Source organism: Schistocerca piceifrons, chromosome 3, assembly GCF_021461385.2.
Source record: "Schistocerca piceifrons isolate TAMUIC-IGC-003096 chromosome 3, iqSchPice1.1, whole genome shotgun sequence".
Classification (NCBI taxonomy): Eukaryota; Metazoa; Arthropoda; class Insecta; order Orthoptera; family Acrididae; genus Schistocerca; species Schistocerca piceifrons.
This window is the reverse complement of record NC_060140.1, coordinates 747,431,644-747,503,732: the sequence shown is the minus strand read 5'-3', so window position 1 is coordinate 747,503,732 and position 72,089 is coordinate 747,431,644. Positions and strand designations below refer to the sequence as shown.

Genomic DNA, 72,089 nt, shown 5'->3' with positions numbered 1-72,089 from the left:
GCATGACTTTATGTCACATTTAGAAGAACAATTTTGTTCAAACAAAAAGGAAACACGGTGGAGTGCCAATGGAGTTCCACCAATCGATCCCTGGCAGGGAGCCTCCACACCACCGCGATTGGCTTATTACACTACCCATGCTCACACATTCACACACACACACACACACACACACACACACACACACGGGCCAGGGGTGGTCGACAAGAGTGTATATGTATCACACATTCAAGCTCAGGATGTCAGTCAGCGAGAATAAACCGGTGATGATGGGACATTACGCTATCGAAAGTTCCTTTACAACGAACATATTTACTCGAAAAAGCTCGAATGTACATGTTTTTTTAATATAACCTTGTCGTGTATACAATCAGTTAACACAATTCTAACGAGTATTCAAGGCTTATAGTCACTAGTCACGATGGATTTTAAAATTTAGTTCCAGCTTCCAATGAAAGATTTGGATTTTAGATCAGCAGCGTAGTTCTCACGAATCCAACGACTACACTTGTTCTACAGCTGAGAATAACTTTAAATTTATAATAAGAACTGCTGAAAAGCTCCCTGGTAGTCATAGTTAAAGTGCAGCTACTCAAGGAGGTCCAATTTGGGACGTAATTACCGGGCTACAGCCAAAATTTGAAGCTATGCTAACGAGTTAACGCGGAAGAGATTTACGATGAAAAAAAAAAAGGTCCAACTTTGGCAACTCTCGTGCTGTACATGGTTTGTACGACTGTACGACATCTAGGCTGTCATTTGACAAGCCATAACGTGAGCGAAAAGTATGGCAATCAAGAAGAGAGACCGTGTGCTGTTATTGAAACTATTTTACGTTAACGGTAACAATTACAATGTTCCATTGAGAGTATCGGAGAGTGAAAGATCTGAGAAGGGGCCCGATGTCATTAAATGGTTTAAACAAGATAATAATGAAAATCGAAAAAGTGGGTGAGCATGGTGTGGCACCTGAAAGAGGAAGGCGTCTTGTCCCGGTGGAAGTTATTGACGAGGTTGCTGTTGCTGGAACTGACCGTGCAGCATGTGCCCCGGGTACTGCTAATGCTCATGCAGTGTTATGAGAATTGTGGTTCCTATGGTCAACAGTACGGGAAGTATTGTGTCTATTTTACACTAATACCAGTACCTGAATTTGCTCAAAAATGGTTCAAATGGCTCTGAGCACTGTGGGACTTAACATCTGAGGTCATCAGTCCCCTAGACTTAGAACTACTTAAACCTGACTAACCTAAGGACATCACACACATCCATGCCCGAGGCAGGATTCGAACCTGCGACCATAGCAGCAGCCCGGTTCCGGACTGAAGCGCCTAGAAGCGCTCGGCCACAACGGCCGGCTCTGAATTTGCTTTTCGGTTTCTGGCACGGATCGAAGTTGCTGACATATGGTCGGGAAATAGTCTGTGGAGTGACGAGGTACATTTTAAAATACAGGGTGCAGTGAATACACAGAACTGCAGAGTTTGGGGTACTGTTCAACTGCGTGTTGTGCACAAAGAGCCACTGCACTCGTTTTATGTTACTGCGTAGTGTGGATCCAGGAGCATCTTCATTCTCAGTCCCTTCTCCTTTGGAAAGATTAAACCCAGAGGACCTGTCAGGTGATGTTTGCACATTCTGAGTCCTTCTTGTACAGTATTTAATTCCTATTTCGGAAGAGCACAAGTGTTTGGAAATCACTGTTTTCATGCGAGATGGGACAACAGCTCACGTCGCTCGCCCAGTGAAAGATTTGCTGAATGCAACCTTCCACGTACGTGTTATCTCCAGAGGATTTCCAGATACGTGGCCTGTAAGGTCGCTTGATCTGTTTCCACGTGACTTTTGGCCCTGGGGACACCGAAAAGAACGCGTTTACCAGGAACCCGTTCTGTCTCTACCTGATATACAGGGCAGTACACAGGAACACGTTGCTCATATCCGACCAGATATGCTGCGAGCAACTGCTGACCACGTCTTTTTATGGATGCAGCATCTCGCCGACGTCGCTGGTGCTCATACTCAATAAACTGTATAGGGGGCAGTTTTTAACAAAGTCAAAGTTATGCCTCCTTCACTTCATTGACTTTTTCTGCCCACTACCCGTTCATGAGGCATTAGATACGAAAACATTTCTGTATGTCTTTCTTGCATTCACAGCGCCAAATTTTCACCTGCTGGCCCAAAACCGGAACTCATTTTTCTTCAACGTAAATCGGTTCAGCATTAATGTATTAGAATAGCTACCAAGTTTCGCTGCCATATGATAATTACAGCCCACACTGCACCTTTGTGAGTACCTGCACTTTAGGTATAACAGCCCGGTATCTGTGGTGTTATCTCATTTTAACTTTTATGAGCTCTAGTTCCTAATTTTTAGTAATCAGTATAATGCTAGACAACAGATATTAGTAGTAATTAAACCATTTGAGCGTTCACTTCTTATGAAGTATCAAATGAAACTGACGTCAGCAAACTTCACAACAAGATACATTTCAAATCCTGTGGATACATCAAAAGTTACACACGATTTCATAAAAAACAGATATGCGAATGCGCCGCAGCCAAAACTCTTTGACAGCTACACTTCTCATGAAACCTGCCAGCCGCGGTGGTCTCGCGGTTAAGGCGCTCAGTCCGGAACCGCGCGACTGCTGCGGTCGCAGGTTCGAATCCTGCCTCGGGCATGGATGTGTGTGATGTCCTTAGGTTAGTTAGGTTTAAGTAGTTCTAAGTTCTAGGGGACTGATGACCACAGAAGTTAAGTCCCATAGTGCTCAGAGCCATTTTTTTCTCATGAAACCAAAATAAATTACCTAGTTCCTCACCTAATCACTCCAGATAATGACTACCAACAATTAACTGATATACTTCAAGTGTTATTTATGCAAATGACCATTAGTAAAAACACATTACGTGCAAATAATAAAGTATAATACATTTGAATAAAAAGCAGGTGTTTTAAGGGCAGAACTGAGCTACAGTGCTTCTAGAAGCAACTTTTTCTATATTGCAAAACCATTTATAAGCATGTTTATGAATTTTTGCTAATAATGAAAAGTCATAAAACGACCATAATAATTGTGGGATTATTCTAGAATTATGTATACAAGACGTCTCTCCTAAGAGTCGTCAGGCGCATTTTCTCTGGTGTTTTGGCAGATATTTGCAATTTATTTTTTGTAACGTGTACCTGGACTCAGCCCAAAGAAATACTGCAAAGAAATACTGCTCATTAGGTCTTTCGGACAACGCCCATCTGCGATGGAAAGCGCCAGTTTGTTTACAATTAAAAACGAAATTATTTTTATAGCGGGATTTTACGTGCCCATTTGATAGAAGGGTCGCAAATTAGTCTAGTGCGATATTTCTTTTATCGATATGTACTAACAGGAACAGTGCCTGGCTCCGTATCTGAGTGGTCAGGCCCGGGTTTGATTACCGGGCGAGGCGGAAATTCTCTCCGCTGGGTGACTGCGTGTTGTCTTGTCTTCATCATTTCATCCTCATCGACTCGCAAGTCGCCGACGCGGTGTCATTTAAAAAGGCTGGCAGCAGGCTGCCCGGCTCCCCGCAGGTGGGACTCCCGACCTAGCCACAGCTATCGTCATTATAACAGGAACAATAAATCACGAAGAATAACCAGTACTCCAGAAGTGAAATCTCTGGCCGGGGCGGTGCTCACATTTACTGCCGTGCAGCAGCGCTGCTTAGACGGTGCTGCAGTACTAGTTATTCTTCGTGTGCTACTGTTCTTGTTAATACATGTCGATAAAATAGAATAATTTTGGACTGCTCTGTCTTTCTTGTGAAATTCCAACTTTTAAATGTTACAGGATTTAGGTTAGCAACCAACTTTTGTAGAGCAGAAATGGAGAAAGGAGGAGTTGCCACATTCAACAGGAACTGTCATAAATTTAAGAACGTAGACATTCATAAACTTTGCCTTGAATAGCATATGGAAGCATGTGCAACAGAAGTAGAATTCCACAAAAAATCCTTCATAACATTAAGGGGCTCCGGAAAGGCTCAAAATCATGAAAAGTTCAATTTTTACTTTTTTGCGTTTTCTGAATCTGCAGACTATTACCTTTTAATAGATATATAATTTATTCAATTCCGAAGACTACAACTATTTTTAAATTTTTTTTGAAATGTGTTCTACATGGGCGTGACCCACTGTGGCGCTGTTAAACTGCTGTCAAATGGTGTTATTATTAACGTCCGTGTTCATCAGGTGCATTTTAGTGATGTGAGATAAAGTATGTGTTGTGGCTAACCTGTGATGGTTCAATATATATCGCTGGTGTGATTGTCGATTGTTTCATGTTTATTTACTCTGTCGTTATCTCGAAAATATTCGTAATTAATTCTGTTTCTTGAGTCTCTGTTTTGTTGAAGTATAATAATGAGAAAAAGTAAAGTTATTAGAAATCCTCTGAAGGCTTTTAAGAAAAGGAGAAATGTTGGAAAGCCAAAGGTATGTGTTATTACTGTAAACAATAAAGACGATAACCAAGTGAGTGAACTTAACCTCTCAAGTACACCTGCCCATAGCAGTCAAAGTGGGAAAGAAAATACTTCACAGAAGAAGCTTGGTTCAATGAGTGAAAACTATGAATGTTTTATGGGCGAATCGGATGTGAATGAAATATTTGATATGTCGGTTCTCAAAGGAATTTTTTCAAACTGTGTAAGATGTATTCATTGTAGTGAAGTTGGTCTGGAACTCTCCATAATAAAGCACGTAGGACTTGCTAGTGAAATACAACTGAAATGTGATAAGTGTTCATACATGACCACCTTTTGGAACAGTGTTGCAGTAACTGCAACTGAAGAAAATGGTAGCAAAATCTACGAACACAACATTAGATTTGTTTATTCCTTGCATTCAGTTGGTAAGGGTGCTACTGCAGGTGCAATTTTCTGTGGCATCATGAATCTTCCAAATCCCCCAACCAAGTTTACGACCTATAATAAATTAATAGGGTCTAAAGTAGAAGATGTCTGTATAGAATCTATGAAGAACGCTGTGGAAGAGGCAGTAATGGAAAATAATGGTAACAGAGATTTTACTGCAGCGTTCGATGGTACCTAGCATAAACGGTAACACACATCTCTTCATGGTGTAGTATCTGCCACCAGTATGTATACAGGGAAAGTTTTAGATGTAGCAGTAATATCAAAGTATTGTAGATGTCTACAAAAATATAAAGGTACACATTAAAATAATTGCAAAGCTAACTATAGTGGCAGTAGTGGAGGAATGGAAGTGGCTGGTGTTGCCAGTATATTCCAGCGTTCTGAGGCGTGTGATAAAGTGCGATATGTTAATTACCTTGGTGACGGTGATTCTAAAAGTTTCAAACATGTTCAAGGACTGAAGCCCTATGGTGATGATGTTGTAGTGCAGAAATTTGAGTGTATTGGACACGTATAGAAGCGAATGGGAACAAAACTTCGGCGACTGAAAGCTTCGTACAAGAAACAAAAACTCAGTGATGGTAAAGGGTTGGATGGGAAGGGAAGGTTAACTGACAATGTAATTGACAAAATACAGAACTATTATGGAATGGCTATTAGGCAAAATACACAAAGTGTCGACGAAATGAAGAAGGCTGTTTGGGCTCTTTTTTTTTCATACTTCTTCAACCGATGAAAATCCCCAACATAGCTTGTGTCCCAAAGAAGAAGACAGTTGGTGTAAATATAACAAAGGATTGCTAACTGGTGAAGTGTACACTCATAAGCATAGTCTGCCTCATGCAGTAATGGAGGTGATAAAACCTATTTTCAGAGACTTAGCAGCACCTGAACTGTTGAAAAAGTGTATTCACGGAAAAACTCAAAACCCCAATGAAAGTGTAAATAGTGTTATATGGTCGAGAATCCCCAAGACTGTATTTGTTGGAATAGAAACACTTCACTTTGGTGTGTATGATGCTGTAGCGACTTTCAATGATGGCAACATTGTAAGGTGCAAGGTATTTAGAAATATGGGAATGAAGATAGGTTCTAACATGGTACGAGCGATGCTTGCTTTAGACAAGGAACGCCTTCGGGCTGCAGACAGGTCTGTAAAGAGTCTAGAAATACAAGCAAGAGTAAACAGGAGGAGGAACAAGAGGAAGCTGGAGGAGGAGTTTGCAGAGGATGAAGATAATCCATCCTATGGACCTGGAATGCACTAAAAAGTTAATCCAATCTTTGTCGCTCGATTCCCAAAACTTTTATTTTCTCATACTAATTACATGTTTTCTAAGGATCTTCCAAACATATTTGTTTCAAACTTTCAGTAAATGTTACACAGTACCTTCTGCATAATTTAACACAGCCTTTTTCCAAAAAACTGTACATTTTTGAATATATAAAAAAATTGCAAAAAAATGTTGTGAATTTTCATTACAATTGAAAAAAAAATCATCTTTTATAACTGAACTAAAATTCTGTAAAATCCCTGTGGTAAGTTGTAGCCCATATTCCAATAAATAATCTGTAAAAAGTTCAACTTCCTACCTCAAATACTTTGAGAGGAAAGATGGAATTTATAAGCGTTATTTTAACATTGCAAGTAATGGGCGTTCTGGAGCCCCTTAAGTGTATATCGAGCACCTGCAGGTAACTTTAATCTGTTCATAAACCACCTTGAAGCTGTACTGGTCCATTTAACAACCAAAAACAAAGAAATAGTGGTTTGCTGGTGACTTCAATGTAGATTTCCTTAAAGGCTCTCCCAATAAGAAATAATTTGAGTTAGTAACTCTATCATTCAACTTAATTCCCGCTGTAAAGTTCCCTAATAGGATAGCCAATTTCTTACAAACTGCCATTGATAATATCTTTATAGAAAAGTCCAGTGAACAAAACTATATTACAAAACCAATAATCAATGGCCTCTCAGGCCATGACATGCAGTTCCTTCTGTTAAATGTTAATACTGAATAGGATATAACATCTGTAAAATCAAAACTCAAGAGGGTAATCAATAAGCCACAAATTGATTATTTTAGGACACTCCTCAGAGACATTTACTGGCGTGATGTTTACAGTGCTCAAGGCATGAATGAAAAATATAACACTTTTGCTAATAAAGTGTTTACCTTATTTGAACACTGTTTTCCCCCAAAACTAACCAAGGCTAGAGCATAGTCTACATAGAAGCTATGGATTACTCAAGTAATAGAGGCATCTTGTAAAACAAAAAGAAAACTGTATCTGTCAACCCGAAACAATTCTGATGATGCTACAGCACATTACAAAAAATACTGCAAAATATTAAAGACTGTAATACGGACATCAAAGCACATATATTACAAGGAAAAGATAGTCATATCAGATAACAAAATAAAGACAATATGGGATATAGTGAAAGAGGAGACCAGTAGAACCAGAGATGAAGAGGGGAAAATAGCATTAAGAGTAAATGATACTTTGGTGACAGATGTGTGTAGTGTTGCAGAACTTTTTAACAAACATTTTATAGCTGTTACTGAAAAGATGGGGTTGTCAGGTTCTGTAGATGCTGCTATGGAACGTCTCAGAACAGACATTTCAAGTAACTTCCATAATATGAATTTGACCCTCACTACCACAGCAGAAGTAATGTCCATCATAAAATCATTAAAATCAAAAACATCTAGTGGATACGATGAAATATCAACAAAGTTAATTGAAGAATGTGATTCTGAGTTAAGTAACATATTAAGCAATCTGTTTAACCAGTCGTTTATCACTGGAATATTTCCTGAATGATTGAAATATGCTAAAGGTAAGCCACTGTTTAAGAAGGGTGATAAAGAAATAGCGCCAAATTTCAGTCCAATTTCACTTTTGCCAGCATTCTCTAAAATTTTAGAAAAGGTAATGTACAATGGGCTTTGTAACCATCTTACCACGAATAACATATTGTCAAAATCGCAGTTCAGATTTCTAAAGGGCTCTGATATTGAGAAGGCTATCTTCACTTACAGTGAAAATGCACTTAATCCATTAGACAAAAAATTGCAGGCAACTGGTATATTTAGGGATCAGTCATGAGCATTTGACTCTGTACATCACAATATCCTTTTAAGTAAATTATAATATTATGGTGTAACAGGAAATGCTGCAAAATGGTACAAATATTATATCTCTGGCAGGAAACAAAGGGTTTTATTAGGAAAGAGACTTGTATTAAGCTATCAGGCATCATCCAATTGGGAACTAATTACATGTGGAGTTTCACAAGGTTCTATCTTAGGGCCCTTACTTTTTCTTGTGTATATCAGTGACCTTTCATCAGTAACATTACCAGATGTCAAGTTTGTTTTGTTTGCCGATGATACAAACATTGCAATAAAGAACAAATCAAGTATAGTCTTAGAAAGAACGGCTCATAAAATGTTTGTGGACATTAATCACTGGTTCCTAGCCAATTATTTGTCACTAAACCTTGAAAAAGCGTAGTACATGCAGTTCATAATTGGTAAAGGGTGTCCCACGAGCATATGCCTAACATATGATGACAAACAGATAGAAGTGCACAGTGTTAAATTCTTGAGATTACAGCTTAATAATAAAGTCAACTGGGAGGAACACACCACAGAAATGCTGAAGCGTCTAAACAAATCTCTATTTGCAATGAAAATTCTGGACGTAGGGGACATAAAAATGAAAAAGCTGGCATACTATGCTCACTTTCACTCCATGTCATATAGTATTATTTTTTGGGGTAATTCATCAAGCCAAGCTAAAGTTTTCCAGGCACAAAAACGTGCAATAAGAGTTATATGTGGTGTGAACTCAAGAACATCCTGCAGTGGCCTGTTCAGGGAACTAGGGATACTAACTACTGTTTCCCAATATATTTATTCCTTAATGAAATTTGTCATTAAAAATATATCACTTTTTCAAGCCAACAGCTCAGTTCATGGAATCAGTACTAGAAATAAGAATAATCTTCACAAGGATTTAAAGTCACTTACTCCTGCATATTTCTTTACGTACTACACGAATATGTAATAAAAAATGGGGGTTCCTATTTGATATCCGTTTGACTCATGGCAGCGCTATCTAGCGGACCAACCATAGCGATATCTGGTTTCCCCCTTCAAGCTAGACGAGTTTCGTTCTGTGTAGTTTTTTCGTTTGATGCTTATTTCGTGAGATATTTGGCCCGGTCACGATCAATGGACCACCCTGTATATTCAACACCGCGTTGTCTTCAATGTCCGTGTCGGCTGGAAACAACACGGTGTCAAGTACAGACTCCTGATAAAAGCTGGCCCACGTGTGCTAGTAACAAGGCTCCCACAGTAAATGCGCCAAGGAAATCAAATACTCTTTTTGGAGTGGTGGAGCCCGAGGACGGCGATACTGTGCCGCCGAAACTAGACGTCTGATAGAATAAAGATACAGCTATGGTGGTACTTTTTCTCATATATATCATCAGCTGAAGTACCTCGTCTACGCAAGAAGATGGACATGTATAAATTATTATTTATCTTTGTTTTAATTTCAGTCTGCTCTTGAGTAAGGCCACTTTTCACTACTGTGTAAGTTATATTAAACAAACATATATTTGATTTAAACTGTAATCACCGTGTTTTGACAGACAATTAATCCTAGCTGTTGATCCATACAGTGTACTTATTTATTAATTATTCTGTTAACCTTTCTATTAAATTATAATAATCTAAGGGTTAGTTCGTTAATAAGTGCATGGTCTTTAGAATGTTGGTGCACGACCAGGACCGGACCCTACGAGACTGAAGTGAGCCAAGCTAATAGTTTAGGTCGTTCATTGTTCACAAAAATAGCGGGCCTTAAAGCCGTCGGTGCAGTCGCAGCATGAGAAAAATATAGCTACCTCTCCCACCTAGTCATTTTCACTTGCCAACCGCGAAGAACGAAATAAAGGAAACTTAAAATAACTCTCCTTTCCTCCTGTGGTAATCTTGTAGAGTGGATGCAAACCTACGAGCGTACATTATTTTGAAACCAGTCCTTAAATTATGCATCTGTCTGGAGGGATAAGGAAACTTATTATAATGTTGCACAATAATCATTAACTAAGAATATATTTTTTGCAGAATGATTACAAAAGTGTCTTACTGTGGACTTTAAACAATTATCTTAAATTGTCTTGACTGTTTCAAATAGCAGTTCTATCGAATAATTTAATGCTGAAGTAGGGCTATGTGAACGAAAAACTTTAATGCCCGACAAAATTTCCGCGAAAAAATCTGCATTTCCTCAATAAGAAAACGTATGAAACTAAATACTCATCTGATTCAGGAACAAGTAACTAACAGATTTAATGCTTTCAGCTATAGGCTGCATGAGATGCTCATCAATCTGCAATATGAACCTGTTATGAACAGTGTTAGGGAAGAGGTTATTGTTACACACTTTCAATCGTAGACAGTATGCTTCACAGAATAAATGCACTTATAGTCGAGAACCTAATAGACCTTGCAGCTTAAATAAGTAATCTACACAGCCGAACAGTTGGCATAACATAGTTTTGCTAGTAACGGAAATTTACTTAGAAATTTAAGTCTAAATATAGCAACAGTATATAGTAGAATAACCCTGGATGAGTCGCTTTCTGATACTTTTAAAATTATTTCGATGGGAACTCAATATCTTACAAAACAGGTGGAACAACACATACAACAAATTTCTTCGTAGAAATAAATACACAAATTGCACAAAAATAGAGTGCAGAAATGGAACGTATACCCGACGTCCCTCCTAAAAGTTGACCGGCGCATTTTCTTTGATGTTTCGGCGTTATTTACAATTTCAATTTTGCTATGTGTAGCTACGTACACTCATGCTCATAAATTAAGGATAATTGCAGAATATGGTGCCACACAACGTGGCATTACACAAAACTGGCGCTAATAGCGTAGGTACATAGGGAACACTCACGACACAGATCTGCAAGTCCACGGTATTGATGATAAGTTGAGAAAACCGTCCTGAAACACATGTACGACAAAACGCCACTGTTTCCTGCGCATGTACCCCGACATCAATATGGGATATGATCACCATGCACACGTACACAGGGCGCATAACGGGTTGGCATACTCTGGATCAAACGGCGAGCAGCTGCTTGGATATAGCTTCCCATTCCTTCACAAGTGCCTGTCGGAGCTCCTGAAGTGTCCTAGTGGTTTGAAGACGTGCAGCAATACGTCGACCGAGACCATCCCAGACGTGCTCGATGGGGTTTAGGTCTGGAGAACAGGCAGGCTACTCCATTCGCCTGATATCTTCTATTTCAAGGTACTCCTCCACGATGGAAGCTCGGTGGGGCTGTGCGTTATCATCCATCAGGAGGAAGGTGGGACCCACTGCACCACTGAAAAGGCGGACATATTGGTGCAAAATGACGTCCCGATACACCTGACCTGCTACAGTTCCTCTGTCAAAGACGGGTGTACGTGCACCAATCATAATCCCACCCCACACCACCAAACCACGACCTCCATACAGGTCCCTTTCAAGGACATTAAGCGGTTGGTATCTGATTCCTGGTTCACGCCAGATGAAAATCCGGTGAGAATCACTGTTCAGACTATACCTGGACTCGACCTTGAACATAAATTGGGATCACTGTTCCAATGACCATGTACTGTGTTCAAGCTTTACGGACTCTCCTGTGATCAGGGGTCAGTGGAATGCACCTTGCAGGTCTCTGGGCGAATAAACCATGTCTGTTCAGTCGTCTGTAGGCTCTGTGTCTGGAGACAACTGTTCGAGTTGCTGCGGTAAGGTCCCGAGCAAGGCTACCTGCAGTACTCCGTGGCCGCCTGCGGGCACTGATGGTGAGATATCAGGGTTCTTGTGGTTGGTTGGTTGGTTGTGTTGGGGAAGGAGACCAGACAGCGAGGTCAACGGTCTCATCGGATTAGGGAAGGACAGGGAAGGAAGTCGGCCGTGCCCTTTGAAAGGAACCATCCCGGCATTTGCCTGGAGCGATTTAGGGAAATCACGGAAAACCTAAATCAGGATGGCCGGACGCGGGATTGAACCGTCGTCCTCCCGAATGCGAGTCCAGTGTCTAACCACTGCGCCACCTCGCTCGGTTCTTGTGGTGCTGCACACTGTGGACGTCCCGTACTGTAGCGCCTGGACACGTTTCCTGTCTGCTGGAATCGTTGCCATGACCTTGACATCACATTTTGTGGCACACGGAGGCCCTTGCTACGACCTGCAGTGTTTGACCAGCCTCCAGTCGCCCTAGTATTCTACCCCTCATGATGTCATCAATATGTGTTCTTTGAGACATTTTCAATACACAGTCACCATTAGCATGTCTGAAAACGTCTGCACACTTACTCGCTGCACAGTACTCTGACATGCACCAACACACCTCTGCGTATGTAGACTGCTGCCAGCGCCACCGTGCGAAAGCCGCAGGTCAAATGCACCGCATGGTCATACCACGAGGTGATTTAAACCCGCAAACCGCCCACCAGATTGTTGTTTCACCATGTATCAACGTTATCCTTAATTTATGAGCACGAGTGTAAAATCAGCCGAAATAATACTGACCGCCACGTCTTTCGTCCTATGCCCAGTGTCGATGGCGGAGAGCGTCAGTTTGTTTCCGGTTTTTTTAATTGAACCGGAATTTTAAGTGCACATTTTATAGAGCGGTCCCAAATTAGTCTAGTGCACTAATCGTGTTAGCGATATGTATTAACAGCGACGGTAAAACACGAAGAATAACCAGTACTCCAGCGGAGACAGCACCGCCCGTGCCCACGCTGACAGCTACCATCACGTAGCAGCACTGACCTGTTCAGTCGTTCCTGGAGTGCTGATTATTCTTCATGTTTTACCGTCGTGTTAATACATATCGCTAAAATGAATAGCGCACCACATTAATTTGGGGCACCTCTATGGAATGGGCACGGAATGTTCCGTTTCAAACATCATTTTGTTTGTAACGGGAAGCAAACCAACGCTTTCCATCGACACTGGACGTTGTATGAACGACGTGACGAGCTGTGTTTGTTCGGACTCAGTGGAGATACACATTGCAAAAACGAAACTGAAAATATCTGCCGAAACACGAGATAAACTCCACCTGACGACTCATACGACAGGACACCCAGTACGTGATAACTATGTTAGGAAAAATCTGCTGATCACGAAGATCATGCTATCTTCACACTCAAGTGACTAATGGAGGGTATGCTGGACGAATGCCCAAGCGAAATTGAAATAACTTCATGTATCAAAACGTACTTACAATATACTCGATATACACAAATGGTTTATCAGATAATGTCGACAACTCCATCAGGTAGTTCAATGAGAGTGACGTTGTCTTCCACGAAATATTATCACTGCGTGATAGTTTGGAAATGCAGGAAGGCCGAGACTTAATGTCTCCTTTGTGTAGTGTATGGCAGGTCGGATACGTGCTAATAAATGCAACACGATGTCTTCAACAATGACACAGTGTAAGACCCGACTGCAAGACCTATGAAAAACCTCCTAGAACCCTCTGTGAGTTAACGAGCATTTCGCTCTCATTTAAATATATAGCCGAATGAGTCACCCTTCAGGACCTGTGAAACGAACCCTGTCGTCCAGGATCGTGTGCTACAAAGAGCGCAGATTCGCCCCAAGATGGGGAAATTCACAGGCGTCTATTGTGCCGAATGAGGCCTAGGCGAGAACCTACGTCATAGGGAAACGTCCTAGAAGCCATTTGTGGCCAGCATTATTAAATATGGCGGACCTAAAACCGGTCATAAAGGGAAACATTTATGAAAACTATTTAAGTCTGCAGTAATTCAGGGAATAAAGCTACAGTAATTTTAATCTGACACCCTTCATAAATTTTCATGGTGATCCCAATAAAACTTGAATATTGATCATATCTATAATAGTTTAGCATTTACAATGAAAGTGAAATTAACAAGTTTTGTAACAAAACCTGGATGCTAAAATCTGAACGCTTTGGTCTATCTTATCGATATACATTTCATATAGAAGCACACCATTAAAATGACAAATGTAACTTCATTTGTTTAAAAGATAGAGTAAATTTAAATTATCAGTATTTTCAGTTAAGCATCAGATCATCGTTTCCTTCACACAAAACACATTGAACGATGACAGCATGACACTTATTGAATCATTAGGTAAAAGAATATATGTTGTAAAGTTTAGTGCATAACAGTTACTTTTGTTCTTCATCTATTTGTCAGAAAGCACATTGGTGCAAGGCTACTGGCCATGACATTCAAAGCTAAGAACGAAATTTTATGCATTTTATGTAAAAGAATTTGATATTTATTATGTAATGTATTTTATTGTTACTTTATTTAGAGCGTGAAAGTTGTCAGGTTTTGATTATTTAAATGTGTTAAAATGTAGAATAATGTAGAATAAGCTGTAGCCATACAGATGGACGGCTTCAGGAATGGCAACTGCCCTAGTCAGTTGAGCGAGGATATTCGGAGCGCGGGAAACGCAGCCGGGGGACAGGCAGAGGGACAGTGCTGGTGCTGAAGCGAATGCGGACAGTTCAGTTCTGGTATAGACACCAAAGGGTACAATTCGGATTGGGAGACGAAAGCGGACAGTCGGTCTTTAGGCAGCTAGAAAGTGGAACGACTTATAAAATTTCGCGTTGTGTGATATCACGGGACTTAGTCTCTGAGCGGTGAGCAGCCATGCACCTGGTGTGAACTCCAACTTTTCGCGTAGTTAACGAAGTGAAACATTGGACTAGTAATTCGCGGTGAGATTGTGAATGATCGAACTGTGTCAAATGGATATGCGCTCGAATGTAACAGTAACTCTAAATACCACCACTTTCGCTATTACTTTGCTTTCTGAATAAACATTATTCTAACAAAATCGCAATGTGTGGCCTACATCTTTTATGGGTCGTTAATTTAGCTCTTAATTTTGTATTTCGCAAACTTGCCATCAGCCACACAATTTAACCAAAGGGTCACAAGTGTCTAAATTAGGGTGTGTAAAGCGACACGTAGGGTTCAACCCCTAGACTAGTCTGAGTCAAGACATTTCGACGAAGAGGAACCGCATGTGAGCCCGAACATCTTTGGAATGTTATCTCACACCGCCACAAACTATAAATATTTGGGTTTTGTTCTAATAACGTATATGAACACCTAAAACATATAGCAGGGGAAGTGGATGACACACTGGGAAAATGAATTGCGTTTGCAAAGGAAATCGCACACTAAAGTGCGGCCAATTGCAACCTATGATAGCAGTCACCAATAGAACTCAGAGACGCGCTGCTAGAATCTTAAATATATAGGTACACTCTATACGAAAGTGCAATGCAGTTTCTCAGGCAATTTCAAAGGAGTTTGATAGAAGTAAGACGTTTTACTCGTGAAAGACTTTTGGATAAAGCTACGAAACCATTATTCTAGGTAGACTGTATAGCGCTATAGGAAAAACTTATCATAAGGCTGGAGGCAAAATGGTGAATCTAGAACAGTCAGTCTCAGCTTAAACCTTGGCAGACGGGAGGAGGGGGGAGGGGGAGAGGCTGTCTTACATTCTTTGAATATACAATAAGTCCTCTCATGTAATATGGCTGCTGGACGCAGAGGACGAAAATGATACAGAAAAGCACAACTTGGTAGTATACTAGGTTATTTTTTATGTACTACCTAACCAGTAAACCTACAGGACAAGTTAAGGATTTCGTAATGGAAGTCAGGTCTAGTTTTAATAAAATTTTTATTCTCTGTGATGTTGAACAACAGTCATTTGCCATTAACATAATTTTAATTTTCACTTTTCAGTGAACAGAAATGAATCACAAGTAGTCTGCCTTTCTCAGACTCTTACTTTCTCTTAAACGTATAAAATGTTAAACAAAACTCTAACCACATCCCCAGTGTTATCCTATCCAAATTTCAGGAAGTCCTTTATACTTTCAACAGATGCTTCAGATTTTGCTATAGGTGTCATTTTGTCTGAAGAAACTGATAGCCATGAACACCATCATTTGCTTCCAGACAATTAAACAAAGCACAATGAAATTATACCAGTGCAGAATGGAGCGTGTGCTCTCGTTCTTGGTATAACACACAATAGATTTTTCTTGATGAGAGAGTATTTACAATGATTACGTACCATGGAGCACTGAAAAGGTTGTTGAGCTTAAAAGACCCAGGTTCCAGATTAGCAAGGTGAGCATTATGTTGAGTGAGTTCCAGTTCAAAGGTGAAAGCTGATGCAGTGGACTGGTTCGTCATTTTCTTACAATAAGTCGTGAGAAATAGTTAAAAGCAGTAGAAGAGGAGGATGCAGAATGAAAAATTCGGGAAAATGATAAACGTTTTGTTGAACTAGATTGACTGCTGTATAAAATCACTTCCAAAGGAAAAGTCCTGGTCATTCTGGAAAGTATAGAACAAATCATGATGGAAAAACACAATTTTTTATCTGGACACTGCAGTAAAAAAGCAGAAAACATTAAAAGAGCTGAGATGTCTTGGTGATGAAGTCATAAAGCTGATGTTTTTGAGTTTCTTTCACATTGTGATCCATGTAAGAGACAGGATAATTTGAGAAAGACTTAGGAGTCATTACAAGAATTTTCAGAGGCCAGTGAACTATTAAAAAGAGTAGTAATGGATGTTGTTGGACCGCTACCTGACTAAGAACGGAAATAAGTATGTTCTGACCATATTAGATCATTTTTTCACATATCTTCTCATGATGCGAATATCTGATCGGAGCACAGAGATCGTGTGTAAAAGTTTTCATTAAGAGAAGGTTTACTATCTTTGGCCCGAAAAAAGCATGTTCTTTGAGAATTTTTTTCTCGGGATGTGTTATAGATATCGATGTCAAATTTGGTCAAAATGTTTATTGATATTTCCTCTACAAACTGGAATTTTTTCGACTGCAAATGTCGAAGAGCAAAGGCGGAAGTGCCGTCGGAACGAAACAAAATATCGATGTAGAACTCCACGCGCGGTATGTCACAGGTCAGCCGGCTCGTCTGAAATCAAAATTGAGTTGACGTTAGCGAAGTATGTAAGATTCTTTAGGAGTTATTTGGACCATAGGAAACAAAATGGCGGCCATTTGAAAATATAGGGGTTTTTTAATCAATTTTTCGACTTCGTCGGCCAAGTAAAAATATTTATAGTTGATGAATCGGAATAGAAGTGGTACAACTCCTAGACAATTTAGTTAGCTTCGTCGTAAACAAACAATCATGCCAATCGGTTCAGTAGATTTGAAGTTACCATACCGCGCCATAAATAAAAGTCATTTCGAGAAAAAAGCTCGTTTGAATTTTTGACTACATATAAATGCAATATTATGCAAATTACGTTCAATATGCTATTCCGGGTCCCTAAACTAGGCCTTCCTCTTCCTCATAGAGGGCGTTCTGCTCGATCTGGGCCATCCTGCGCTGCTCCAGAGCCCCTCGTACGGCCGGCGACAAGCGGTTTTCGGCCGCTTGAATCCGGTGGTCGTCCGGATACTTGGCGAACTGCGTCGAATAGAGTCCCAGGGTGACGTCTATCGTTGTCATGGTATTCAGAATTGCTGAATACCCTTCGTTGAAGCTGCTCACTGCCAGGAAAGTCGCGATCTCCACAGTCTTCGCACCAGAATGCAAATGCTTGAGGGCTAACTTCCAAATACACGCGTTCAAACTTTCATTTGAATTTTGTGTGATTCCTCCCACCGGTACAATAACTCGATAACTCGTCCTCCGAAAGAAAAAAACTGGTGCGTGAAAAAGGCCGAATTCAGGCAGGTGCATTTTTTTGTTCAACTGCGAATAACAAACATTTCCTTTCTGTATTCGGAAAAACCGTTTCATGGGTGGATTCCAAACACTTTTATGGATCCAAAAATGCAATTAAAAAAAATCGATTTTTTGAACCAAATTCTAAAGTTTGGATCACCATTAAGTGTAATCTGTGATGAAGAAACGAATTATTTGAGTGGATTGCTTAAACAGACTTGTAAGCTAATGCAAATGACGCAGCTCAGAACTACAGCAGCACACCCTAAAAGACTTGGCCATGTTGAGCGAATTCACAGAACAATCATTAAGATGGTTAGCCATTATATGCGCAGCAAACATGATTACTGGGCTATTTGTCTACTGTGCGAGTGTCTTCATGCGTTCTCAGACGTAGTCAACCTGTTTCAGAACAAGAACATTCATCCATGACAGAACAAGAACATTCATCCATGACAGAACAAGAACATTCATCCATGACGTCTTATTTTCATACATCACACTTACTCATACGTTTTTCTGACTTGAGTACTTATTTAATACAAGTTCCAGGTTTTGGGTACCAACCAGTGAAACAGAAGTCAAACGAACATAGCTGCATGCTTTACGCATTATTTATCTATTACAAAGTACTTTTCTTAGCGATACTACTATAGGTGTTCAAGGTTGACGTATAGAAATTGTTAGGCTATAATATGCTGACATTTTTCTTTATTTATTTATTACGAGGCCGCGCTGTAAAGTAATGCCTCTGTATTTTTTATGTGAAAACTCTTAAACTTTTAAAATAAAACAAAACTTCAGTAGCGTTCTATAGATCTTTATTCTTCATGTCAACATATTTACTTCTCAATACTGTCACCCTGGCAGCGAACACATTTCTCCCAGCGAGAGACCGGCTTGTTGATACCATTGCTGTACAATGTTTGACTTTGCCGACGGAGCCACAACCTCTCCTCCACTTTCAACACTTCGTAACTATCAAAGTGAAGTCCTCGAAGACATTATTGAAATTGTGGAATCAGATAAAAATATGATGGGACCAAGTCGGAACTGTATGGATGGTTATCGATGACAGTGAACTCAAGGAGTCGGATTATTGTAGGTGGATGGGGAGAGTTACAGTCAGATGAATATTTTTTGTACTACTCAGGAGGAGAAGTAAAAGGAATGAATGGAGTAGGAATGATTATGACAAAGGAATTGGCTAAATGTGTGGAATATTTTGACTCTGCAAATGACTGGGTTATTGGTATAAGGTTGAAAGGAGCACAAAAAGATTAACTGGTTGTCCAAGTGTATATGCCAACTTCAGAATATGATGACCAAATTGTAAAGGAAACGTACAATGTAATAGAATAATGGGCGAAAATAAAAAATACTGCAAAATAGTAATGGAAGACTGGAACGCCATTGTGGGAAAAGGGAAAGAGGGAAACATAGTAGGCAGTCATGGTCTTGGAAAGAAAAATGATGGAGGTGAATGGCTAATTGACTTCTGCAGGAAAAGGCAGCTGAAAGTGGCAGATACATTGTTCAAGAACCGTAAGAGGAGGCTCTACACTTGGAAATCGCCAGGGGATAAATACGGAATACAAATCGATTTTATACTGGTAGAAGAAAGATACAGGAATGGAATCAAGAGGGTGCACACATTACCAGGTGCAGATATTAATATCGATCACAAGTCACTTATGGCAGAAATAGAAATAAGAATTAAAAAACTGAAGTAGTCGACCATGATGAAGAAGTGGGATCTAGAGAAGATAAGATCCAACAAAGAACAAATTACAGAAATGCTGTCACTTGAGTTTCTAAACACATTGCGAGACAAAGAACCACCTAATAATGTCAACGAGTACCGGACTATGCTGAAAGAAGAAATCATTGAAGCAGGACAACAAAATATAGGATACGTAAAAGGGAAAAGGGCAAAAAAACCATGAGTCACACAAGAAATTATTTCCAAGTTGGAGGAGCGAAGAAAATTTAAAAACAAGAACAGTGAAGATGGAAGAAAGATGATGTTGTTGTTGTGGTCTTCAGTCCAGATACTGGTTTGATGCAGCTCTCCATGAGAAGAAAGATGTATCGAAGGTTAAATAATGAATTGCGAAGAGAAACAGAGCAGGCTAGGAAAAAGTGGCTAAAGTGGAATGTGATGCAATTGAAGAACTGGACAGGAAGGGAAGATAGGACTTACTATACAACAGAGAAAAGATTATGACATGGGATAAAAACAGAGCAGGAAGTGCTACTATGGAAATTTTGAGTAAAGACGAAGAGGTGGTGTACAAAGATCGTGACGACGTCCTCCAGAGATGGGAAGAATATCTAAAAGAGCTATATGACACAGGTCACAAACCAGAAACTCTGGAATCCGTATCAGCCAACAGTGTAAGTGATGATGAGAAAGGACCAACTATCATAAGGGAAGAAGTAAAGTCTGCCATAGCAGATGAAAAATGGTAAAGCAGTAGCTACAGATACGATACCGGGAGAAATATTAAAATGGTTCAACCACGATGGAATAAGAGAAATATTGAGGTTATGTAACAAAATATATGACAGTGGTGTATGGCCTGTGGACTTTCTGACAACAGTAATGATTCCATTACCGAAAAAACAAGGAAACAAGAAATGGAGTGAGCACAGGACAATCAGTCTCGTTTCACATGCAGCCAAAATGATGTTAAGAATAAGTAATAAGAGACTTGAAAAAGTAATGGAGGAGAATCCTGGCGAGGAGCAGTTGGGCTTTAGATGGAATACGGGCACCAGAGATGCAATAAGACTTCTACGAATCTTGGGAAAAAGGTTTATTGAAAAAGGAAGAGACCTCTATATGTGCTTCATCGATCTAGAAAAGGTATTTGACATTGTAGGTTGGGACAAGCTGGATACTATAATGAGGGAAAAAGAGAGTGGACTAGAAAACCAGAAGACTTGTAAACTCATTATATCTGAATCAAAAAGCTTCAGTTACAGTGACAGGAGAAAGTACTAACTGGTTCGGACTAGGAAAAGAAGTAAGACAAGGCTGCTGTCTATCACCTACCCTTTTCAACCTCTACTTGGAATATATGACTGACAAATGCTCATTAGATGGCAAAGAAGTAGAAATTGGAGGAAGAAGAGTAGGGTGTTTGAGGTTTGCTGATGACATGGTCCTTCTAGCCACAGGGGAAAAAGAATTACAGGGTTTAGTGGTGGACACCATCGAAGCTAACGAAAAAATTTATGGAATGAAGATTAACAGAAAGAAAACAAAAGTATTGGCAATAGGAACAAATAAAGAAATAAAAATTATGCTGAATGGAGAAACATTAGAACAGATACCAAATTTTAAGTATCTCGGAAGCAAGATAGACACCGACTGGAAGTGCAGCACAGAAGTTAAAACAAGTTTAGCAATGGCAAAAGAGGCATTGTATAAGAAAAGGAGAATTTTCTGCAGCGGTCTGGACAGAGAACTGAAGAAGAGAAATCATAAAATGATTTTTATGGTGTGTTCCGTTGTATGGCACTGAAAGATGGACTTTGAAGAAGAAAGACAGAGAAAGGCTGGAGGCTTTTAAGGTATGGACATGGCGCAAGATGGAAAGAATAAGTTGGATGGACGGAGTAAAAAACGAAGAGATACTGAGAAGAGTGAGAGAGAAAAGAAATTGGATTGCGCATGTATTAAGAAAGAATGACGGACTGATAAAAACAGTTTTAGAAAGTAATGTAGAAGGGAAAAGGATGCGAGGAAGGAAGAGATTTCAGATACTAGCTGACGTGATGGACAGTACAACATACAGCAGCCGTAAGAAGGAAGCAATGGATCGCAGAAAATGGAGACGAAAAGAACCTTCTAATATAGCAGAAATCTACGTTGCTAATTTCTGGGAAGGGAAGATATAATTGGTGCATCCGGACACGGAAGAAGAAGAAGAAGCAGAAAACTGATGATGGTGATGATGATGATGGTCCGGCATTGTCACGCTGAATGAGAGGTTTTTCCATGTGTGGAAGATGTTTTCTGAGGTTAGAACCTCGATTACAGCACGCTGTATATCATGTACTGACATAGTTACCTACTACACCATCATGTTCCACACCACGATTCGAACCCCTCTAGCGGCAGAGGGTTGCAACTTGTGTCACCGAAGCGAGAAAGTTGACCGAGTAATATGTCATGTCATATGTCAACCGATACGTCTGACACAGGTGTATTTCAAGCGTTGTGTAGGCGCTTGGTAGAAATTAGCTTTGCTATTCTGAAAGACGCACCCAAGGCGACAAAATCCAGCACTTTATTTGCCATCAGTTTCACAATTCCGTATTTAATTTCCGGTAAGACACTAGATTTCATGAGTGATTTGTACTTCAGACTTATCCTGACACATCTTCATTTATATAAAAAGTTTGATTGGTTTGTTTAATTCATCCTTTTTGAACCATACTCAAATTTAATACGTTGCCGCCCGCCGAAAAGTCGGCACCCTGGGCGGTGTCACGGTTTGCCCCCTCTAGAGCTCAACACACATACGTCGTGCCTCAGCAGATGATGTTCTCCCGCTTTCCATGTGAGCTGTATTGTTTTTCCATAAGATACCTCTTGAAACACCCATCACTTCTGCTGCCTTGGTTAAGGAAGCTCCCAACGTACGCGCCTGACACTTGCAACGTATTGAGGACATTGGGCAGGTCCCCGTTCGTGTTCAGACAAAATATCGCAACCTGTAGGTTTGACTAGCATCTGTATTTATGTTCAATTAAGCATTTCTCCCGATGACTTCATATTTTTGTCCGACCCCTGTAAAAAAATGTAAAGATATTGTAGTAGAACTAACAAAGATATTTATTGGACTACACCATCTACTGAGAAGTGGAAGGTAGTTAACCTCGTAATCAACGCAGAGAAAATGCTCTTGACCTTACTAAAGAAGGTTGCGAGTTACACTCTAGCTCCAAGAAAAGATCCTTCCGTTATTCTTAGTAACATTGTCAACAATGTAAAATACGCGTTGGCGTTTATTAACACCTTGTAAAAGTTATATTGCGTCGGTAATCGTAGAAGCATTTAAACCAAACGGTCCTAAAAGTCTCTACGTATAGGAAAGACAGGGCGTTCTTAGGAACATGATTTATTGGAACGTCGTCGTGTAATATGTGGCAAAAACATCTAATCTGCAATAAGAATATATGCAGCCACTGGTATTAAGTGTGCGGAAGTCATTCTGCGCGATTGTTAGTTCAAATGGCTCTGAGCACTATGGGACTTAACTGCTAAGGTCATCAGTCCCCTAGAACTTAGAACTACTTAAACCCAACTAACCTAAGGACATCACACACACCCATGCCCGAGGCAGGATTCGAACCTGCGACCGTAGCGGTCGCGTGGTTCCAGACTGTGGCGCCTAGAACCTCTCGGCCACTCCGGTCGGCGCGCGATTGTTAGGGTGGCCGTCAACAAGACTATGGCAAATTCGCTCTCTGTGAATAAAATGGGTTTACTGCTGTCAGCAACAGTGGGACATTACACGAAATCAGTGGAGACGAGTGAAACCGTGTACCGAACAGGGATTCGATGCCGGGATCTCGTGTTTATTGGCACTGTGCCATCCGTGACACAGCGTTATCGCACCTGCATGGACTGTCTCGGTCAGCCTTCCACCTGTCGCCACCTATCCGCATTCCCTGTCCATTGGCTCCACGTTCGCTACTCTAAGATTCCCACAGAAGATCGGACATACTTGTGCATCCGCACTGAAGAAGATGGATCCATTCCGCAGCGAGGCACATCAATTATATTAAATTGTGGTGTCTGTCCATTCCGACATATATAATCGATACGACTCGTTGGGCAATGGATCCATCTCTTTGTCATTTCAGGTTTATGAGTGGAACAATATTGTTAAACATCAGTCATTTGTGAGCGTCAGCTTGCATGACCACATTTTACGAATTTGATCAAGTATGCCTACTACAAGATCTATGAGACAGGCGAAATACCCTCGAACTTCAAGAAGAATCTAATACTTCAAATCCCAAAGAAAGCAGGTGTTGACAAATGTGAAAATTACCGAACTATCAGTTTAATAAGCCACGGCTGCAAAATACTAACACGAATTCTTTACAGATGTATGGAAAATCTCGGAGAAGCCGACCTCGGGGAAGATCCGTTTGGATTCCGTAGAAATGTCGGAGCACGTTATGCAGTACTGACCCTACGACTTATCTTAGAAAATAGATTAAGGAAAGGCAAACTTACGTTTCTAGCATTTGTAGACTTAGAGAAAGCTTTTGATAGTGTTGACTGGAATACCCTCTTTCAAATTCTGAAGGTGGCAGGGGTAAAATACAGGGAGCGAAAGGCTATTTACAATTTGTACAGAAACCAGATGGCAGTTATAAGAGTCGAGTCGCATGAAAGGGAAGCAGTGATTGGGAAGGGAGTGAGACAGGGTTGTAGCCTCTCCCTGATGTTATTCAGTCTGTATATTGAGCAAGCAGTAAAGGAAACAAAACAAAAATCCGGAGTAGGAATTAAAATCCATAGAGAAGAAATAAAAACTTTGAGGTTCGCCGATGACATTGTAATTCTGTCAGACAGCAAAGGACTTGGAAGAGCAGCTGAAGGCAATGGACAGTATCTTGAAAGGAGGATATAAGATGAACATCAACAAAAGCAAAACGAGGATAATGGAATGCAGTCGAATTAAATCGGGTGATGATGTGGGAATTTGATTGGGAAATGAGACACTTAAAGTAGTAAATGAGTTTTGCTATTTGGGGAGCAAAATAACTGATGATGGTCGAAGTAGAGAGGATATAAAATATAGACTGGCAATGGCAAAGAAAGCATTTCTGAAGAAGAGAAATTTATTAACATCGAGTATAGATTTAAGTGTCAGGAAGTAGTTTCTGAAAGTATTTGTATGGAGTGTAGCCATGTATGGAAGTGAAACAAGGACGATAAATAGTTTAGACAAGAAGAGAATAGAAGCTTTCGAAATGTGGTGCTACAGAAGAATGCTGAAGATTAGATGGGTAGATCACATAACTAATGAGGAGGTATTGAATAGAATTGGAGAGAAGAGAAATTTGTGGTTGGTTGTTTTGGGGAAGGAGACCAGACAGCGAGGTCATCGGTCTCATCGGATTGGGGAAGGACGGGGAAAGAAGTCGGCCGTGCCCTTTGAAAGGAACCATCACGGCATTTTCCTGGAGTGATTTAGGGAAATCACGGAAAACCTAAATCAGGATGGCCGGACGCGGGATTGAACCGTCGTCCTTCCGAATGCGAGTAGAAATGTGTGGCACAACTTGCCTAGTAGAAGGAATCGGTTGGTGGGGCATATTATGAGGCATCAAAGGATCACCAGTTTAGTATTGGAGGGCAGCGTGGAGGGTAAAAATCGTGGAGGGAGACCAAGAGATCAGTACACTAAACAGATTCAGAAAGATGTAGGTTGCAGTAGGTACTGGGAGATGAAGAAGCTTGCACAGGATAGAGTAGCACGGAGAGCTGCATCAAACCAGTCTCTGGACTGAAGACCACAACAACAACAACAACAACATGCCTACTACGCACCACAATATGCAGAACAACGGCCATGACCATTTCTTGCTCCATTCCAATTCTGTCTAGATAAAACCAGTAACTACTGTAAAGTGCTTGAATGCATTAACTGTTATGAGGTATACCTCGTGAAAGTAAAATGTTTGTTTTCATCATCTAATAGACACTTCACATTCTTGTGGCAACCATCAATGGAGGTAGCTTACAAAACCCTCGTTCGAACAATACTTGACTATGGCTCGTCAGTATGGAATCCGTACCAGATAGGATTGACCGAGGAAACGGAGAAGATACAAAGAAGAGCAGCGCGTTACGTTAAAGGTTTGGTAAGCATGAAAGCGTCATGGAGATGATCGATCAACCAACTCCAGTGGCAGACCTGTAGCAGAGACGTTCTACTTTACGGTGTGGTTTAATGTTAAAAAAAAGTACAGGAAACAACATTCCTACAGAAGCCAGCAAATATGTTTCTTCCTCCTACATAGATCCCGTGAAAACGAAGATAAAACTGGAAAGATTCGAGCCCACATCTATGCTTATTGATAATCGACCTTCCCGTGAACCATTCGCGACTGGAACAGGAGAGGGAGAAATGGCATTGGTACACAAATAACCCTCCACCACACATGAACGAGTGGCTTGCGGACTCTAGATGTAGACGCAGAGGTATAGGAGTGGTCGAGTCTTCTTTCCTTATTTTGTTATTATTAATGACAGACTCTTGTTGACCTAAGTTGGGTTGTAATCATTCAGCTTATCTTTTTGTATGGAACGTTATCACTCAGGACGAAGTTGTTGCTTATGGTGGAAGTAACACACTGCCCGGCCGTAATTCTTATCTTTCGTCTTTGTGTGCACAGCGTATTTATCTCCGTCTTGTAATTTGTTGTGTTCGGACTTACTGTGTTTGCAGGGTGACAGCGGCTTTCATTTTTCTACTGTATTACATTTTTTTGTTCCATTATGCTTTTCTTCCTATGCCGTCTACCTCTCTTTCACACATATTACTCATATTAGCAGTGCTTCACGGTGTCTTAATGTTCATACATATAGAATTTATCTCTTTATTTTTATTATTACTATTAATGTTCATTGGACTGCATACCGTACTGTGGCTTAAATCTCATTTTCATTGCCAAGATGGCCGTAATATCTGCACAACGAAATTAATATTTAACAATTAGGAAATCTACTAGGCAAAACGCATTAGAAAATCTTGTTAAAGACACGGAAAAAGGAATTCCGGAAAGGGTTGTGGTAACAGTATCGACCGAAGAAGGATTATTATGGGAGTTACGCATTACTGAAGATTTGTTTCAATGGCCAGTATCGAGTCTGCAGCGTTGCAGTTAATTCAGTGTCGCCGCAGCGGTGAAGACGCTGCGATGGTGTTACATATGAAAGAAACAAGTTTTAAAAAATTGCATGCAGACATCTAGAATTAAGTTCCGCGTGTTTTCACTAGACTATTCAAGACGATTTCTGTGACGCTCCTCTTAAAGAAGACGTGGATTATACTGTCCCCTTGGCCGCCCCAGAACCCTTTTCAATATAGTCAACATCTACAAAGACAAGATTTTCAGGAATCACATTTACATTTTATTGAATTACTTGAACAGAATACATTACTGATATCTTACAAAATAATATTTCACATATAAACTCTGGATACATTATAGAACGATAGAAAAATAGTTGTATGACATTTCAGTCCAGAAAATGAACATCAAGAGATTAATTATTTTATAGCATTAATGTTCTAGTTTATTTTAACCTACTGAACAAGTGGGAAACTGCCCATAAAGGCAGAAAAATCAGCAAGACGATGCATAACGCAACGGAAACCACTGTATTAAAGACCCATACTGTACATCAACAGGAGATATGACCCGTAACTGAAAACGTGTCGTGATGATCTCTCCAGTGGCAAAAGATTCCGGACTAGCCCCTATTCCGATCCCCAAGAGGGGACTGCCAAGGGGGACGTAACTATGGGAAAAAACTGAATAACCAACGAAAGGCTAACGTTCTACGAGTTGGGGGCGTGGAATGTCAGAAGTCTGTAGGTGGTAGGGAAACTAGAAAATCTGAAAAGGTATATGCTAAGGCTCAGTCTAGATATAGTGGGGGAGTCAGTGAAGTGAAATGGAAAGAAGACAAGGATTTCTGGTCAGATGAGTATAAAGTAAATAGGATTCGCTATCAATAGGAAGGTAGGGGAGAGAGTGAGTTACTGTGAACAGTTCAGCGATAGGCTTGTTCTCATCAGAATCGACAGCAAACCAACACCAACAACAATAGTTCAGCTATACATGGGAAAGTCACAAACCGAAGATTAAGAGGTGGAGAAAGTATATGAGGATACTGAACGCGTGATTCAGTACATAAATGGAGATGAAAATCTAACAGTCAAGGGGGACTAGAATGCGGTTGTAGGGGAAGGAGTAGAAGAAAAGGTTACGTGAGAATATGGGCTTCTTACTATGAATGAGAAAGGAGAAAGACTAACAGAGTTCTGCAACGAAATGCAGCAAGAAATAGCGAATACTCTGTCTAAGAATCGCAAGAGAAAGTGTACTTGGAAAAGGCCGGGAGACGCCGGTAGATTGCAGCTGTATTACTTCATGGTCAGGCAGAGATTCCGAAATCAGATACTGGACTGTAAGGCGTTCGCAGGAGTAGACACACTCAGATCACAGTTTAATGGCGATGAAGAGTAGATTCAAATTTAAGAGACTAGACAGGAAAAACCAATGTGCAAAGATGTGGGATACGGAAGTACTAGAGAAATGTGGAGATCCGCTTGAAGTTCTCCTGCGGCTATAGATACTGCGATGAGGAATAGCTCAGTAGCAATTCCGGTGAAGAGGAATGGACGTCTCTGCAAAAGGGCAATCACCGAAGTTGGAAAGAAAAACATAGGTACCGTATCAGGAAGTTAACCCCGAAGAAACCGTGCGTAACACAAGAAACAGTTCGGCTGATCGATGAAAGAAGGAAGTATAAAAATGTTCAGGGAAATCCAGGAATAAAGAAATAGAAGTCACTTAGGAATGAAACTAATAGGAAGTACAGGGAAGCGAAAGCGAAATGGCTGCAGGAAAAATGTGAAGAAATCTAAAAAAAAAAAAAAAAAAAAAAGTTGTGGGAGAGACTGACGGAGCATACAGAAAAGTGAAAACAGCCTTCGGTGAAATTAAAAGCAAGGGTGGTAACATTAAGAGTGCATCGAAAATTCAACTGTTAAATGCAGAGTAGGGAGCGGGTAGGTGGAAAGAGTACATTGAAGAGATGTATGAGGTGGAAGGCTAGTCTGATGAAAAGAAACATGATTCGATATAGAAGAAATAAGAGATCCAGAATTACAATCAGAATTTAAAAGAGCTTTGAAGACCTACGATCGAATAATGTAAAAAGAATGGATAACATTCCAAAAGAATTTCTAAAATCATTAGGGGAAGTAGAAACAAAACGATTATTCACGTTGGTGTGCAGAATGTATGAGACTGGCGATATACCATAACTTTAGGAAGAATATCATCCACACAATTATAAAGACAGCAAGAACCAACAGGTGTGCGAATAATCGCACAATCAACTCAACAACGCATGCATCCACGTTGGTGATAAGAATAATATAAGGAATAATGGGAAATAAAAACGTGGTTGTATTGGATGATGAAAATTTTGCCTTTAGGAATGGGAAAGGCACCAGAGAGGCAGTTCTGACATTGCAGTTAATAATGGAAGCAAGACTAAAGAAAAATCGAGACACGTTCACAGGATCTGTCGACCTGGAAAAAGAGTTCGACAATTTAAAATGGTGCAATATGTTCGAAATTCTGAGAAAAATAGAGGGTAAGCTGTAGGGAAAGACGGCTAGTATATAATTTATACAAGAACCAAGAAGAAACAATAAGAGTGTGAGACAATAACGAAGTCCTCGTATTAAAAAGGCTGTTAGACAGGAATGTAGTCTTTCGCCCTTGACGTTAAATCTATGTATCGAAGAAGCAATTACGGAAAGAAAACAAAGGTGCAAGAGTGGTATTAAAGTTCAAGGTGAAAGGATATCAATGATAAGAATCGCTGATGACATGTAAGAAGAATTACAGTATCTACTGAATGGAACGACCAGCCTAATAAGTACAGAATGTGGATTGAGAGAAAATCGAAGAAGACGAAAATAATGAGATGTTGCAGAAATGAGAACAGCGAGAAACTTAACATCATGATTGGTGACCGCGAAGTAGATGAAGGAAGGAATTCTGCTATCTAGGCAGCAAAATAACCCATGACGGTCTGAGCAAGGAGGACATCAAAAGGAGTGTAGCTCTGCAAAAAGGGCATTCCTGGCCAAGAGCAGTCTACTAATATTAATCATAGCCTTAATTTGAGGATGAAATTTTTGAGAATGTACGTTTGGAGCACAGCATTGTATGGTAGTGAAACATGGACTGTGGGAAAACCAGGAAAGAAGAGACTCGTAGTTTTTGAGTTGTGGAGTTGTAGAAGAATGTTGAAAATTAGGTGGAGTGATAAGGTAAGTAACGGGGAAGTTCTCCGGAGAATTTGCGAGGAAACGAATATATGGAAAACCCTGACAAGAAGAAGGGACAGGATGGTTCGACATGTGTTAAGACATCAGGTAACAACTTCCATGATACTAGAGGGAGCTGTAGGCGGTAAAAAACTGTAGAGGAAAACAGACACTAGAATACATCCAGCAAATAATTGAGGACGTAGGTTGCACGTGCTACTCTGAGATGAGGAGGTTGGCACGGGAGAGGAATTCGTGGTGGGCCGCATCAAACAAGTCAGAAGACTGATGACCAAAAAAAGAAGTGTTCGTGTACTTCATAATTTTCATTGCCATGTTCGTCACAACACTTTAGGGCCTTCCCGTAAAACTCTCAGGATTCTTCTGAAAATGTGTCTAAAAACTCTTTCGTTTCTTTACATCGTCAGCTTTTTTGACACTCGTATGGTTTCTAGGTTTTATTATAGCTGATTGATCAGTGATCTTGAAGTTACCTGCGTTTGTTTCTTCACCTCGAGGGTGGTGGTTCACCTCGAGGGGGGGGGTGGGGAGGGAGGGAAGGGGGGGGAAGTAGGTCGTTCCGGCGATGCACATGGTATTACCTTCGTTTATACACTACTGGCCATAAAAATTGCTACACCACGAAGATGACGTGCTACAAACGCGAAATTTAACCGACAGGAAGAAGATGCTATGATATCCAAATGATTAGCTTTTCAGAGCATTCACACAAGCTTGGCGGCGGTGGCGACACCTACAACGTGCTGACACGAGGAAAGTTTCCAACCGATTTCTCATACACAAACAACAGTGACCGGCGTTGACTGGTGAAACGTTGTTGTGATGCCTCGTGTAAGGAGGAGAAATGCGTACCATCACATTTCCGACTTTGATAAAGGTCGGATTGTAGCCTATCGCGATTGCGGTTTATCGTATCGCGACATTGCTACTCGCGTTGGTCGAGATCCGATGACTGTTAGCACAAAATGGAATCAGTGGGTTCAGGAGGGTAATACGGAACGCCGTCCTTAGGTTAGTTAGGTTTAAGTAGTTCTAAGTTCTAGGGGACTGATGACCTCAGTAGTTAAGTCCCATAGTGCTCAGAGCCATTTGAATGATAAAGTTTTGCAGGCACATCCAGTAGTACGCTAATTTGCTGTCTGTGAAACGTGTTTAGAAGAATTAGTAGTAAAGATGTAATAAATTTAAACTTCATACATGATATGGCAGTTTTTCACCCTTCTCTGCGATTACGAGCTCATGTGTCCTGAACTACACTACTGGCCGTTAAAATTGCTACACCACGAGGATGACGTGCTACAGACGCGAAATTTAACCGACAGGAAGAAGATGCTATGATATCCAAATGATTAGCTTTTCAGAGCATTCACACAAGGTTGGCGCCGGTGGCGACACCTACAACGCGCTGACCTGAGGAAAGTTTCCAACCGATTTCTCATACACAAACAGCAGTTGACCAGCGTTGCCTGGTGAAACGTCGTTGTGATGCCTCGTGTAAGGAGGAGAAATGCGTACCATCACGTTTCCGACTTCGATAAAGGTCCGATTGTAGCCTATCACGATTGCGGTTTATCGTATCGCGACATTGCTGCTCGCGTTGGTCGAGATCCAATGACCTTTAGCATAATATGGAATCTGGGGGTTCAGGAGGGAACGCCCTGCTGGATCCCAACGGCCTCGTATCACTAGCAGTCGATATGACAGGCAACTTATCCGCATGGCTGTAACGGATCGCGCAGCCACGTCTCGATCACTGAGTCAACACATGGGGACGTTTGCCAGACTACAACCACTTGCACGAACAGTTCGTCGACGCTTGCAGCAGCATGGACTATCAGTTCGGAGACCATGGCTACTGTTACGCTTGACGCTGCATCACAGACAGGAGCGCCTGCGATGGTGTACTCAACGACAACCTGGGTGCACGAATGGCAAAACGTCATTTTTTCGGATGAGTCCAGGTTCTGTTTACAGTATCATGATGGTCGCATCTGTGTTGGGCGACATCGCGGTGAACGCACATTGGAAGCGTGTATTCGTCATCGCCATACTGGCGTATCACCCGGTGTGATGATATGGGGTGCCATTGGTTTCACGTCTCGGTCACCTCTTGTTAGCATTGACGGCACTTTGAACAATGGACGTTACATTTCAGATGTGTTACGACCCGTGGCTCTACCCTGCATTCGATCCCTCCGAAACCATACATTTCAGCAGGATAATGCACGACCGCATGTTGCAGGTTCTGTACGGGCCTTTCTGGATACAGAAAATGTTCGACTGCTGACCTGGCCAGCACATTCCCCAGATCTCTCACAAATTGAAAACGTCTGGTCAATGGTGGCCGAGCAACTGGCTCGTCACAATACGCCAGTCACTACTCTTGATGAACTGTGGTATCGTGTTGAAGCTGCATGGGCAGCTGTACCTGTTCACGCCATCCAAGCTCTGTTTGACTCAATGCCCAGGCGTATCAAGGCCGTTATTACGGCCAGAGGTGGTTGTTATGGGTACTAATTTCTCATGATCTATGCACCCAAATTGCGTGAAAATGTAATCACATGTCGGTTCTTATAATATATTTGTCCAATCAATACCCGTTTATCATCTGCATTTGTTCTTGGTGTAGCAATTTTAATGGCCAGTAGTGTATATATAAAGGGCTCTGGCTTAGGATATTTTAAATAGTAGCTTCTCCTTTATTTGCCTATCCTCTTAGCAATGTTCTTGAAATCATACATAAGCCAGTTCTTGCCCAAAACTGTACAGGTGCCATAAGGGCTCAGCACCTCATGATAGCGTGTCTGCAAGGTTATTGTTTCATATTTTACCAGTTCCTTTTTAATGGTATCATATACCCTATCAGGTGGCATGTAAGTATTACCCCAGATTGGGAAGTAGTGACTAACAATAAATGTCTACCACATGCAGCAGATGTTCACATTCGGCAAAACTCGTTTATGTAGACGTCGAGTTTAGATAAATTTCATTTGTATACGCAGATTAAACAGACAAATCGTAAGTTTTCTTAAAATCCGTGTACGGAAATATACAGAAGCGCCAAAGAAACTGTTATAGATATGCTGATTCACATACAGAGATATATAAACAGGCAGAATACAACAAGTGTATGACGCAGTTTTTAGATCGGTTACTGCTGCTACAATGGCAGGTTATCAAGATTTAAGTGAATTTGAACGTGGTGTTGTGGTCAGCGCAAGAGCGATGGGACACAGAATCTCCGAGGTAGCCATGAAGTGGGGATTTTCCCGTATGACCGTTTCACGAGTGTACCGTGAATATCAGGAATCCAGTAAAACATCAAATTTCCAACATCGCTGAGGCTGGAAAAAGGTCCTATAAGAACGGGACCAACGACGACTGAAGAGAATCATTCAACGTGACAGAAGTGCAACGCTTCCGCGGATTGCTGCAGATTTCAATGCTGTTCCATCAACAGGTGTTAGCGTGCAAACCATTCAACGGAACATCATCGACATGGGATTTCGGAACCGAAGGCCCACTCGTGTACTTTTGATGACTGCACGACACAAAGCTTTACGTCACGCCTGGGCCCGTCAACACCGACATTGGACTGATGATGACCGGAAATATGCTGCCTGGTCGGAAAAGTCTCATTTCAAATTGTATCAAAATGGCTCTGAGCACTATGGGACTCAACTGCTGAGGTCGTAAGTCCCCTAGAACTTAGAACTTCTTAAACCAAACTAACCTAAGGACATCACACACATCCATGCCCGAGGCAGGATTCGAACCTGCGACCGTAGCGGTCGCGCGGCTCCAGACTGTAGCGCCCAGAACCGCTCGGCCACTACGGCTCAAATTGTATCGATTGGATGGAACTGTACGGGTATGGATACAACCTCATGAATCCATGGACCCTGTATGTCAGCAGGGGACTGTTCAGGCTGGTGGAGGCTCTGTAATGGTGTAGGGCGTGTGCTGTTGGAGTAATATGGGACCCCTGATACGTCTAGATACGACTCTGACGGGTGACACGTACGTAAGCATCTTGCCTGATCACCCGCATCCATTAGGGTCCATTGTGCATCCGACTGACTTGAGCAATTCCAGCAGGACAATGCGACACCCAACACGTCCAGAATTGCTAAACTCTTCTGAGTTTAAACACTTCCGCTGGCCACCAAACTCCCCAGACGTGAACATTATTGAGCATGTCTGGGATCCCTTGCAACATGATGTTCAGAAGAGATCTCCACCTTCTCGGGACTCTTACGGATTTATTGACAGCCCTGCAGGATTCATGCTGTCAGCTCCCTCCAGGACTACAGACGTTGGTTGAGTCCTTGCCACGTCGTGTTGCGGCACTTCTGCGTGCTCTCGGGGTCACTACACGAAATTAGGCAGGTGTACCAGTTTCTTTGCCTCTTCAATGTGTATTTGTCTCATGTAGAAGCACACACATACATATGTGACTCATTTTTGAAAATTTTGTAGTTTTTGAGTTTTGTCAGAACGGTCGGGCTCTAATGATCTTGGCGCCGACGAGATGATGTTCACTCTATGGTTCTTTCGTCGTCATAACGCACTTCTGTACGAGAGCTGTGGCGCTTTCTTTGCTATTCTAGGCACTTTTAATTGTGATTTTGGCGCTCACATATTTTCTAAGTGATTTTAAACGCATTTCGTTGTTTGTTAAGCGGAGTAGTTACTCCAATTATGAGGTTTCATGTCTTTTTTACGATATGATATCGCTCAGTCGTATGTTAAGTCTGTGAGACAGAGACACATCGGAGACAATTCCTTTCAAGGCTAGGAGGCGTCATAGTTTACAGTAGGGCGTTTATTTCCATGGTGCAGTATATCGTCACTACATAATCAGTTGTTGTATTATCACTTCGACTGTGTATTAAACGGGGTGTTACAAAAAGGTACGGCCAAACTTTCAGGAAACATTCCTCACACACAAAGAAAGAAAATATGTTATGTGGACATGAGTCCGGAAACACTTACTTTCCATGTTAGAGCTCATTTTATTACTTCTCTTCAAATCACATTAATCATGGAATGGAAACACACAGCAACAGAACGTACCAGCGTGACTTCAAACACTTTGTTACAGGAAATGTTCAAAATGTCCTCCGTTAGCGAGGATACATGCATCTACCCTCGGTCGCATGGAATCCCTGATGCGCTGATGCAGCCCTGGAGAATGGCGTATTGTATCACAGCCGTCCACAATACGAGCACGAAGAGTCTCTACATTTGGTACCGGGGTTGCGTAGACAAGAGCTTTCAAATGCCCCCATAAATGAAAGTCAAGAGGGTTGAGGTCAGGAGAGCGTGGAGGCCATGGAATTGGCCCGCCTCTACCAATCCATCGGTAACCGAATCTGTTGTTGAGAAGCATACGAACACTTCGACTGAAATGTGCAGGAGCTCCATCGTGCATGAACCACATGTTGTGTCGTACTTGTAAAGGCACATGTTCTAGCAGCAGAGGTAGAGTATCCCGTATGAAATCATGGCGGTGAATCGAGGAAGTACAGTACATACTGAGGAAACTAAAATGAGCTCTAACATGGAAATTAAGCGTTTCCGGACACATGTCCACGTAACATCTTTTCTTTATTTGTGTGTGAGGAATGTTTCCTGAAAGTTTGGCCGTACCTTTTTGTAACACCCTGTATACTACCGTTAAGGTTGTTAATTTTATATGTAAGGCTTCGACTGGTTCAACTCGTATTTCCGCCCAGTAGGCGAGGGAACATGTGACAGTGGTGGTGGTCGTCAAAGTTTTGTATGTAATTTCCGCCGATTCGGCGCACTCACTGTCCAGAAAATGGCTCTGAGCACTATCGGACTTAACATCTATGGTCATCAGTCCCCTAGAACTTAGAACTACTTAAACCTAACTAACCTAAGGACAGCACACAACACCCAGTCATCACGAGGCAGAGAATCACTGTCCAGACTAAAAGCTATTACTCTGACGTAGCGAACGTGCGAATTTCAACCGAACCTCGCCTACAACAGCTTTATTCATCACAGGAAGTCTACACGTTATTTATCAATATTACTAGGTACCAAAGGTGCTATGAATTCTTTAAAAAGAAAGTGCTTCGCACACAACAGAAGAGAGGAAAGCGTGTGGTGGTTGCCGATGGTGTAATGTACAACATAATTTAAGCACTTACGTGCTGTGGCGCAGTTATTTACGAACTGCGAATATAGCGAGCACTGTTTTCCGCTTGATACGGAACACTTTCAGAGTTGATCTACGTAGCACTGGAACACAGTCCTGACCTGAGTATTTTTGTAAAAAAGAGAAATTTTTAGTCCTGTTACATGATGTCGGTCTCTACATCTGTCCGCCTTACGTGTTTGGTTTTTTGTGGCTCTGAACTGAAATATTTTGGGAGCAGATACAAGCAGATCATCGAAACAGAGAATAATTTTTTGCAAAATGTGTAAGAACTCTCCAAGCTGGGGAGCGGCCGTAAAGAACACATACAAACGTAACACCATTTTCGCTTCATTTGCATATAATACATAGCGAGTAAATGGACGAATTTGATGACAGCGCAGTCTAGTTGCACTTGGAAGAATTATTTAATCTCTAGTGATGTCAGGTAGTGTAACTAGACAGTCAAATGAAACGGAAATTAAAAATCACTTTTGAAAGCGGTCGGGCAGTTAGAGAACTATTGTCCCACCCTGGAAGTCCTGCTTTATACTCCAGGTAGAGGCAAAGGCAATCCAGTTCCTCTAAGACGACTGCAGGCCCACTCAGCCAGCTGGCAAATGAATACCGGGGATCTTCCCCAGGGCTAAAAGGCGGGCGGGATAACGTGCTCGCCATCCTCCCTCTCAAAGTGACGCGCCTAAGAAAGGCTGCAGAAAGGCTAAGCCGGCCGCAGTGGCCGAGCGGTTCTAGACGTTTCAGTCTGGAACCGTGCGACCGCTACGGTCGCAGGTTCGAATCCTGCCTCGGGCATGGATGTGTGTGATGGCCTTAGGTTAGTTAGGTTTAAGTGGTTCTCTGTTCTAGGGGACTGATGACCTCAGATGTTGAGTCCCATAGTGTTCAGAGCCATTTGAACCATTTAGAAAGGCTAACAGCCAGACCACAGGCTTGCCACACAGGGGACCATCTTTATATGCTACCTCGTCTTCGTGGAACTACCGCAAATCCTTCGGAGACAAATATGTAATACGTAGCTTCGTCTTAATTCTGACCTAACATTTGCCGCGAACGATGCTGTGAGATTATTTTCCTAGTCTCATGCCACCACCGAAACTGTCTGACCACACTTTGCCATTTCCACCGGCCGTGGTGGTGGAGCGGTTCTAGGCGTGTCAGTCCGGAACCGCGCGACTGCTACGGTCGCAGGTTCGAATCCTGCCTCGGGCATGGATGTGTGTGACGTGCTTAGGTTAGTTAGGTGTAAGTAGATCTAAGTTCTAGGGGACTGATGACCTCTGATCTTAAGTCCCATAGTGCTCATAAACATTTGAACCATTTTTTTTTTTTTTTTTGGCCATTTCCCTGATATAGCGGATTTGGTGTCTTGCTACTGGCATGTACGTCCGGGGTTTCGAGTCCCGTCGACCATCTGATTTTTCACCCGAGATGGCGAGGTAAGGAATTGAATTCGATGAGCAGAATGCGCTAGTGGCATCAAACTGTCAGCTTGTAGCCGACGTCGCTAAAGTGCACTTATGTATACGGTGGCGCTCAATTCGGAAGTAGTCGATTCGAACCGAGGTGGTGGAATATGTTTTTATTGGCAGAATTTGGCAGCAGCGGAAGAAGACTTAACGCCAATGACCAGGATTAAATACGGAATCTCCAACCGTGACATATAGGTGTGCACGTGTGACACTGTTGATGGTGACCCAAGAACCGACTGGCGGCCTTCGTTGAGTGATTCGAGAGTAGTGGGCTATCTTCCAGCACCGGGCTACCCCTAACCCATTTTCAATATTCCTTTTCATTTCTTGCTATTGTGATGACTCGAGTATTCTTTGACCGCTTTCATAAAATGACACGCAGATTACTAATTATATTGCCTCACATTGGAAGGCCATAGTTAAATGACATCAATAATTAGTGAATCCAAAAAGCAAAAGATTATGAGATTAAGGGACTGAAAAAGAATTTAACAGACTGTTTAGATGAATAAAACATGAAAATTTTACAAACATACACATAAAAATTGTAAATCTCAAGGCCGATTTGACTGGGTATTGACACGATTCAGTTAGTAAGGAAAATGAGCAGGGTATGAATCATCTCACCGTGTGCCGTGTGGTATCGGCGGGCTCACGCGCTGGGTCGGGGCGGCGCGTCGCCTCGGAGCTGTGTGGTGGCGAGTCAAAAATGTTCAAATGTGTGTGAAATCTCATGGGACTTAACTGGTAAGGTCATCAGTCCCTACGCTTACACACCACTTAACCTAAATTATCCTAAGGCCAAACACACACACCCATGCCCGAGGGAGGACTCGAACCTCCGACGGGACCAGCCGCACAGTCCATGACTGCAGCGGGTGGCGAGTCGGCTGCCCTCCCCTGTGTCTCAGGGCTGTGCAGCGAGGGCGCCCGCAATGGTATCCGTGTTGACAGGTCACCGAGTGTTGCGTGGTCGAAGCTGCGATACCCTCGTGTCTGGAGGCAGATGTAGGCGATAGACGGAAGAGCCCACATGTCCCCTCGCTTCCGCGCTGTCTCGCCGACTCTCACTTCACTTCTCATCACTCTCACAAGCTCCACGACCTCTCGAAATGTTCCTCCTCCGGCTTTGTCATAGGCGGACTAAATTTGTTATGTCGCCCAATGACTGACCGCCGTCTAGTGAGACGGCTCCCAGCGCAGGTTGGAACTTTTCTGTCTTACGTGGTCCGGCGTGCGATTCGAGAATTGGTATCTTTCTCGCGTTTTCACTGTCAAGGCTGTTCCCAGCATTGCTAGCATATTGTTACAAAGTTTTTTTTTGCGTTCGTTAGTCATCGTGAAAGCAGTTACACAACACTTCTTTGTAGCGGCTATCTTTGCGTGAGGCCTAGACAGTCTCATGTTTGTGCTTCGTCTAAGAATCTGCCAGCATTCGTGATTTCTAAGCAACCTCCTTATTGTCCAATAATTTTTTTTAAGCAGGCTGACATCTTCTACAGTTCTTTAGGTTCACACGCCTCTCTGTGGCAATTCTTGCCGTGTTTATGCTCCGTGCCAGTGCCTGGGAGGATCCAAGGCACATTTCTTCTTTTTTTTTTTTCTTTTTAAGGCAGACATAACGGCTGCTGCCAGCGAGAAGTTTCATTCGCCTCCAGGTGTGCATTCCCGTCGCCTTCTGTCTACGCCTTTAGTTAGTGAATGCAGGGTCCAAAGTTATTTCCTACAGTACTGAGTCGATGGCGCTGGTGAGTCTGCGAAAGTTACCACACTGCGGAGATATAACCTGCAGACAAGACACTGTAACAGCCTGTGTGCACCTATCGCTGCATTACACCTTTAACCGACTGTACCCATCGTCTTGGATCAAATAAAGAAATGGTACAACACATCCACATTATGTCGCTGTGCTAGCGCACTACAGCTGATTGTTATGGTTTTCAGTCCCCTAACTGGTTTCATACAGATCTTTCCCCCCGACAGTCCATCCTGTGAAAACCTCTCCATCTCTTTGAAAACCTCCACATCTATTTGAACATGTTTACTGTAATCAAGCCTTGGTGTACCTCTAAACCCCATCCCCACCACACACACACACACACACACACACACACGCACACACACACACACACACACACACACACACACACACACACATACACACGAACGTATCTCCATTACGAAACTCGACTCCTTGATACCTCAGAATGTGCTAACGGTCGATCGCTTCTTTTTGTCAACTTGTGTCATAAATTTCTTTTCTTCTCAATTTTATTCCGTTTATCCTCATTACTTATCCAATCTACTCATCTAATCTTCAGCAGTCACCTGTAACGCAACATTACAGATGCTACTAAATTTGCCGAGCGGTTCTAATCGCTACAGTCTGTAACCGCGCGGTCTCTACGGTCGCAGGTTCGAATCCTGCCACGGGCATGGATGTGTGTGATGTCCTTAGGTTAGTTAGGTTTAAGTAGTTCTAAGTTCTAGGGGACTGATGACCTCAGACGTTAAGTCCCATAGTGCTCAGAGTTACTAAATTTAAATATTACGAAGTATTTTCCCAACGTATTTGGAAGCAGAACGTGAACTACGAACATTTCAGAGAAAATTAGAATAGTAGATGCTACAAATACTTGTTGGAGCTGTTTTTTCACTTTTTATTATATTATGTTCTTACTATGTTGTAATGTTATGTCTTATGACCACTTCATACCTTTAATAGTGTCTGATTATTGCCTACTGTCCGGAAGAAACGCGACTTTTCAGCCAGTATACAGTAGCCGCTACAGATCCGTCCGCGTTACGTCTCTAATTACCGAGTTAAATAATAATGGCATTCATCACGAAAAATCCCCCAGTCTCCTTCACATGATAGCGTTAGAAACAAAAAATCACTCTGAGCACTATGGGACTTAACATCTGAGGTCATCAGTCCCCTAGAACTTAGAACTACTTAAACCTAACTAACCTAAGGACATCACACACATCCATGCCCGAGGCAGGTTTCGAACCAGCGACTGTAGCAGTCGCGCGGTTCCGGACTGAAGCGCCTTGAACCTAGAACCGTTAGAAACACCCCGTTCTGTTCATGCAGCTCTAAATCAGAAAGTAGTTTACCCTATCTAACAAATAGAGCGAAAAACACAGAAGGGGAAGATGAAACTTCACGGGTCAAGAGGATATGGGATTTCCTTTCGGTGTTTATGGAATGGAGAAAATTTACGAAGTACTTAGCAGTATGAGGGCACTCATTAGTACCAAGTCACGGCCTCTCTGCCCTGGATGCATGCAGTGATTCGATTGAGAACGATGTCATGAAGCCCTCGTATCCTCTCTTAGTCAAGAGGTCCTTGATATTGACGTCTGAACAGATTCCACACAAATTTTATCGGCGACAGATCTGGGGATGTTAAAATGTGTGTGAAATCTTATGGGACTTAACTGCTAAGGTCATCAGTCCCTACGCTTACACACTACTTAGCCTAAATTATCCTAAGGACAAACACACACACCCATGCGCAAGGGAGGACTCGAACCTCCGCCGGGATCAGCCGAACAGTCCATGAATGCAGCGCCTCGGACCGCTCGGCTAATCCCGCGCAGCGATCTGGGGATCTTGTTGGCCACGGGTGTACCTCATCATACAGGCAGTTCATGGAGACACGTGCCACGTCTAGATTAGCATTGTCTCGTGGTAAAAGGACACCACAGTACTGTCGCATGCGAGGTAGCACATAAGGACACAGAATGTCCGTGACGTACCTTTGAGCCGTCAGACTTGCCTCAATCAAAACCATCTGGGACATGAAAGTCCTACACGATGGCCTTCCACACCATCACGCCAGTCCAAAGCATTCGAATTTTATTTCCAACACAAGACACACACACGCTCACACACACAATTCTGATTATTTGAACAAACAACTAAAATGTACTTTAGAGAGTCTTCCAGATTAAACACGAAATGAACAAACACTTCTTCCGTAATTCTTACCTGGCATAAAGGCTATTTTTGCCATTTGCCTAGAAGGAATTCACTTGCTAGACTATGTAGTGAAGTTCTGAAACGCTACTAGTCCATTCATCATGAATGCTAAGTTCTTTAACGAGTACGTGTGAAGCCAAGTTAAGTCTGAAATGGTATCCTATTCCAGACCCGCCTAGCTGGTAGTGTGCGGTTCCCGGTAGCGCTACATCCTTTCAGAAGAGCGGCGGTGAACGGTGGACTGGACGGCGACAGCTGCTGCGGCGGCGACTCTGGTGATGATCAGCAGCGGAGAGGCGACGTCACTGCTATCTGCTGCTTCAGCGAGGGCTTAAATTCTCGCTTCGCGGAGGATTACTTGCGCGGAAGCATAATGTACTGTCGACCTGCGCACCCGGTTCTAGCTGCGAGCGCCTTCTGCCCGTCTCCCTGTGGCTTCCTCGCCCTGCCGGCCGCGGTACGATTGGTTGGTTGTTTGGGGAAGGAGACCAGACAGCGAGGTCATCGGTCTCATCGGATTAGGGAAGGACGGGGAAGGAAGTCGGCCGTGCCCTCTCAAAGGAAGCGATTTAGGGAAATCACGGAAAACCTAAATCAGGATGGCCCGACGCGGGATTGAACCGTCGTCCTCCCGAATGCGAGTCCAGTGTGCTAGCCACTGCCCCACTTCTCTCTGTCGCCGCGGTACGAGCGGAGCCGTGGGCGTTTGAATGTTGCGACCAGGAGACATTCGGCTACTGGTGCTCCGTGGCAGGAATCTCTCCCCACTTCGCCGCCATTTTCGCCGACTTTGGTTATCCGGAATACTGCAGAACCGTGATTCACCGCTGTACGTAGTTCATACTTTCCCGTCATGGCCGTTTTTATTGTGGTGTCAAAGGCAATCTGCTAATGGGACGGTAATTCCTTAAGGCGTGATGCTATTTATCGACCAATGGTGCGGAATGACGCAGAAAGTTCCAATATTCCATTACTTGCTCTCTGATGGCAATCCCAGATGTGAAAGCGTCACAGTGTCCTTAGTAAACAATACGCAGACTCTCCCTTGTGATGGTCGGAGGGGGTGGTCGACCAGAAACTTGAGGACGATTATGCCTTCCTCAGTCCAAGATAGGATCACTGTCACATCCTAATGCCTCACAGATCTGGATACTGCACGATTCGACCAGAGGGTCAAATGAGGTCTCTTCCAAACTCTGTCAGGTGTTGGTAACTCTGACTCACGGCATTCCCGCGTCTTTCACAGTGATCATGCAACATCTGATGCTCTTCACGTCCCTTATATATCCTTCCAGCTGTAGTAACAACACTAAACAGTACCAAAGTACTCTTGTGGCAGTTCACTTGTCACAGAGAATTGCAGCTCTAATCATTTACATACCTACCGATGGTGTGTATGTGTAAGAAGTGACTTTGACATTCGGCCATTTTTTCTGGGTGCTTCACTTTTTTTTCAGGCGTGAAAGTCATATTTTTTGCTGTGAGTGGTTCGCGATCAGTATTTAGCTTCGCGCAGAAGGCTAAGCAAACTGAAACACCAGTGTCTCTCTAATATCACCATAATCCTCGCATCGTAAAATACAATTTGGAAAATATACGTTTTTTAAGAGTTTGTAACCTGCGTACACAGCTGTTCGTCTATTCCGGTAAGGAACTTCTGTATCATAACAGACTGTCTGTCAGACGATAACGCCATGTTTCCATATTGTTTAAATTTTTTAAGACTTTGTATGACAAGAAGACAATGTCCCAATTACAATAAATTAGGTTGAGTGTATATTTTTTTCTTTTCTAGCTCGATAACCTAATAGGATTTTATTTATTGTACGTTACTTTGAAGTTTTATTTTATTCTGTTATCAGGTGTTATGTGTTGCGCTACTATATGAATTTCTTGAATAACCAGGTGTACAAATACAGTAATGAACTAGCTTTAGGGCGCGTACAGAAAATTCAATTTAAGTAAATACAATCGGTTGTACAGAGGTACAGAGACAGACAGAAATAAGACCAAATATAGCTGCAGACATGCCATGTGCTCCGTTACAGACTTGTGCAACTACAAGGATACTTAGGATTGTACTGTATTATTAAAATGCAGATTAAAACAAGAAATAGGTTTTAAAAAAAGCTCAGAGAAGCAAGAATGGTTTTAAAAAATAAATACCCGATATTCCTTGAAAATTGTACACATTTATTTCACAATCTCGCCACAGTCTGATGAAGAGGGTAAATATTTTATTTGGATAACGGTGGAAGCTGAAGAAGTGAATCAAAATTCGTGCTGCAGCTAGGACTTTTTTTAGTTTTCACTTATTTTGTTCCAGACTGCTCGTTGCATATGTTCGAGGCGGACGTCACATGCCATCCGTTCAAGTTCTTTTTGTTGATCCTTCCATTCAGTTTTTTTTTATTACAGAGACCAACCAGCTCTATGACCGATCACGCTGAGCTACCGTGCCGGCTGACTCGAATCTGGCTCTTTTTGCTTACTAGGCAGATATTCTGACGATTACACCACCACAACATTATGATCAACATCGCTACACGAACTACCCATGTCAGTTACCTTCCCGAACACAAATTTCGGGAGTTCGTGCAGGTATGTTAACCATAATGCTGTGATAAGCAAAAAGACCCGTGTTCAAGTCCCGGCAGCAACACAAATTTTGATTCATTTCTTCAGCTTCCAATCTTTTCGTAGATAAATTAGACACTTAAATGTCTCAGGGAAAATTTAATTTAAGATTTTATTTGGAGTTTCGAAACATTGTTATGCAATGGTAAATCACTCTACCCTACAGAATAATAGAGACTAGTTTTAATTATTAAAAAAACGTACAAACTGAGTTGGAAAATGGCACTTGTATAGTAAGTTTCGAGTTCATTAACAGGAGTCATAGAGTAGGGATGCTAATGAAATTGCTCAGAAGAACACAACGAATCAATACATTCACTCTCCAAAAACCAACTATATGTGGGCTTGGAAAGAACCATACGGATTAGAAATAAGGGCTTGTTCTATACAACACAAATAATGCAAAGAATCTATCAGTCTTAGACCAATTTAGAACTACTAGTGACCACTGGATAGTACAAAACTAGGTTGTAAGTGTTTTGCACAATTCTGGATTCATTCGTTTAAGTAACTCAAAATGAGTAAACACTTAGAAAAATTTAAACATAGGCACCAATGTATGAGTAATAATGACAGTATGACTGTGAAAAAGCAGCGATCATGACGACCAAAAGAAGAAAAGTGTTAGAGGAGATACGACAGTTTATGAAAGACTACAATAAATCTGCGAGTAACCGGCGATACAGGTCCTTGAAGCAGTAGAGAATTTGTTGATTTCAATACATATGTTTACGAGAGGCTTTCAGAAAATATATTTAAGAATGTCATAAGGGATATAATATAACAGTAAACACCAAGTGTAAACAAAGAGGAAGCAATAATTTTTGATAGATAAGAGTAAGAATTGCCTAGCGGTAACGTCTTTGAGTAACAGTCAGTTACGTCCTGGTTTCCATTACAGCCACTGGTAAGATTTTATATAAATTTAACAGAAATGACGTACGAAGACTTCCAGTACAGAGAACCACTCCCTGCTAACGGTACTGTCAGAGAGGGCGAAGGAACGGATAGGAATTAAGGGCATCTCTTGCCCAAGGGCAGGGAAACATTCTACCTTCCCTAAACACTGAAGGGGCGGTAATGAGCAGAGAATAAGGGTGGGTAAGGTAACGAAAACCTGTACATTAAAGTGGAGATTAGCATTTATAGTCAGACGATTATAGGTTAATCTCATTCTCGACAGGAAAACAACAACAACAATGGCTCACGTATTTATTCTGCCATAAGCAGAAAATGGAGAGATACAGAGAATGTGTGAGGAAAGTGAGCAGGTAACTCAGTATATAATGGGAGATGACTAATAATTATTGTGGACAAGAACTGTTTAGTAGGGGAAAGGAGTCTGTGTTAAGGGAAAAGATAGTCTCGGTAGTAGGAACGAGAAAAGAGAAAGACTGCCTGAGTTCTGCAAAAAATTCAGCAAGTAATAAATACACACTCCGTCGTCGTCGTCGTCGGCTGATACTCGTATCCGAGTTTTCATTTCTCTCCTGAGATTTCCTTTGTCACGGTTCAGGCGTGGAAGTGTCGTTGATGGCTTAGTAATCCAATCCTAGCGTGGAACAGGCGGCCACAGACATTACAGCTGATGGAAGGTGGAGGACGTGGCTGAGCCTGGAGGAGTTTACGTCTCTGGCGTTTGTCATTCTCCATTCTTCGACGTTCCAGCTCAAAGTTTTGAAGAGCATTTGAGGTAACTGAGCGCCAGCGACTTCGGTCTTCTGCTATTGTGGACCAGTTACTCGGATCGATGTTCAAGTTTTTCAGATTTTTCTTGTACTGATCCTTATAACGTTTGAGAGGGGCACCTCGTGGCCTTTTACCTGTGCTCACTTCGCTGTACAGCATTTGGCGTGGAAGTCTGTCAGTTTTCATCCGCTGGACATGTCCGACCCATCTGAGTTGATGCCCAATGATAAGAGCTTCCATGCTATGCATTTTTGCTTTCTCTAGAACAGCCGTGTTGGATATGAAGTCATCCCATTTCAGGTTCATGATATATCTTAGCTTCTGTTGGTTGAAGCGTTCTAGTTTCTTCAGATCGCAGCGATATAACGTCCAGGTTTCGCAACCATATAGCAGGGTGGAAATGATTACAGCTTTGTACACCATCAGTTTGGTGTACAGTGTTAGGTCTTTATTCAGGAAGACACGCTTTGTAAGACGACCAAATGCTACATGTGCAGCACGTAATCTATTCTCCACATCTTTTCCAGATGAGCAGGTGGATGACAAAATGCTTCCCAGGTAGAGGAAATGGTCCACTTGTTCCAAGAGTGTATCATAGATGGATATGCTGAAGTCAGGAACGGAGGAGCCAGGAGTTGGCTGCGCCATCACCTTTGTCTTTGGAATATTGATGGAGAGACCAAATCGTTCGTACGCCCTGCTGAAGGAATCAACTGACAGCTGCAACTCTGCAGGTGAATGAGCTGGAGAGGCATTGTCATCAGCATACTGCAGCTCTGTCACACGAGTGGTACTGGTGAACCTTTTTGAATGGAGTCTGGACTGGTTGAATAATCCTCCATCAAAACTGTACTTTAGTTCTATTCCTGCATTGTTTACGGTTGTCTCGTAAAGCATAGCTGCCAGATACAATGCAAATAATGTAGGTGCAAGAACGCATCCTTGTTTAAGCCCACTTGTTATTGGGAATTCACCAGTCATTTCATTCTGGCAGAGGACCTGTCCAGTCATATCAACGTGGAGAGCTTCAATCAGGTCAACAAAATGTTCAGGGCAGCCGAAGCGTTTTAAGACCATCCACATGGCTTCTCTGGGAACTGTATCAAAGGCCTTTTCTAGATCGTAGAAAACAAGTAGTAAAGGCTTTTGCTGTTCTCTGCACTTCTCCTGTAGTTGTCGTGCACAGAAGATCATGTCAATTGTCCCTCTTGAAGGTCGAAACCCGTATTGAGACTCAGGTAGTATAGTCTCTGAAAGTGTCTGGAGGCGATTTAAAAGGATTCTTGCAAAAATTTTTCGAGTGACAGAGAGTAGAGGTATTCCCCGGTAGTTACCACAGACGCTTCTGTCGCCCTTTTTGAAGATGGTGACAATTGTGGAGTTCTTCAAGTCAGCTGGTACCTTGCGGGTTTCCCACATTAATATAATAAGTGAGAAGAGTCTAGTTTTTAGAGGCAAGCCGCCACCCTCAATAAGCTCCATCGGGATGCTGTCAGGTCCAGGAGCCTTCCCAGGTTTCACACTCTTGAGTGCCTTGCAAAATTCTTGAAAAGTTGGAGGATCAGCCAGCCAGGGTTTTGGAGGGTGCTGTGGGACATTTTTGAGAAAATCTCCAGCGGCAGTAGAAGGGCTGTTTAACAGTGAGCTGAAGTGCTCTTTCCAACGATTTAAGATGTCCTGACTTTCAGTAAGAATGGTGGAGTTGTCAGCAGCTTTCAGTGCTCCTGATGAGGAGCGGGTAGGTCCATACAGCTCTTTAATACCAGCGTAAAAGCCACGCAGGTTCCTTGCATCAGAAAGATTTTGGAGTTCTGTGGCTTTCTGTTGCCACCATTTGTTCTTGATTACTCGTATTTCACTTTGACATTTCTGCTTGAGTTCTTGAAAGTGTGCTTTCTTTTCTGCGCAGGATGGATCTTGAGCAAGGGATAGGTAAGCATCCCGCTTTGCATTGATGATGGCTTGGATTTCTCCGTGGTTGTCATCAAACCAGTCACTTCTTTTCCGTGCACTACAACCAACAACATTCTCAGCAGTTTCTTTGATGATGTTCTTTAATGTGGTCCATTCTTGTTCGACGTCATCTGTGGTTGCTGGAGCTTTGTTAAGTTGTTCAGACAGTATGTCTTGGAAGTGTGAGCGAACGTTTTTGTTGTTCAGGTTGCTTATGTTGAATTTTCTGCGTGGTGGGTTTGAAAAGTGGGATCGTGGCTTGCGATACTTTGGTACTCTCAAACGGCTGACTAAAAGTCTATGGTCCGTCCAGCACTCATCGATGTTTGGTGCTGCTTTCGTGATGAGAATGTGTTTCTTGTCACGCTGTCGCGTAATAACGTAGTCTATAAGATGCCAATGTTTGGAGCGTGGGTGCATCCATGCGGTCTTATAGCGGTTACGCAAACGGAATTGGGTATTGGAGATGAAAAGCTCGTGCTCAGCACATAGACCAAGAAGTAGTAACCCATTTGCATCGCAGTTTCCCACCCCTTGTTTACCCATGACATCTCTCCAAAAACGGTTGTCCCTTCCCACTCTGGCATTGAAATCACCAAGTAAAATTAATTTATCTTGAATGGGTATTTTAGAGAGAGTACTGTTCAGTTGGTGGTAGAACTGATTCTTTGTGTCTTCATCACTGTCTAAAGTAGGAGCATATGCAGAGACGAAGGTGATGAATCTGTCTGAACCAATGGGTACTCTAAGAGTCATCAGTCTTTCATTAATTGAGACAGGTGTAAGTCGAAGATCTTTCACTATTTTCGTTTTTACGGCAAATCCTGCACCATGGATGCGTGGTTCTCCTGCATCCTTTCCCTTCCAGAAGATGGTGCACCCTGAACGTACCTCACTAATGTGTCCCTCACCTGAGAGTCTTGTCTCACTCAAGGCAGCTATGTCTATATCTAGACGGGCTAGTTCTTGGGTGGTAAGATCGGTTCTTCTCTCTGGTCTATAATTGTTCACGTCCAGGAGGGTCCTGACATTCCATGTCCCTATTGTCATAATCATTTCATTCTTCTTTTGTTTACGTCCGCAGTATAAGGAGTGACCTACTGGGTGCGGATTCCCAGCCCGGTTCAAGTGTGACTTCCGATGTTTAGCCCACATTTTCTAGGGCCTTCCCCATTCAGGGTGGGCAGCGGTCATCCTAAATAGGCCTGCCTAGTCGCAGATGCAGGACCGGATTCCCGAGTAGTCACACGGGTTCTCAGGAAGGCGACCATCACACACCTGCCGCCAGTGTGCAGGTCCAGACTAGTAGCTTCCAGCCTCACTCGGAGCCTGCTACCATCGTCCTTATCCCATCGCCGTTGGTCTTTAGAGAAAATGACAGGAGAAATTGCCATTTGCGTGAATTTCTTTAAGGTGGATTACAGCTCCACAAAAGAGGGAAAGGTATATTTGACAAGGCCTGAAGACACGGGAAGATACCGGCTGAATTATTTCTTGGTGAGACAGAAATTTCGAAGCCAGATATTGGATTGTAAGACGGTAATATTTAAAGTGCAAAAGGTATTTACGCTATTAAACGTAGAGGAGATATTACGTAAGTGGAAAGAGCACATGAGGGCCTCTGCGGGGGGAAAGAACTGTCCGCTGAGTGAAAAATGAAGCGGTAGATATCGATTTGGAAGACGTATGTGTGAAATATTAGAGCCAGAGTTTGTAAGAACTTTGGAACGCCTGCGAAAAAACAAGCTAGCAGTGATAAATCATGAGGAAGTGCCAACTAAACGATTTCTCAAGTTGAATTGTAGAGTCTGTAAGGCTGGAGACATACCATCAGATTTTCGGAAGATTATCATATACTGTACACAGACCCGAAGATATCGTAGGTAGGTAAGCAAAACCTATTACACAATAGGTTTAATAGCTCGTGTGTCCAAGTTGCTGAGAAGAATAATATACAAAACATTGAGGTTCTGTTATATGTGACGTTTCGCTTGATGACGAACACATGACTTAATAGAACTCTAGATAACTCCATAGGATTTATCTACCTCTAAAAAAATTTCTACAACCTAAAATGGTGCAAGATATTTGAAATCCTCAGAAAAACAGGTAGAAGCTATGGAGAAGTACCGAAACCAAGAAGAAATAATAAGAATGAAGGATAAGGAGAGACATGCTCAGATGCAGTCTGTGTCTTCTACTGTTCAACCTTTACACCAAGAAAGCAAAGGCGGAATTAAAAGGAAAGTTCAGGAGTTGGATTCAAATTCAGGGCGAAAGGACGTCAGTGATAAGAATCGCTGATGTCTTTACTGTCCTCAGTGAAAGTAAGGAAGAACTGCAGGCACTGTTGAATGGAATGAACAGTGTATTGGGGTCAGACTAAGGCAGGGGCGGCCAAGAATTCGGCTTGCGAGCCATGCCCTGGCACGAGTGCTACAGTGCTCAGCCTCACTGCACACTTCCCCCACCGCCACGCCACGCTGTCTGAATACGAGGCAGGGAAGAGAGGGGGAAACTGTGAATGCGACACATTTAAATGAAAGTGGAGTCGCACTCCATACGACTTGGTTTTGTATTTCACATTTCTCAACAGCATAGATCACAAAAAATTGGTATTATTTAATTACTTTTGGCGCACTGAAGACGAAATAGATTTTTTTATCTGGTACAAACTGTCCACATATGAACAGACACAAACAATTTCACAGGTTTTCACACCCAAGTTGCTACGTAATCATGACTTAGTTTCATAATCGGAAAAAGGACTTTCACACAGATATGTCGATTAAATATGTTAGCACTTTTGGAACCTCTTTCTGGAGACGGAAACTCTGCTTGAGGAAAGTAATGTAGACACCCTGGACAGTTTTAATGTAAAAGAATTTGTCATTAGAACGGGAATCAGTACATGCCCAAGGGTACTTTCAACTGAAACGGCAAACGGTTCCGAAAACAGCTCGAGAACAGACGTAAAATTAGCAGTGTCCACGAAACGTTTAGGAAATGATCCTTGCAATTCTTTCAAGGACACAATGAATTTTTCAAATCTACAGTTATCTTTAATGGCAGTGAGCCTAGGAAACGGGATTGTGCTTGTCAGAATGTGTCAATTCTAAAAAGTGGTTTTCGTATCAAATGCATCGCATTCGAGTCGGAAAGAGGTTATTGCCACTTTGGAATGTCTTACTGTGGGCCGTGTGCAGTCAAGTCCACTGAAAATGCCTAATTAGCATCCGTTCTGGATATTCTAATTTCCATATCTGCACTCCTTTGTTCTTCATGAATTCAATAATAGCGATTTTTAAATCGAAAAACCGTTCCAGGCGTGCCCCTTGACATAAGAATCGTACTACGCAGTAGTATATTAACTCTCCATACTCTTCGATCAATTCCACCGAAAATTATTGTAACTGACAGCTAGGAATAATGCGTGCGACTTCAGAAATTTTATTATTCGTGCCACGAATTTCTTCATGTGCTGCATGCCTGGCAGTGTGCTCCTTGACGCAAAGAACAATTTCTCCCGTCTGTCAAGCATTGTAGTTTTTTGCTCTTTCATCGTCAACTAGATCTTTAAATTCTTTCTCCGCAGTATTGTAACATCGTTTCATTGCAAATTTGCAGTAGGGTCTATCGGTCACTTTTGCGACTGCACAATATATACTGAGAATTCTCATCCCTCTATCGTGTCCTTCCCATTGATTTTTAAAAGCTTTTAACGATAGGTCTCTAGACTACCTCTCTTTGTACAAACAGCCAATGGACTGTGGTGACCCTTGATACCGCGAACAAATAGCGAAATGTAAACAGCGCTGACACCACGGTCCTGCTGAACTGGAGAGGGTTGTGCCGATCGAAAAGTGCCGCACCGCAGTACTAAATGAAATGTCGCGCTGTGAGGAGTACTTATGGGAAGAAACGAGCATAGCCGACACAGACCTTGCCCACACGCGGCTCGCACACCGGCCAGTGTGAAGTTGGGCACGCCGTGGCTGGTCCTGCGTTGTGTACCGAGAGTAAACCAAAGAAAGACTAAAATGGTGAGGAGTAGCACACGTGAGAGCGAAAAATTTAACATAGAATCTGGAGACCACTTTGTAAACGAAATTAGGAAGTTCAGTTACGTAGGAAGCAATGCAAAGCATGAGAGGTGAAGGAAGGAGGATATAAGAGGCAGCTTAGCGCAACCACGGAGAGTAATCCTCACAAAAGGAAACCTGCCAGTATCAAATGAGGCCATAATTTCAGAAAACAGTTTCTGACAATATACGTGTGGAGAAGAGCATTGTGTGGAAGTCGAATAAGGACTGTGGGAAAAGCGGCTAAGAAAAGAAATCGGTGAGAGGAACGTGTGAAAAACACAAGAAAGGATAGAAGGGCAGACCATGTGTTAAGACGTAAAGAGCAGCTTCTGTGGTGCTAGCGGGAGCCATAGAGAGCAAAAACTGGAGAGGGAGACCGAAATTGAAATATACGAGTATCCAAGAAATAACCACTGTTTTGGATGTAAGGACAGGAATTCGGGTTCAAATAGTTCAAATTGCTCTAGGCACTATGGGACTTAACATCTGAGGTCATCAGTTTCCTAGACTTAGAACTACTTAAACCTAACTAACCTAAGGACATCACACAAATCCATGCCCGAGGCAGAATTCGAACCTGCGAGCGTAGAAGCAGCGCGGTTCCGGACTGAAGTACCTAGAACCGCTCGGCCACAGCGGCCGGTCAGGGAATTTGGCGGGCCGCTTCTAATCAGTCAGAAGATATATGGAAAGAAAGAACATGATGTCCCATAAATCAGGATACCGAACGGAATCGTTATTCACCTAAATTCAGGAAATTGCGTAGTGAAGCAGAATTTTAGTACATTGATTTTGATGTTGCTAAGCAAAATCATGCAATAATTTTTAAATGGAGGCACCGCCATTTGAGCGTATTGTTGTTTATTTCATTACGACCGAGGTTTCGGCCTTTTATGTAATTTTTAAGTGATTGACCTTACATCTGGCATTTCGTGGAGAGGCAATAGTTTTCTCCATTTATGGCTAGTGGTGAGCTTGATGTCTTGCAATATGTAAGGACATAAACTCAGTCATTTGAAAATGGCATAAAAGGCCGAAACCTGGGTCTTAAGTAATCAACAATACAGTCAAGTGGCGGTGTGCTCATTTAAATAAGAAATTTACTAGACTGGAAAGGGAAATAGTGTAAGAAGGTGAATCGGAATATTTTGAGGAATGCCGTTATAGTTCTACTGGTAGTCTACAAGACCATATTGCGGGAGATCCCATAACGTATCGCTTATTATCTGCTCTTCATAGAGATGGTGAGTAGAAGCGCTGGCGCCGGCCGCAGTGGCCGAGCGGTTCTAGGCGCTACAGTCTGGAACCGCACGACTGCTACGGTCGCAGGTTCGAATCCTGCCTCGGGCATGGATGTGTGTGATGTCCTTAGGTTAGTTAGGTTTAGTAGTTAGGTTTAAGTAGTTCTAAGTCTAGGGGACTGATGACCTCAGAAGTTAAGTCCCATAGTGCTCAGAGCCATTTTTTAGAAGCGCTGGCGTTTCACAAATGAAGAAAAGTATTTGCCGAACACAACAACAGTCTGTTGTTCCTGATCTACGTAAACGATTTAGGAGACAATCTGAGCAGCTCTCTTAGATTATATGCAGATGATGTTGTCATTTACCGTCTTGTACTCATCAGATAATCAGAATGAATTGCAAAATGATTTAGGGAAGACAGGTTTGGTACAAAAAGTGGCAACTGACTCTAAATAATGAAAAGTGTGAACTAATCCACGTGAATACTAAAAGCAATTCGCTAAATTTCGGTTACACGATATATCACGTAATCTGAAGGCTGTATACTCAACTATACACTTAGGAATTACAATTAAGAATAACGTATACTGGAACTTTCAAGTAAATAATGTTGCGGGGAAAGCAGAACACTTAGAAAATGTAATAAGTCTACTAAAGAGACCGTTTACACTCCGCTTGACCGCCCTCTTCTGGCGTATTGCTCTAAGCTAAGGTGTGGGATCCACATCAGACACGATTGACGGATAACATCGAAAATGTTCAATGAAGGACAGCTCGTATTGTACTATAGCGAAATAGGAAAGAGAGTGTCACGGACATGACACACGAACTGCCTTTCTGTTGCGGCAGGACCTTCTGATGAAATTTCAATCATCAACTTTCTCCTCAGTGCGTGAAAATATTTTGTTGGTGCCCACTTAAATAGGGAGGAACGATCATCATAATAAAATAAGAGAAATCAGAGCTCGCACAGAAAGATCTGACCGTTTGTTTGCCCGCGCGCTGTTCGAGAGTGAAACTGTAGAAATGTTTGATGAAACCTCTACCACGCACTTAATTGTGAATTGCAGAGTAGTCATGTAGATGTAGATGTACAAAAGAACAGAGGCTGTTGACAGAATCAGCAGAATGTTGTCACCAAAGCCGTGCCTCGTTTCCAGAAGTCGAGTGACCCGCAATCCTTGTTCCGCATAGTTTACGGTGCGGGCAGTTGCCGCCGTGCCTCCTTCCGCACTGCTATTTTGGCAGAGACCACGTGGTCATCTCGTGGCCGCTGTCCAAGAGGAATTCGTCCACAACTGCCGGCATCGAGATTTGCTCTTTGTGCAGCCTCCTTGAAGGAGGGAAGCAAGGTTAACGCTTTACGTCCTGTCCACTCCGTGGTCGTTAGAGATGGCGTTCGCCTTGAGCATCATTGCCACTACACCAGCTTATCCGAGAACTGGAATCGAACGTATTAAATGCCCGGCCGAAGTGGCCGTGCGGTTAAAGGCGCTGCAGTCTGGAACCGCAAGACCGCTACGGTCGCAGGTTCGAATCCTGCCTCGGGCATGGATGTTTGTGATGTCCTTAGGTTAGTTAGGTTTAACTAGTTCTAAGTTCTAGGGGACTAATGACCTCAGCAGTTGAGTCCCATAGTGCTCAGAGCCATTTGAACCATTTGTATTAAATGCATTGCCAACTGCGTATCGCAGCAGTAATCGGCAGAAGGTTCGACATTTGTTGACAGGAACTACAAAGACTTTATACAGATTATTTCTCGAACGAATTATTGTTCATGGCAAAGAAAACTCACGAAACATTCATTTGTATTGTCAGACTTGAGCAATGCCCTTTGCTCGTAAACATACGCGTCTAATACGATAACACGTAATAATCATTTTCCGTGAAAGTGCCACTATGTGCTGTCTCAAACGTGCCTTGCTTCCTTATTGAGATATTTCAATGAAAAGTTTGCCAATAAGCGACGACACAAAATATTGAGAAAGATATAAAGCTTCACATAAGTTAATTACCGCGACAATAAAGGACAGTCGAATGTCGACGAGAAAATTTAATTTTCATGGAAGTACCGTGAAGTGAAAGAAAAGTAATAATTCTGAAAAATGAAAGTTATTAACATTTAAATATTCCTCCGTCAGTACAAAAATACGAGTACATCAGGCTAGTTAGTATGTTGGGTGACGACATTGTTCGATGATGTGTGACCGTTTAGTAAGAAAGAAAACGATCGGAAAATTAATCTCAGCGGGTTTCTATCTTAGGTTATCGAAGAGTTAACCATAGAACACGAATAGTCATCTGTTTTCATCATCGAATAATCCGCTTCCAATTTCACACCGTCGGCCGCTATAAATCTTAAAAATACAATCACAATTATGATCGCCGGCCGGTGCGGCCGTGCGGTTCTAGGCGCTACAGTCTGGAACTGCGTGACTGCTACGGTCGCAGGTTCGAATCCTGCCTCGGGCATGGATGTGTGTGATGTCCTTAGGTTAGTTAGGTTTAAGTAGTTCTAAGTTCTAGGGGACTGATGACCACAGATGTTAAGTCCCATAGTGCTCAGAGCCATTTGAACCATTTTTGAACACTTATGATCCTGACAAAGAAAATGAAGAAGGTAATTGAATTTGAAATAATGACACACGACTAAGGGTAGCAAATAGGTCAATTATTGCCAGCAAACAGGAATACATTGCACCTACATCCGATCTCACCGAGCTCACGCAGGAAAAAGGTACAGGATCATTTACAAGACAAATGAACTGGAACATTCGTTTGTAATAAATAGTATAGAGTAGTAATTCTACAAAATTCCAGAAGCTTGGCTTGTTTGACAAATATTTACTTCAATTTTTCTCTTCGTTTTCAAAGTAAATATTTGTCAAACAAGTCAGGCTTCGGGAATACGGTAGAATTACTACTCTATATTTTTTATTCCAAACTAATGTTCCAGTTCATTTGTATTGTAAGTGATTCTGTACCTTTTTGCTGCGTGAGATCGGAGAGATCGGATGTAAGTGTGATGTATTCCTATTTGCTGGCAATAATTGATCTATTTGTACACTTAGTAGTGTGTCATTATTTCAGATTCAATTATCTTCCTCGTTTCCTTTTTCAGGACCATAATTTTGATTGTATTTTTATGATTTATAGCGACCGACGGTGTGAAATTGTAAGTTTTGGTTTTCTTTATAATTTTCTCACTCAAATTGGTTAGATACTACTAAAAAACATGACGCTTCCAGTCTCAGAGGATACTGCAGTTTAGTAGGTAGAATGTTATACAGAAAGAGATTGGACAGTACTAAATCACGCAGTTACAGAAATTCACTATTACTCGGTATAAATTGGAGAAATAATAATAACGACAGTAATTTGAAATGTAATTGCAATTTTGAGTTAAACTGAAAATGTGAATAATAATTATATTGTTTGAAAACTAACTCAGTTAATAATATTTATGTTAGTTCGTAGTTTGAACATAATTTTTAAAGATCTGGATATAAATCTGCACGTGCACGACAGTGCACGATATCACTGCGTTCCAAAACGCAGCGTGTGAGAACGAGAGTTTTCAGAGGCTCATATCTCTGGTTCTAGTCGTCACAGAGATTAGTCAAATGCTTTAAATAGCTCTTGGCCTAGCGACCACTTGCATACCTATGGGAAGAACGGGCTTACTGTAGCTATCCTGAAATACAGGGTCAAAATTTAAACATTACACACTTTCTCCAGTCCAGACAAATTGAGCAAATCGGTTAGTTGTTTTGCGTCAGGTGTGGTCTAGGGTGGGGGCTTAGCCAGCTTAAAAAACATCATTTGTTAATAGGAGGTTCCTGAGAAAATCCCAAAAAAAAACATAATATTTGGGTACAGAAAGAAACAACTGTGCGGATGGTCACTTCTATAATTTCTATTCACAGCAGATCGTCGATTTTTTTCTCATATGATATTCTCGCGGAACTACGATACTTTTTTCAATATCATTATCCGTTACCGTACTTAGGCAGAAAACCGCAAACCTGTTTTCAGTCGTTTTTAAACCGTGGGCCGCAGTTGTCTAAATAACTAACATCCCAAATGGCTCAAATTTTAACTGTACATTCTTCAGACATTGAGGCAGAAATAACATTTTCACGTTTTCGAAAATCTTTAACCATTATCAAGATACACCAGAAAACAATTATTTTTGGGTACCAAAAGTACTGGTTGTGGGAATGGACTCTTCTATAACTTATATTCATGGTAAATGTTAATATTTTTATTATACGTTCTTAAGATCATGTTATGATTTATATTCACAGCAGATCGTCGAATTTTTTCTCATATGATATTCTCTCGGAATTAAGTTAAAGTTTTCCGGTATCATTCTCCGTTACCAAGATGCAGAGGTTACTAGTTACTGCACTTACGCACGAAATATAGCACATAATATCCAGTCACAGGCGTAAGTGTAGTTGTAATCGACGTACTGAACGTATGGTAAGGATTCTAGGTTCATCGTAAGGGTTCTGCGGTCACCAAACTGTGTTTTCAGTTACTTTTCACTAATAAACCTTTATGACTGTCTGTCTCTGCGTACTGGCCACTTCACGCCTATACAAATATACCAAAAGTGGTACTGCTGTGGCCAAAAAATTGGCTAAAATGCTCATAATGAACGTTCTGGCAGATTAAAACTGTGTACCGGACTGAGACTCGAACTCGGGACCTTTGCCTCTCGCCAGCAAGGTCCTACCATCTCTTTTTCTTATTGATCTCATTTTTTTTCGTTCTGTTTGCTCGGGGCGCATATCCCATGACTCTTGTTCAAGTTCATCGTTGAGCCATTAACTCAGTTTTCTTTTTACAGAGGGCAGTTAACCCTCTGACCGAACACTCTGAGCTACCGTGCCGGCAACCATCTGATCTACCCAAGCACGACTCACGACCCGTCCTCATAGCCTCACTTCTGCCAGTACCTCGTCTCCTACCCTCCAAACTTCACAGACGCTCTCCTGCAGACCTTGCAGAACTAGCATTCCTCGAAGAAAGGGTACTGCGGAGACATGGCTTAGCTTCTGCGAGGAAAACCGAGGACAGACGTTGTGCAGTCCTAAAGCGTTGACTGCACAGCGATCAGTGCAGTGCCTTGAAACAACCCACGTGCCAGTGGAAGCAGCGGGCAGCTTCACACCTCCTGGAAGACAGAGTTCGGCGCCCGTTGTCAACACTGACTTAATCAGCCGCTGGTCGAGCCCAGTTTGGTCACAGACTTTGAGAGGATCAGTACTGAGTAATAGGAAGATGATAATAAGCCAGCGCTCTGCCAGTAATAATGGTGGTAAGAGTAATTGCATGTAAGAGGCACAGGAAGCACATCGAGCCAACTCATATGTTTTCTTCCTTTTTAGAAATAAATTATTCTTTTTATCTGCAAGTGTTATGTACAGACAGTTTTGGCATGGTAGATTCCCGCCGGAAGAGGCAGAAGGAAGAACGCCACATGTTAGGAGTCTCCTTGAAGTTTAAGAGACAGGGGAGTAGACTCCCAAGAGTCGGCCCACGATTGAGCAAAAAGGGGTTTGTGCTGATTAAGACTTTCCCAACGTAGTAACTGCTTCGTCGGTTCACGGGCGTCGAGTCGGCTGCTCGTCATCTTTAGATGCTTGAAGATGACAAACAGCTGTCTCGTGGAACTACTGTGCAGCTTCCACAACATTACCTAATGCGATGCCAGTGAACCGATGAAGTAGAAAGGGATTTGATGTGAAGCCGCAAATCCGCCTCCAGATGGGTCACAGAGAATGGGGGTTGGTGGTCACCACCGCCCTCTCCCCGCCAGATGATCAGCAAGTTCGTTACCTAGGGTACTTACTTGGCCAGGAATCCAAAGGAAATCAACTGAACAAGCAGCATCACAAAGATCAGCGAGAAGGTCATGGGGGGCAGAGACCAACAGGTGGTGGGAGAAACACCGAGCGATAGCCTGAAGACCAAAGACCAGTCTTTGAGTCCATACGTAACAAAACTCTGGTGAGGGAGGACAGTTTAATAAAACAAAGGGCCCAATAGGTGGATATCAATTTTGCAGAAAACACCCAACACAGGGAAAAAGGTGATGTTCCATGTCAACAGAAGACTTGAAGGTATATCCCACATGATTAGCAGACTTAGAGCGAGTGGTTTAAATAAAAACGGCATCCTGAAACTCAGGTAAGAGCGTTTGGAAGAAACAATCTAACATCTTTGGAGCAATGGAGGCTTTCGGTCTTCAGAAGAAATCCATCTGAATCTGTGGCTGAGGAACCAAAGGGGGAGGGAAGGGAGAGTGGTCAGGAGAGAATGTGGGGAAGAGTACAAGGAGGGGAGATGGAGGTCATAATGGAGAGAAGCGAGACAGAGTCCAACTAGGTAACCTACCTGAGGGTGGGCAGCAAGTGGGCGATGTCCTGAAGCCACAAAAAGAATAGAATAGGAGGGATGAGCAGGGGAAGTGCGTACAGTGACAGCATGGGAAACCAGTTGAGGCCACCATGTGGAAACTAGCCCAAAAATCAGAAGCAATCCACACACAGAGCAGGAGTGACCAACGGTCTGACAGGGGCCACTAGGCCATTAACAGCAATTAGAAAAAGGACACTTAATATGGAGTCCTGTGGAATGTCATTCTCTTGGGTCTGCGGAGAGCTGAGAACAGTGACAACCCTGACTCTGAGCGACTCGTGGGAGAGGAAATGACGAATGAAAATAGGTAAGGGGGTCCCAAAGAGCCCGCTAATGAAGATAAGAACGATGTGATGGCAACAATCTTTGTTGTAGGCCTTACAAGGACTGAAGAAAACGGTGACAAGAGGGTGGCGGTCAGAAAAGACCTTCCAAACTGTGGTTTCCAATCGAAGCAGATGATCGATTGGAGACTGCCCCTCGCAAATGCTGCACTTGTAAGGAGATAAAAGGTCCCAATATTCAAGGACCCAATTGAGCTGACCGAGCGAGGTGGCACAGTGGTTAGACACTGAACTCCCATTCAGGAGGACGACGGTTCAATCCCGCATCCGGCCATCCTGATTTAGGTTTTCTGTGATTTCCCTCAATCGCTCCAGGCAAATGTCGGGATGGTTCCTTTGAAAGGGCATGGCCGACTTCCTTCTCTGTCCTTCTCTAATCTGATGAGACTGATGACCTCGCTGTCTGGTCTCCTTCCCCAAACAACCCAACCCAACCCAATTGAGCTGAGGAGTCACTATCCGTTCTAGTAACTTGCAGGGCACATTTGTCAGGCAGACAGGCTGGTAACTACAGAGGGATGATGGATCATTTCCAGGCTTAAGGACAGGAACCACAATTCTGTCTGACAGTCAGGGTGGCCGAGCGGTTCTAGGTGCTACAGTCTGGAACCGCGCGACCGCTACGGTCGCAGGTTCGAATCCTGCCTCGGGCATGGATGTGTGTGATGTCCTTAGGTTAGTTAGGTTTAAGTAGTTCTAAGTTCTAGGGGACTGATGACCTCTGATGTTAAGTCCCATAGCGCTCAGAGCCAACCAACCACAATTCTGTCTCTCCATTGAGAGGGGAAAATGTCTTGGAGCCAAATATGGTTAACCAAGTACGGTTAAACACATGTAGGAGGTACTTGGCGTTGTGAAGAATTGAGGTATTGAAGCAACTAGTTATGGATGAAATCAGGGACAGGAGCTGATTGTGGGAAGAAGAGGGCCAGAAGAAGCTCCTATTCAGTAAAATGTTCATTGTAAAATTCTACCTGACAAGGGGTGAAACATACATAGGAAGCTTCAGCTTCCTCTTTCTGGACGAGGAAGGCAGCTGGATAGGAGGCTAACGCCGATGCCGTAGCAGAATGGGTCAGAATGTGTTCCGTGAGAAATGATGTACCTGTACAGAGACCATCTGTAAGGGAAAGGCCAACAGTGGAAGATTTCCACTGACAACGTCGTAGGGTGCAGAATGTAGCCCACACCCATGGCGAGGAGACAGAAGAACCTAGACAAAGCATTCGCAACACACCCATTTGCCCATTATGTAATGGGCTGTAGCGTGACAACGTTTAAAGGTAGTAAGACGGCAGAGGACAAGTGCGCTTAATATGTTTCAAGACGCGACGGCCATCAGGGATAGTAGTGGCAATAGCCATGATCCACCACAGAACTGGCATACAGTAAACGGGGTCCATCAAGTGAGGAATGGCATGGCCGACAGCGTGGATTATTGCATCAAACATATCACGGATGACTTCATCAATACAACGTGACTAAGAAAGGAAACACGCCTGGGGAATATATAGAGACCAATCAGCATGATGGAAAGCTCTGTGGGGAACCCTGGCCATTGAGAGCTGGTGAGGTAATGAGAGAATCAACAAGAAGTGGTCACTGTCACAGAGGTCATCACGTGACAACCAGTATAAGAAAGGATGGAGGAGGGGGAGGAGAGCAGAAGACAAATGGCAGAGAAAGTGTGATATGCAGAATAAAATGAGTAATGGAAACATCATTAAGAAGGGACAAGTCATGGTCCACAACTAAATGACGAAGCACTGCCCACAAAGGGTGATGGGCATCAAAATCCCCAAGGAGGAGGAATGGAATGGGGAGTTGCTGAAGGAGGGCAGTTAGTTCAGCAGATTAGGTGGACTGTCAGGAGGAAGACAGAGATAGCAAACCATGATGGTAGAGTCCAAGTGGACATGAACAGCAACTGCTTCCAATTTAGTATGAAGTGGGAGTCATAAACTAACAATATCTGGATGGACCAACGTGCACACACCACTGGAAACCCTCAAAGGGCCGACACAGTTTCGACAGAAAGCACAAAACCCCGTACGGACAGTGAGTGAGCATCAGTAAAATAAGATTGCTGGAGAATGACACAAGGTGGCGAGTAAAAGGCAATAAGGGATTTAAACTTTGGGAGATATCTGTAGTATCAATTACAGTTCCATTGAATGGCAGAGTGGCAGTCCACATGGTAGGCGAACAAACTGGAGCCAGTCACGTCATTGGGTCACCATCCATCATCAGCAATTATGGGGTGACATCCATAAATAAGACGCCAGACTCAGGTTATGAGGGGGAGGTGGCACCTCTGGGGGCACCTGAGGGCCTTGTTCTGGGAACTGTGCTTGTTCTTCTTCTCTTTCATTGATTGAGAAGGTCAGCATGCAGAGGGAGAGCAGGATTCTGCATGACCCTGTAACCGAAAGAGAATGAGCGACCTTGGGGCGCACAGACTGTGTCCCATAGCAGATTTGAGGTAGCAGGCGTCAGGCCTGAGAAATGACAAGGGGAGGGGTCCCAGGAGGGAGCCCAGTCACCAGTAGGCGCCAAAGAAGTGGGGGCACCTCTTTGGCTGGATAGGGGAAGTGACACCTGGATGGAGGCTATGGGAACTACATGGAACAGGGAAAGGAGAGGGAGACAGGACTGAGGTAAGGAAGAGGTAGGAGGAGAGACTTCTCTTTGCCAAACTTGTCTTCGATATTTTCCACAAAAAATAGCGGCTTTGTGTCCCCATATGTCCTTCTACAGTCCAGGTATGGGGAAAGTGTTTCACCCCAAGCCAGAGTACTCCGATAGTTTGCATGTATCTTCAAGAAAAAAACATAATGAAAGAAGGCCACTGAGCATTTCCATTACAGGTAGACAGATAAATGACCATAGCTTGTGTGAGACAGACAAATGCTTATTAAAGTGTCCATGAAATATACAATGGAAGGTATCTACAGCAGACGACTTTCACCAGTGATTCGAGGAGACATAGGTTAGTAAAGAAATTTCAAAAGGCTGGACCCTTGTTAGAGAAAAAAGGTCCACAAAACCAGAGATTCAACCGAAGATGAACTAGACATGTTATTAATGGCCTGGGACAGAATTCCAAGACAAGTGTTTCGCCATTTAGCCCATCATACTTGTGTGTATGTACTGTCAGCTCACGCGGCAGTGCCCAAACTCACACTGAAACCTTATTAAGTAATGGAAATCCGCAGACTGAGCAGCAGAGACTGTTGCTTGACATCAGTAGTGCAACTGGCTTTTGGTGTCTGAGCATGATGCAGAAGTTTGTCCTGAAATGCCCTTTTCTTCTGACGACTCTTGGCTGTTTTATTGAGGCACGGAAAAATCGAAGATGGCATTCTGAAAATCCTCGCCAATCATACCGTGAACCTCTGAAGACGTGAACAGGAGTGTGGTGTGCAACAGTCACTGGACCAAACTTTTCGACCATATCATAAGTTCTGATAGGTACAATAAATAACCTGCTTGGTTTGCTTGGACTGTACTTTGCCTTTCAGACCACATCAAACATTTCACGAGTGTTAAGAGATGCAGCACGCAGAGCATACAAATGACACCGGACCTCTTATAATCATCTCACCTATAAGCAACAACACAGCTGAGTTACTCAATCTATGAGGAATGCGAAGGTTAGGTATACCCACTAGCTAACTAAGGGCTTTTACAGACATTGCGCCCTGTAGAAAAACGAAGAGATAAACCCAAATCTGCAGCCGAATCTCTAGCTCCTATTGAGGATCCAAATAAGTATATCGCCACAGCGATATCTTTACTTGACCAGCACACAAGGGCACAAACCATCGATTCCCATAAAGTATCAGTGGTTGATAAAAACGAAAAATGTTTTCTGCAGCCATTAAGTCCTAAAACGGTCCGGAAGGCAATTGTGCGAATTCGTCCGGCTGCTGCAGGGCGCGATAACACAGCAATGCAAGTGATCAGTCTTCTCGTCGATCCTCCACCGCCCATAATGACAGACATTTTTAACCATTCTCTGACCTTTCCAACAGCCTGGAAGCAGGCACTCGTAAAGCCATTAGCCAACAAGGAATCTGAAGAGAAGTCTCCTGATTACAGGCTAGTTTGCATTCTGCCAGCATTATCCAAGGCTGTCTCTGTCCAGATCATCCGCTCTCAAAACTCCGCCATCTCACTCCCCACATCCACCACTGCTGGCGGCTCACCTCCAACTGCACAACGCTACGCGCTGTTAACAGCCAACTGCCCAACACTACAATAGCAAAAAACAATGCAAACCAGCCACAGGCTGCACACAGCACAGCCAGTGATTTTCATACAGAGCGCTACGTGGCGTTACCAATGAAAAAACCTAAACAGTCTACTTACATAGCCCCCATGCTCCCCACAAAAAATTTTACAAATTGTTTTGGGCAGTGGCCAACAATGATTTGATAAAATTTTTCGTAATTACAATAACAAAGAAATCAAATGCACACGCTTATTGATACAATGTTGGTCAAAAGCTAAAATTTTCTCACAGTCCATAAAGACAGTCCTGATCATTCATCATAGTAAAACTGCAGGTTTTTTTTCTCAAAGTCTGTGCAGTAAAAGAAAATACACACGGAAGTAGTGGATTTCCATGCAGTCTTGAAGAAGTAGTGTTGTCCTTCCAACGGAAAGACAGTGCTGACTCTTGACATGCAGACAGGTAATGGGCCACAACAGAGCAAACCCATCGCAGAGTCAGTCGAAGTTTTGAAGAATATTGGTAGGTAGGTCATCACAGAGCAGACCCACTGTAGTCCTGGTAGAGAGTATGGTATTGGTGGGCCACCAGAGGTGCAGACCCACTGCAGTCCTTGTAGAAATAATGGTACTGGTGGGCCATCAAAGATGCAGACCCACTGTAGTGCTTGTAGAGATGGCCAGCAACCATCTGTTGCGACTGTGCAGGTGCACAACCACCATCGAAGAGTCTTGCGGAGAATATAGCAAGTCCATAAACCACCACTTGTGCACTCACAAAATTTTTGGAATTGTCCTTAGAACCAGCAATGCTGTTATCCAGTCCCTTGCTGAATTATTAACACACGTGCAAACACTAACAGTCCTCTTTTTTTATTGTGCATATACTATGAGCAACAGAAATATGTGCAATGAAATGAACGCTTACAAGTTACTTAATTCGATGAACTGGTGTCAATTACAATTTTATAATAGGAGAACACAATAACAAACGTACAAAATACATCATTAAAGAACATAACAATACAGATAACATTTGTAGTAATACCGGCTTTACAAAAGAATCGAAATAACATATACATCAGTGTTACAGGAATTATGACATAAGTACATACATAAAAGATCAGAATAACTTTTGAAACATCAACTTCACACATGAGCATTAAAACAAAACAGAATAAATAATGTTTATTAAACATCTTTACAAAGTAAATAAGATATTATCAGAAACATTCTACTCTTATTAGCTAAACACATAAAGACAGGAAAAACACACATTCACATAGTGTAATAATACAAAAATACAGGACAGGGTTTGTTTTCAGTGTGACATTTGGTACTACAGTCCAACCCAAAACTTCATTCTGTGGATCTTTCCTCTTATTTCAACATTTGTTTCCACAAAAAAAAAAAAAAAATCCTATCCAAGCATGCTTCCTGTAATCTGTTCACATCCTCTTTCAAAAATAGTTTTTCTCCACTGTACAATACTTTTTTGGCCAAACCATTTTCTTATAGCTTCTCAACGCATTTCATCCAATTCATCACAACTCGTTCTCATATATAGCCTACCCCATCTTAAGCTAACTTAAATCTACTGAGCTCAGATATATATACCAAGGGACGAGGCAATGCAGCAGCACATAACAATTAAAACAAACAGCAATGACAAAGAAATGCAAATTGGCAAAGCAAGCAGCAGGAAATCTAAATTAGCAAAGCAATTGCAATATTACAACTAATATAAGGCACTGTGCAGCAAACAAGAAAAATAAATCAGTAGTAAAACTGGCTTCACAGAGTAATACAAAGTCAAATTCAGTAGAACTATGCCTGGCAAACAGCAGCAAAAAAATGCAATAACTTATACCCAAACATGATAAAGCTCAAGCAGAAAAAATATTACAGTAAAGATAACAATACAGAAAAGGGAAATGTCTATTTACATCGTAAATCTATGTCATTAAAGTGGTGCACCACAAGAAGTTATTCTACCAAAAAAATTACCAAGTAGTTGAAAAGAAAATTATGTATGCAGTAACTGTTATTAATCCCTTCTTATTGTTCTTTCCTTTCCAAGTGCTCCTTTTTCGAAGAACGTAGATCATAAAATTATTATTTAATAGATCTGTTGACAGAAAGTGTTCACATTAGCAAATGCATTTAATTTTATTTTATAAAACCAATGCTGCAAGACAGTTGGAAACCAGATATCAAATGAAATAAGCAACTATGTACAAAGTAATGCATAAAAATGTCATTCAATAGTCATGTAGCATTTCGTAAGTTAGTAGAAATTCTCTCAACTCTCGTAGAAAGACGCTTGTCATAATCAGGTGTGCAGATGTAAGTATCTTTCCAAGTAATGAGCGTGTCGCATTTGTGATGCTTTCTACTAAGAAATGTCAATAGCAAGGATAATGGCCTCTTTTTTTCTCCACCTAATGGCTTTCTTTTGTCAGACGACTATCTCTCAGCTGGGAGCCCAAAACGCATTATGTCAAGGTCACTTACCTTTCTTACTGAAATATTTACAACAGCAGTTTCCGCTACAGTGGTAGTCTCATATAAAAAAAAATTTACAGGTTGAGAATTTGCGTTACAAATGTGTAGAAGCAAAATCCTATAAATATAACAGTGTCCAAAAAATTTTCGTCGGCATTGTGATACATTATGCATATACACACATTTCATAACTCTTAAAGTACGATTCATGGTTTCCAACAACCTTTTTCACAAACCAGAGTCCATAACCACTAATCATTATTCCTCACCTCATTACACATATACATATTCGTCGAAACTTCTTCAGTATTTCATCATAATAAATACATATCATAATAAACATTCCTCAACAGCACAATACACATCGTCATCGTAATAATAACATCATAACACCTCAGTCAAATCTCAAAAACGTCGTAGTTTTCTACAATAATTTCAAAACCTAAAAAAAATTCTCTGCTCATTTCAATAGTGTCATCTACCTCAAACGTATTTTAAAAAATCATGATCCCATACCAAATACATCATTCAAAGCTCTCATAGTATCACAATGGTTCCGAAAAAATATGAACAGTTCGCACAGTGCAGACAAAATACAATTTCATAAGTGTGAAATTATCCAACTGTGTAATTGTGTAAACATGTGTCACTGATGTAAAAAAAAAAATGTTTGTCTCTCAGTTAAATGATCAGATAACTGTGTAATTTATGAGTCAGAGAAATATGGTACCGATGTGTAAGGTTGTATAAGCAAATACCATATTAGCTAGGGCTACTTGTGCTTGCCAGACACATGGTACACAAAGTAGGCGTGTACCCCCTGAGGATTAATGTAATTATACCCTCAGGTGTTACAGATTACAGCAATGGAATGAAATGTATCACGGAAAACTTTCTTTGTAATTCAAAAATATTTAAAAATAAATGTTTTAAGTGCAAAATTAATGACTCAAATACGTGTCCTGTAGCTCTAAATGTGCGTCTTGCTGTAAGATAATTCTGTGGAAGTGTCGTAGTTATCGTCCTCCGTAAGCAAAGTTCTGATGAAGTCAATGTACTTACCTTATGATAAACAAAAGTGAAATGCTATGCGTATAGATATCATAGTTATTACGTACATTACCATGATCAAGAAAGTACTATACTGTAATGTATTGTTGTGCTACGAAAAAGGCTGTCACATTGTAGCTATACCACAAAAGTTACTACTAAAACATGTTTTACTTTCCAGAATAATACATAAAACCTGTGCAGATATAAAACAGATACACTGCAAAAGCAACAATGTAAATTGTGTCAAACATTAGTAGCATTGTGATATAATTGTGTAGCTGTCAAAGAAACCAAATGCTAAGTCATCTTTAATCTCACAGAAAGTACTTCAAATAAAAAATGTATTTTCAAGTAAACCAAAATGTTGCATTAAAATCTCATTAGCAGTATATGTTACAAGTATGTGAGCCTTATAGTCGTTACGTAATCGTGCAATTAACAAGCAAGAATGTACACACACACAATAACACTGTGTCATCTGTTCACTATAACAATGCGTTCATAAATATTGTCTAAATCTGTTCCCTAGGTTCTAGACTGGATAGTTAACTTCAAAACATTGTTACATGTTAACAGTCTCTCAGTATGACAAATTGTACTAGTAGCGTGAAGTGAAAAATTTTATGGCAAAGACAAAGATAAAAAGCAGATTACCTTTCAATAAATGGTTTTACATGTGAAATGTGGTGCAATCCTTTATTCTTCATAGTACTCAGAGTTTCAGCTTGAACACAATTATCATGCAGTATACGTCAGTAAAGAATACTGGAATTTTTCTCAAGGTTAGCGTCTATGTTATTTTTCTCTGAGGCAGCCAGCGCACGTGGCTGCCTGCGGTGTGAGTCATTGTCTGTCTCTTTGTTGGCGCGCGTCGTTATTAGGATTTGGAGACCTAACTTCTACAAATTCACCTTGACGAGAAGGCCCTGGCCCTCGCCAGTTCTGACGAAATTCGGGTCTGTCGTTACGATTATATCGTCTGTCGTCATGTCGGTAGATTCCATAGTTTCTTTCTTGCCGGTCACGTGGTGGGGAATTTCTTCCTGAATCGTAACTGCGTGCTGAACTGTTGCATCTGAAGTTATTCTGTCTCCCTTGATAATAATTGTTTTTGTTCCCATATTGCCTGTTTCTATGGTTATCTCTGTCATATTTATTACTGTGGAGAGGTGATCTTTCCCTGTAATTATTACTACTCTGCCAACGGTTGTCATGCGGGTGGTGTCTGTTTTGGTCACGATTTACGTTGTAAGAATAGCCTTGTCGTGTCCATTTATTATTTCTGTCATCGCGGAATTGTGACGGACGTGACCTGAAATTGTTGTGCTCCTGTTTTCCCGTTCCGCGATTGTCAGTGTCAATTTCCCATTCTTGTAAGAGTCCCTGAAAAGCTTCAATGTCGTCTTTGCAACGTCCTGCCAAAATAATATTTCTTAAATGTTCAGGCAATTTGATTAAGCAAATGCGGATGAGTTCTGCGGGGCTGTAAGGGTTTGACAGGTACTGATTCTTGTGCAACATGTCTTCAAAATATTTCACAAAACTGGAAAATTCAGATTGTTCGAAATGTTTCATCATTATGATGCTATGTTTTACTCGGTCTTGTGTGGCTTGAGACCAATATGCTGAGAGGAAGGTATGATAAAATTCTCCTTCACTGTGGCAATCGCGAATGACTGATCGCATTCTTACAGCTGGTTCATTCTCTAAATAGCCACACATAAATTCTAATCTGTGCTCTAATGACCAGTTGGGAGGAAAACAATGATAGAATTGATAAAGCCACGCTTGTGGATGAATGTCGTTGCCGGATTTCTTAAATGTTTTGAATTTACGTGTTGTAATGAACAGCTTATAGTCAAAATAATCGTGTCGGCGAGTCGCATATCGGTCATTGTTACATCGTGTCGGCGGTTCCATCTCAAAATTCGGTGCACCTTGCCAATTTCTTTCATAATTTCCGAAATGCCCTGTGTTATTATTTTGTGGCTTTTCCGTATTTCTAAGTCCCTCTTCCCGTGCTCGAGCGCGAGTGTTCTCTGAAATATGTAATTCTTGTATTACTTTTGCCAACTTTGCAATCTTGTACTTCCCGGATTTCTCTTTGGTGTTGCGTATTAATTTGATTCTGATTTTGTTTGAATTTCCTAATTTGTTCGTACTCTTCTGTGTCATTAAAGGCTACCGGTCTTGCGTCATTCAGATTATCATCTACCTTCGTAGCTAAATTATTTAGCTGATCCGAAAGTTCGACTACTTTCTCTGATAATGAACTAATTCCCTCCATGTGTCTTTCTGAACCAATTTTCAGAGTATCTGCTGTGTCCTTTAAGTTTCCCTGAGTTTTTGCAAGTAGCGTAACCGAATCGGTAGATGCAACTGAGTCAATTTTAGCCCACAAGGTCTCATGATTTTCATGAACAATGGTTTGCAGTTCTTTTATGGCTGCTTCGTGATTTTGTAATGCATTTTCATGCCGCGAAAAAATAGGTTGAAAATGCTCACAAATTTGTGTTTTTACGTCATTACAGACTTTTTGACATTTAGATTCAATGTTATGTAGCTCAGTAGTTAAATCTTCACGTGTTTGTTCAAGTGTGGTGTCTAACTTTTGAAGATTTTGTTCCATTGCGTCTAACTTTTGAAGCTTTTGCTGTGTTTGTCTCTGATTTTGTTCCATTGTGTCTAACGTTTGGAGCTTTTGCTGTGTTTGTCTCTGATTTTGTTCCATTGTGTCTAACTGTTGCTGTGTTTGTCTCTGATTTTGTTTCATTTGTTGTATTAATTGCAATAATAATGTATTGGTGTCTGGAATCTGTTCATCTATGCTTTTCGGCAGTGCATTTGCACCGGCAACATTCACATTTTGACAAGCAGATAATGTGTCTTGACTTATTTGAGAAAACGGTGAGGACGCAAAACCTGAATCTACAGTATTTGCAAGATTGTGTCCTGTCGTTTCGGATTCCTGAGGCGAGCTGTTGCCGACCGATCGATCGATAATGCTTCCCTGTTCACTAACTGTTTCACTGCCTACACCATCAATAATCCCTACAAAAGAATGGCCCTGACTAACATTAACCTATACCTTTCACAAATCACTTACCTCACAAAAATCTTCGTTACTCGAACTACTGCAATACAGCGAGCGCCACTACTGCCAGCTAAATAAAAGATTCAAACTACTGAAGGCACTAACTACTGATAGGCATAGTTAGCAAATGAAAGATTTTGATAGAGAACAAACAATGTATTTACCTTACTAGTATTCAAAAGTCATACTATATATATCAGTTCAAGACATCCAGTCTTACAAATTTACTGTCGCTGTCCAGATCATCCGCTCTCAAAACTCCGCCATCTCACTCCCCACATCCACCACTGCTGGCGGCTCACCTCCAACTGCACAACGCTCCGCGCTGTTAACAGCCAACTGCCCAACACTACAACAGCAAACAACAATGCAACCCAGCCACAGGCTGCACACAACACAGCCAGTGATTTTCATACAGAGCGCTACGTGGCGTTACCAATGAAAAAACCTAAACAGCCTACTTACAATACGTTGCAGAAACATATATTTTGTTCTTATGCATATATTCTCAGCAACGTTCTTCTTAATCACTGTGACGCTGTCTTCCTGTCTGCAATGCAAGTATTTTACGCTGCCAATTTTGCTACGTCTATTGAGCGGCAAACTGTTGTCTGTACGTGAACGACCGTGGAATATGAATTCAAACGCGAAAAAAAGCACAGTCAATGTGCAAATGTCGGCGTCAGCTGCATTATCATGGGATATTTCTGGAAACTGTTCAAACTACAAAGTTTATCAAACTTACGACTTTGAGGGCAGCACTGTTATTAAATGACCAACATAATCAGTACAGTGTTATAATTGACGGGTCTCGACATTTGATAACCGCTACGGAACTACACTGGAGGACTTGACGTGATTAACAGGCATCAGAACTACAGCCTGCCGCACAGTAATGCGATCTACCGCTTCCGGGTGGGCACCACAGGCTCGATAAATTTAAAGAACGCCATCATTCACACCACGCTGTCATTTAAATTAGTATTTTATTGTACACTGATAGCTAGTCTTGAGCGTGACCTCATTCTCAAAACACGCGTATACAGATGTTGGCAGTTCCTTCACTTGTGTGTTTCAGGATATATGTGTACATAAAGTTCTATATACATGGTGTGCGGATACCATCTCAGGGGTGGTGTACATTGACGACCTTAGTATGCGTAATTGAGCATGGTATGTGACTTTTGTTTTGTACTACGTACGAGGCTTACGCATCCACATCTATTGTGCACTTCAGAAGTAGCACACGCTGGAAACTACATAGTACAGCTTAACAGAGTACTG

The 72,089-nt window shown here is 42.0% G+C and overlaps 1 protein-coding gene across 1 annotated transcript; it reads right to left on the bottom strand.

Moving 5' to 3' along the window:
• Positions 1–26,419: 26,419 nt before the first annotated feature.
• Positions 26,420–48,577, bottom strand: LOC124789032. Its single transcript, XM_047256321.1, has 2 exons — positions 47,335–48,577; positions 26,420–26,490 (listed from the first exon to the last, which is right to left on the bottom strand). Exons 1-2 carry the CDS (start codon positions 48,575–48,577, stop codon positions 26,420–26,422), a joined length of 1,314 nt encoding a protein of 437 aa, XP_047112277.1.
• Positions 48,578–72,089: the final 23,512 nt, after the last annotated feature.

Excerpts from the sequence above, each read along its gene's own strand:
- LOC124789032 (XM_047256321.1), bottom strand. The coding sequence starts at position 48,577 with ATGACTCTTAGAGTACCCATTGGTTCAGACAGATTCATCACCTTCGTC. Across the intron at positions 26,491-47,334 it reads CCCGATGGAGCTTATTGAGG|ATATTACGGCCATCTTGGCA; the intron begins GTGGCGGCTTGC and ends TTCGTTGTGCAG.